The sequence below is a fragment of the Sorex araneus genome, chromosome X (genome assembly GCF_027595985.1).
Source record: "Sorex araneus isolate mSorAra2 chromosome X, mSorAra2.pri, whole genome shotgun sequence".
Classification (NCBI taxonomy): Eukaryota; Metazoa; Chordata; class Mammalia; order Eulipotyphla; family Soricidae; genus Sorex; species Sorex araneus.
The window spans coordinates 235,117,654-235,178,601 of NC_073313.1; the positions used below are offsets into that span (position 1 = coordinate 235,117,654).

Genomic DNA, 60,948 nt, shown 5'->3' on the forward strand with positions numbered 1-60,948 from the left:
TCCCCTGAGTACTGTCAGGGGAAATTCCTGAGTGCAGAGCCAGGAGTAACCCCTGTGCATCGCAGGTGTGACCCAAAAAGCAAAAAATAAATAAAATAAAATATATCAATCATCTAATTATTAAATAAACTTAAAGGGAAGACCTGAAGTTCACTGCTGCTTTTCATGATACTAGATAGAAATATATACACATGAATTTAAATAAAGGGAAGGAGGAAGGTAAAACACCTCTACAAATTACCCATACCATTTGATTTTGAACTACTGGTTCTGTAGAAGAACTTGGTTTTGCTGAATGTTAGAATGGACTAAAGAAGAACATCCATCATATGTGTTACTGGTAAGAAGATAGCCTTGTTTTGGTTTCTGTGCCACACACAGTGCTCAGGCCATTCCTGGCTTGGTGCTAGCTGAGAGCCATTGTGGTGCCGGGTATTGAATCAGGCTTCTTACATGCAACTTCTCTCACAAAGCATGCACTTAATCCCTTCAAGTCATCTCCCTGGTCCCAAAAGGATAGTTCTTAGTCTATTTGAGGAACCATGTACACCTGATGAAATTTAAAAGCCACTATAAAAGATACGCATGTACAAAAAACACTCCACATCATTTCATGCAGTCCTCAGGATTCAAGGACCTAGGATTTAGTATCTGCTTCTCAGGATTATAATCCACATATACATGAAGTAACACTGGAATTGTTAAATTATTAGAAAATGCTTCACTTAAATTTTTTTTAAATGACGATTAAAATAACCATTTTTTATTCATCAATGAAGAACCCAACATTTTTGTGATGCTTGAACCTAATACGTCGACTTTTACCCTGAATTTACCACGCTATTTCAGCACTAGACAATTACCTTCTAAGAGGGCCCAAGAAAAACACATCTTTGTAAAAGAATTCCGTTTAAGTTAAAATTGTCTTTTGAGGACGGTCGTTTGGTCCATCTTCTGGTTTTGAAGTTCAGAAGAACTTCAAAATTCTTCTGCAGAACCAGTAGTTCAAAATCAAATGGTATGGGTAATTTGTAGAGGTGTTTTACCTTCCTCCTTCCCTTTATTTAAATTCATGTGTATATATTTCTATCCATGCTGCAGGTATTATTTGTAGAAACTTGGGATTCTTCTCACCCCTAAAAATCTTATGGGTGAGAAGAACTGAGTTTTAAATACATAGTAACTACACAACCATGCTGAGCAACCAGTTCAGAGTAAAAGTTCACAAACTTTATGGTCTCAAAACTTACACTCTTAAAAATTACTTAAAACTAAAAAGGTTATATCTGTTGAGGCTTTCTGTATTAGTGAAACTAAAAAAACAGGTTTCAAGTATTTATTAATTCACTTAAAATAAGCCCATTATGTATTGATAACTTGTTTTATTAAAATATATCTTGAAAACAATAGTACAATAGCACAGAAGACAATCTGCCTTGCATGTAGCCAACCCCCATTTGATGCCCGGCATTGTTTATGGTTCCCTCAAGTACCACAAGGAGTGGCCCCTAAGTATCACTGCGTGTGTGAGAGAGAAAGAGAGAGAAAGAGAGAGAGAGAGAGAGAGAGAGAGAGAGAGAGAGAGAGAGAGAGAGAGAGAAGTGCATGCACGCGCGCGCAAACTCCTCTACACACAGGTCACGTATGTCTTGAAAAATGACACAGAACACTCATGACATAAAAAAGTGAAAAACACCAATAATGTCTCAGTACTACCCTGAAAATAGACTTCAGTCTCCAGAATCTGCAGAAAAGAATCTTCAGAAGCTGTAGCCTAGAGTCACCCAGGTAGGCTAACATCTTTTGTTTCCAGTATCTTTTATTTCTTCCTTCACTACTTCCTTAAATTACCTGACTCAAACTTGAGCAATAAATTACAGTACATTTCAGTATGCTTTGTGGCCATTTCTAAGCATCAAGGGGTCAGACAGTACAGAGATAGGGCAGTTGCCCTACATTAGGCCTACCCAGGTTCCACCCAGCGTCCTATATCATCCCCTGAACACATGCCCTGAATATCAATTCCTGAGTGCAGAGCCAGGAGTAAATGGGTGGTCTCCAAAAAAACAAAACCAAAAAATTTAAACCCAACAAACTTTTTTTTTTTTTTTTTTTTTTGCTTTTTGGGTCACACCCAGCGATGCTCAGGGGTTACTCCTGGCTTTGCACTCAGGAATTACTCCTGGCGGTGCTTGGGGGACCATATGGGATGCCGGGGATCGAACCCGGGTCGGCCGCGTGCAAGGCAAACGCCCTACCCGCTGTGCTATCGCTCCGGCCCCAAAACCCAACAAACTTTTAAGCATCAAAATAAAAGGCTGAGGAAATGAAGATTTATACCTGGTCTTTCCTTGAGTGTAACTAAGTAAACAACTATCCAGGGAGATACTTATTATACCCTTTCGAAACCAATTTGGGAATTAATCCAGACAGTAAGAAAATCCAACCGAAAATAATCTAAATTTTAGCTAAGCTTTAAAAATGCACGTTTTACATAATATTTGAAGTATTCAAAAGTCTGTCTTGCTCTCACCAAGTGACATAAACTGGGTTAAATGCCAAGGGAATATGTGTGTTAAATTTAAAAGTTTGAGTACATTATGGAATTTGGGGAGAAAAGTTTCCTAGGGACTAGGGATATATTCAGAGGTAGATTTCATACCACACTTGAGATCCTGGGGTCTATGCCTGACACCCCGCCCCCTCCCAAAAAAAGTTACCTAAAACCCACCAATGAACAAAAAGAAAACAAATACACTTTTAAAAGGCAAAATCATCTAAACAAAGTGAAGACCTGAACCCCCCCCAAAAAAAACGAAGTTCATCTATTGAAAAAAATTTTTCCAAGTATCAAAACCGAATATTCCTAATTGAGAACCCTCAATAAATTCCCGCCGTTTTAACATTGAAATGCAGCACTCTGCCCAAACAGGCTATTTCTGCACAGATTCTGCCCCTGCGCCATGCTCACAAAGTTTTCCTCTCCTTATCCTCAAAAGGATCATGCATCTTTAGAAAAATACGCATAAAATGCTTTTTATTGCTCTAGCAGTTTTGTCCTACTTTTGTTCCCGGGTTATTCTGGGCGCTCTTCTTGCAACTGGCGAGCTGCTGAACCAATCCCGAGTAAGGAATGGGAAAGTACAAGAAAAGAGACAGCGACGCACCCCACCCCATCCTACCCCACCCCCGGCCCCCACCCCCCAAACACACCAGACTCGGCAGAGCCACGGCAGCCGGGCCCTCCTCGGCAGCCGAACGCCAAGCGGAGCTCTCCAGGTTCCCAGCAACGCGAGCCGCCTCCCTCCCTCCCTCCCTCCCTCCCCGCCCCCACGGCCCCACTCCGGGACTATGCAAAGCCCGAGAAGCAAAGAAAGTGGGAGTCCCCCCGGCTCCCGGCTTTGCAGGTCCACGGAGCCTCCCGGGCAGGGATTTTTTTTTTCCGCCGTTACATAACTGGGGCCTAGGGCCCGGCTTCTGCAATCCGTCCTCGGGAGACGCAGGCCGACGGGGTCCCCCGGGGACCCTTTCCCGGAGGTGGAAGCTGGGCGCTGCACCTGGTCGACCCCGGAGAACTGGGGACGGCTTCGGAGAGGCCGCGAGCACAAGTGCCGGGACGCCGGGGATGATGAGTGAGCCGCGGGGAGCTGGAGGGGCGGCTCCCGGGGCCGGCGGCAGGCCCCCGCGGCTCCGGCCCGCGTCCACTCCCCTCCTTCGCCCGCCGAGTCCCCACCGGCCGCCCCCTCCCCCCAGGCCGCGCTCCCCTCCCCCGCGCTTTCTCCATCCCCGGCCCCGGCCAAGCGTCAGGACGAGCGGCCGGAGCTGGCCAGCACAGCGGGCGGCTCCCCGGCGGCTACCTGATCCGACATGGTGACGGTGGCTTGCCCCGGGGTCTCCGCACAGCAGCGGCCTCGGAAGGCAGGACCTCGCTCCGGGGTTTACAAACCCGTCTCCCTTCCCCACACAGCACAACACCGCGGCTGGAGGGACTTCCGCTCCGTCTCACGTCACTTCCTCTCGGCGCGGGGAGGGGGCCGCGGACGGAGGACGGAGAGCGGCGGGAAAAGCGGGCGGGGGGGCTGCAGCGGCAGGAGGACGCGACCGCGGCCGCCAGGCACCGGGGATGGCCCGCGGCGACCCCGCCGCTACCAGGACCTCACCTCGCCGTTCTCCCTCGAACCACCCCCCCCACCCCTACCCACGGGGGAAAGTTCTTGAGCCCCAAGCTCAGTGTTCGGAACCCGCGAACAGCCCGGATTCTTCGCTCTGCGGCACCTTGCGGGTTCCGAGCGCCGTGCCCAGGCTCCTATTGTCTCCTGCTTTTGCCGGCCAAACTCCCTAAGTAAGTTGGAATGGATGCCAGTGCTCCTTAACTCGAGAGCTAACATTTATTTTTCTTTTTGGTTTAACCAGTCCCCCTTCACCGCCCAACACGTCACCTTGATTGGAAGACGAAAAAAAACCAACAAAGATCCCATTGGAGACAATTTGGGTGGGTACTGTTGCTACCCAAAGTTCTAAACTGGGTAGAGGGGGAGAAGCACTTTCCGGTTCTTGAGTTGCTTGATTTGAGTTAAAGACCGATCCTATTTATTATTTCTTTGCGGTACAATGTCCCTACTGGCATAAGTATAGAAGATGATAGAAACAGAACAATTGAGATTAAGGAAATACATCGATGAACCGTCACTTTTACATCAATACATCAATTAATTTCGTTCTATTTAGTTCTTTCTATATTATGATTAGATCCTCATTAGATAAAATGGTAATAAAATTTTATAATGAACAAAAGAGTTGAGTCAACACTTCTCCAAAGACAAACCCATGGGCAAATAAACATTAATAGATGTTTAAAAAAAAAATAGATGTTCAAAAACATTAGCCAAAAAATGTTTGGTTTGGGTGCCATACAGGCACTCGTTTTTGCACACAGCCAACCTTGGTTGGATCCTGGCAACCCCATTGTGGTCCCTTCCCTGCGCTCCATATAGTCTAATAAGCACCTCCACGAGTACAGAGGCTGGAATAAGCCCTGAACAGAGAGACATGTGGTTAAAAAAAAAAAAATTCCATTTACATGACATGTATACAGTATAGGCAACTCTATGAACAGGAAATACTGTGCTTCTACTTCAGCCCACTACGAGGCTGGCAGCAAGAGAGAAAATAGGCGGAGACTTGTAAGGGACACAGATTTTTTTTTTTTTTTTTGCTTTTTGGGTCACACCCAGCGATGCTCAGGGGTTACTTCTGGCTTTGCACTCAGGAATTACTCCTGGCGGTGCTTGGGGGACCATATGGAATGCCGGGGATGGAGCCCAGGTTAGCCGCGTCAAGGCAAACACCTTCCTTACCCGCTGTGCTGTCGCTCTGGTCCCTAGATTTTTTTTTTTTTTTTGCGGATGGGGGAGATATGAATGGTGATGAAAATGCTCTAAAACTATCACGATAGTTACACATTACTGTGACTATACTAGAAAACTAAAAATTGTAAACTTGAGGGGGCCATAGAGATAAGGCACTTGCTCTTGCTCTGCACGCCTCTCACCCGGGTTCTTTCCATGGCACCCCATATGGTCCCCAAGCCCATCAGGAGTGATTTCTGAATCCAGAACCAGGAGTAAGCCCTGAGCCTGCCAGCAGTGGCCCCAAAACAAAACAAGAAATGATTAAAAATTGTAAACTTTAGGGGCTGGAGCCATAATGCAGCAAATAAGGCGTTTGCCTTGCGTGCGTCCCCTGAGCATGGCCAGGAGCAATTCCTGATGCGGTGGGGGAGGTTGGGAGGGATATTGGGATCATCGGTGTTGGAGAATGGGCACTAGTGGAGGGATGGGTACTCAAGCATTGTATGACTGAAACACAAGCATGAAAATATGTAAATCTGTAACTGTACCTCATGGTGATTCACTAATAAAAAAAAAAAATTTTTTTTTAAGAGCCAGGAGTAATCCCTGAGTATCGCTGAGGGATTACCCCCAGCAAAAAAAAAAAAAAAAGCGCAATTAAATAAATAAATTGTAAACTTTAGGAGCCAGAGTGTTAGTACAGCAGTTAGGGTACTTATTCACACGCCGCTAACCCAGGTTCAATCAAAACACCACATAAACCCCCCCACCAAGATCCCTACAGGAGTAAGCCCTGAGCACTTTTGGGTGTGGGCCCTAAACCAATAATAAATAAATATATAAATTAAATAAATTAATAAAATATCTATTTGAAAACATTTAACAAATGATAAATGAAATAAGTTAAAAATAAATAAATGAAAATGAACCATAGGACTGGAAATCATAAATGAACCTTTTGCACTTATTTTTAAAATGTTTGTGTTGCACTTTAAAGAGATGCTTTATCTATGAATTGCTCATTTAAAAACATTGATGCACTGAGATAAATATTCTAAATGTTAATACATTTCATTATACAACACCTAAATGTCATTCTCATTATTTACAAACTCATTAGAAAAGGTCTAAGTATTAGAAAAGAGTCAAGCTCAAAGTGAGAATATAAATTCTCCAAAATGCTAATTTGTGTATGAATCCTTCATTTTTTCAGTGACATCATTGCCAATTGTTTTCTTTGTATTCTTTTCATTTGTTTAGACATATTTGTTTATTTCCCCCCTCCCTCCCCTTTTCAATGCAGAGGGTCTCCTACACACCTAGCTATTGTTTTCCCATGTTTAGTTGTGCTTCTCACTGGGGATCTCATACCCGGTTGCACTGCTTGCATGCTTTGCCATGGTGCACACTTAGAACTATGCTTCTTTAGCTGTGTGCATTGCACACATTTTCAACAGTCTTACTCTTTAGTTATGGTGCTCACACAAATCCTGGTTAAAGTGTTCACCAGTGGTCATCACTGCAGTGCTCATACAAGTGCTTACCAGGGGTTATACTTTCTAGCCATGGTATTTATACATCTTTTAGTAGTACCTACTGGGGGTTGTGGGGCTACATACCTAACTGTGCTGTGGCCAGAAATTGCTTGTGGTTCTAGGGGTCACAGATAGTACAGCTTAGGCTCAAACAACAGAGCTGCCATGTACATGTGGTGGCACCCACGATTGAACTCACAACTACATTATTGCAAAATCTGCATTCAAAATGACTGTTTTTTTTTAAAGCAGTTTCCACATTTCTTCTATATTCGATGTGCCAAAAACAGTAACAATAAGTCTCACAATGAGAGACATTACTGGTGCCCGCTCGAACAAATAGATGAGCAACGGGATGACAGTGACAGTGACAGATATATACATATACGTATAATGTTGTATTTATAAATCTGAGTAATCATTATTGACTTTATTTATATTTTATTGTTTCTTCATATAAAAATGGTGTTCCATTTTTTTAAGTGGTTAAATTAACTTATAACTCAAATCTCATGCTTTTTCTGGAAACAGACATACTATTGAACAAAAATATTCAATGTTGGGGCTGGAGCGATAGCACAGCAGGTAGGGCATTTGCCTTGCACCCGGCCGACCCGGGTTCAAATCCCAGCATCCCATATGGTCCCCTGAAGTAATTACCGCCAGGAGTAATTCCTGAGTGCAGAGCCAGAGCCAGGAGTAACCTGTGCATCACTGGGTGTGACTCAAAAACCAAAAAAAAAAAAAGTATTGTGCCTTTTGGGGGCTGGAGAGATAGCACAGCGAGTAGGGTATTTGCCTTGCATGCAGACGACCCAGGTTCGATTCCCAGCATCCCATATGGTCCCCTGAGCACCACCAGGAGTAACTCCTGAGTGCAAAGCCAGGAGTAACCCCTGTGCATCGCCAGGTGAGACCCAAAAAGAAAAAAAAAAATTCAATGTTACCCAAGTAAATGTTACCTAATATTTTATTTTACATTTAATAAAATAAATGTTTTCACTTTCTACTGCTGCAATGACAAATTTCACAGCTTATAATTTTATCTTACATTTCTGGAAGTCAGAAGCCCTAAAATTGAGGTATTCCAGGGCTAGCATGCCTTCTGGATAAACTTGAATTTGGGATTTTTGCATTTTTAATTTTTGCTTTTCCAGCTTCTAGAAACAACCTTCATTCTTTCAGCCATGGCCCCTTCCTTCCTTCATCTTCAAGGTCTATAAGGTCTTTGGTATTCTTTCCCTCTTTCTCGATTTCCTTCTCAGCTTCTGTGGCCACATTTCCTCTGACACTCTTCCCTCTCTCTCCCTCTTAGAGACACTGTGAGATTACATAGAACTGCCAAATAATGCAGGATAACTCCGCCATCTCAATGTGGACTAATTACATCTGCATAATTTGTTTTGCTATATAAGGAAACATGCTCATGCTCACAAATTTCAGGTATAAGAAAGCAGACATCTTTGGGAGGTCATTAATCAGGCCACCATTATGTTTTATTATTTTTAGCATGCATATTCTTAAACGAAACTGGTTGGTTATTGGTTTTTTTCCCCCCATCAACTGCATCACCGTAAGGAACACAATAAATACTAATAAAGTAGATGTCACTGGATTTTTGTTTGTTTTTGGAGTTTTTAGGCCACACTCAGCAGTGTTTAAGGCTTACTCCTGGCTCTGTGCTCAGGAATCACTCCTGGCAAAGCTCAGGGTACTATATATGGTACCATTCTAGGGGCTGAACCTGAAGTGAGTTGATGTGTGTAAGACAAGTGCCTAAATCCCTGGATTATTTCTCCAGCTCAAACGTATCACTGTTTTGATTCATACTAACACGCCCATAGTTTTACAAACCGGAGCCTTTACACTACCCATGCCAAGATCTGCAAGGTAAAAAATATAGTCATGTCTTACATTATTATAGCTTTGACCTTGCAGACCCTCTGAAAAGTTCTCAGATTCTCCACTTACCTACAGCCTCAATTTTGAGAACCACTGAGATAGAGGAAGGGAGATCAGAGCTTTTCCTGGTTAGAGGCACAGCAAGTGGTGAAGAGGCCAGCATGAGAGGTGCTGTGTAGTAGCAGTATGGTTTTATGGGGTAGAAGCTTCAAAGAAACCACCTGAAAGGAAAGGTCTGGTCACAGAAACTCTAGTCAGTCTATTAAGAAATGTGAACTTACTCCTGAAAGGCATTGACTGAAAGTGCAGGGATGTGGGGAAACATTAGAGTGTTTTTAAGCAGGAAGTGATAATGCCACTTGCAGTGTGGAGAAGCAAGACAAAAAGAGGAAAGTTAGGAAGCTGCAGTGGTCATCAGGAGGAAAAGAAAATGAGTGGAAATTCTAGTAGTTATAGAAATGAAAATAGAGATGATCCTGTAGATTTTAGTGAATGATTAGCTTCTGATCTGGAGAACTTTGTTTTTTGTTTTGTTTTGTTTTGTTGCTTTTTGGGTCACACCCAGCAGTGCTCGGGGTTACTCCTGGCTTGTACTCAGGAATTACTCCTGGCGGTGCTCAGGGGACCATATGGGATGCTGGGAATCAAACCTGGGTCGGCCGCGTGCAAGGCAAATGCCCTACCCACTGTGCTATTATTCAAGCCCCAGACCTGGAGAGCTTTGGGTGATGATAACATTTTAAGATTTGATAGAAAACTGTGGAGAAGAGGAAAAGATTTTTAAATAATAATAATACTGTTTTAGATGTAAGTATGCAATGTTCAGAATCATTCAGGAATAGAAGTCCAGGAAGCAGCTTATGTTATTTGATGCATTGAGAAAAATCTCAGGGGCTGGAGTGATAGCACAGCGGGTAGGGCGTTTGCCTTGCAGGCGGCCGACCTGGATTAGATTCCCAGCATCCCATATGGTCCCCTGAGCACTGCCAGGAGTAATTCCTGAGTGCAGAGCCAGGAGTAACCCCTGTGCATTGCCAGGTGTGACCCAAAAAGAAAAAAAAAAATCTCAGATGAAAAGACTTGGAAGTAATTAGAATACAAATACTGTTGATAATAATTACTACCATTTACTGAGGGGCACATCTTCTCCCAAGTACTACAGACTTATGATTTCACTTAATTTTATTAAGGGTAATAATATTATTATTATTTTATAAATAAATGAGATCTTGGACTCAGCTAAGTGAGTGACTAACTCAAAATTTGAGCCTAGAACTTGACTCTAGTTCCACCAGTGCATTGCGTGAGGTCATGAAGGCAGGAGAAATGTTATCGATCACAGAAGAGCCACCAGACATCATAGCAGGTACTGTGGATGTGGTCAGTGACAAAGCACATGACTTACATGTGTGAGACCTGAATTTGATCCCCTGCACTACCAAAATCCCTTACAGTACTAACTTAAGCCTTAGCCAAGTGGAGTTTATGGATATAACCTGGCATGTGTGATGCCAGGGATAAAACCCAGGTGAGCCACATGCAAGGCAAGTGCCCTACTTGCTGTACTATAACTGTAACCTTTTGAAACAATCTCAATACTTCTCAACCAAGAGACCTGAAGAGACCAAAGACCCTTTGCAAGAGTACCGTTGCTCTGGGCCACTATTTAATATCCCCTGTTCTTTCTCCTCTCTCTTTCCCTCACAAAGAATCATAACAGGTTTTTCCTGTATTAGCATGACTCCAAGGTGAAGAATCCCGCAGTTGGATTAATTGATGGATAAATCTGCCAAAAGTAAATTCCTTAGTTAAGTCATAAACTTCTTTACCATCTGAGAGTTAGGACTCCACACAGCCTGTGTGTAGAGTCATAGACAAAGCAGAGCATTTACCTATGGGGGAGAAGATGCTAAACCACACCTGGCTGTTCTCAGGGCTTACTGCTAGCTCTGCGCTCAGGGATCACTTCCTGGCCACCTCGAGGAACCATATGGGTTGTCAGGGATTGAACTGGGGTCAGCCATGTGCAAGGCTGTATCATCTCTCCAGTCCCAAATAGTCAAAATATTTTGAAGGGGTCAGTGAGATAACACAGAGGATTGAACACATGCTTTGATTGTAGAGACCTGACTTTGATTCCCAACATTGCATGGTTCCTCAAGTTAACCTGGAGTTAACCCTGAGCACCTGCAGGTGTGACTCAAAAACAAACACAAACACACAAATAACAAAGCTGGATGTACAGAAAAGTAAAATTAAGAGAACACAGAAAAAGTTAAGAGAATTGCATTTGTTAGGAAGGGGAACTGTATTCAAAAGCAGAGCAATGAAAAGTGGAACCATTGGGATGGTGGATATAACTCAGCGAAAGAGTACTGGCTTTGCATGTGTCAGGCCACTGTTATGCTCTCTAAAACCAAATAGAAAAAAAAAGTGAAAGCAAGGCTTAAAGAGATAATCCAGCAAGTAGGGTACTTGCCAAGCTTCATTCATATGGGCAAGGTACATGCTGAGGCACATCTCCCAATGTAATAAAAATAAAAATAAAAAATAAACCTGATTGTTAAGCAATTATAAGCACATTTATTTAGAAGTCCAGTGTGCTATCCATTGCACCACATAAAGCTTGCTTATTCAAAAGAGTATTTGGGGAACTAGAGAGATAATATAGAGGGTAGGGTGCTTACCTTGCAAGCTGCTGACCGAGGTTCAATCTCCAGCACTTCATATAATTAGTTCTGGGCACCACCAGGAGTGATCCCTGAGGGCAGAGCCACGAGTGAGCCCTGATCACTGTGTGGCATGGCCCAAAATTAAAAAAAAAAAATTGAAAGTGTATCCCATCCCTTGCCACTTTAGGCTTAGAACCTCAGCTTTCTATATTTTTCTAAATTCATTTATAGTAACAGAACTTTTTTTTTCTTTTTTCTTTTTGGGTCACACCTGGCGAAGGGGTTACTCCTGGCTCTGCACTCAGGAATTACCCCTGGCCATGCTCAGGGGACCATATGGGATGCTGGGATTTGAACCCGGGTCGGCCGCGTGCAAGGCAAACGCCCTACCCGCTGTGCTATCTCTCCAGCCCCAGTAACAGAACTTTTAAAAAGAGAACCTTCTTTAAAAAAATTTGTTTGTTTTTGGGTCATACCTGGTGAGGCTCAGGAGATACTCCTGACTCTGCACTTATGAATTACTCTTGGCGGTGCATGGGGGACCATATGGAATTCTTGGGGACCAAACCAGGTTTGGCCATGTGTGAGTCAAGCCCTCCAAAAGAGGCCTTTTTAGTAAAACTAAAAATGCAGATCAGAGCTATAGTACAGCAGGTAGGGCACTTGCCTTGCACATGGTCAACCCCAGGTTTTATCCCCTGCACCTTATATGTATCCCAAGCACTGCCAGAAGTGATCTCTAAGAGCAGAACCAAGAGTAAGCCCTCTACATAGTTGGGTATGACACAAAGACAAAACAAAAGGAAAACTTGAAAATTCTTTGCTGGTTTCAAAGAGTAGAACTATACATAAACTTAGAAAATAGTGCAGCCTATAAATGCCATATTCGTATTTTCTTGCTGGGGAGAAGAAAATAAGTCAAAAGATAGAGAAACAAAAAGAAATGGAGGAAGAAAGGAAGGGAGGGAGGGAGGGCAGAGAAAATCTGAATCTAAAAAGAAAAAAGATAGGGGCTGGAGCAATAGCACAGCGGGTAGGGCGTTTGCCTTGCACAGGCCGACCAAGGTTCCCAACATCCCATATGGTTCCCTGAGCACTGCCAGGGGTAATTCCTGAGTGCAGAGGTAGGAGTAACCCCTGTGCAACGCCGGGTGTGACCCAAAAAGAAAAAGAAAAGAAAAAAGGTAGCATTTCAATTTGATTATTTGGACAGGGATAGCTCAAGTAACTGAACACACGCTTTACATGCAGCAGGCCCTGGTTTGATGCCCCCGCACTGCCAGGAGCTTTTCCCCTGTAGGCATTAGCACTGTTGGGTGGAGCCCCAAAACAAAACAAAAGTTAACTTTCTATTTTGATATTTGTCCACATGATTTTCTTTTTTTTATTATTTTTTTTTATTTTTGCTTTTTGGGTCACACCTGGCGATGCACAGGGTTTACTCCTGGCTTTGCACTCAGGAATTACCCCTGGCGGTGCTCAGGGGACCATATGGGATGCTGGGATTCGAACCCAGGTCAGCCGCGTGCAAGGCAAACGCCCTACCCGCTGTGCTATTGCTCCAGCCCCTTGTCCACATGATTTTTAGAGTCAAAATATGTGTGTTCTTTGACACTTTTGAACCTGACCAACTATCGGCTTCTGATTTCAAGACTATAACTATAATATATTTATTTCAGCAAATCCATAATCCATAATTTGGGACTCTGGGGGTTACTTCAGGTGATAGCTGGCCAGTGGTGTGAGCCTGGTGGTTCTGGAAAGATGAGAAGGCAGGTGCTCTGCCAACTGAGCGCTCCCTGGGCCCCATCTGCCTGTAATTCTTTTCCTATCCATGAGTCTAGCTGGTCTCTACGGGAGTGTTAGTTCAAAACAAACATCTCTCACTGCCAGAAGTACAACTTGCCAAAAGACCTGGGTTCTTTATTATGTCAGAGAAATGAAAACAGACACAGAGTGGGTCCGGGAATGGCTCAAAGGCAAAACCTGACTGCCTTGCAAGAATGAGACTGTGAGTTCAAACCTGAGTGGTGCCCACACATGCTAAGTGGGACCCCCTAACCCTCAATGCCACAAACAGAGTATGTGATCTACAATTGAACACAGCCAGCTATGTGTGAGCACCACTACTGGGCTGTGCAAACCCAACAAGCACTGTAACTAAAGATGTGTGAGCACAGCAGCCAGGAGAATGAGCACCACAGAGACCCCTGCAAGCACTAGCAGCAGAATGTGCACAAACACCGACAAGGAAAGTTGCACCCCCAGCAAGCATTATGACTGAGGACACAACTTGATGTGCAACCAAGTATATGTGTTTGACCTCTGGTCATGATAATAACAACAACAAAGGAAAGAAAAGGGGATCAAACTAAAACAAACAAAAGTAAAAAGTAACAGAAAAGGAGAGAATAAATCCAGCGATATAGTTCAATGGTCTAGCACTTGCTCTGCATGTGTGATGCTCTGGCTTGATCCTTGGAGAGAGAGAGAGAGAGAGAGACAGAGACAGAGTTAGAGAGAAGGAGGAATGAAAGAAGGAAGGAAGCAGGCCTGTAACTGTAACTACTGAGCTATAAAACTGACCTTTGGGAACCAGACTATAGTTCAGTGGAAGAGCACTTGCCTTGCAAATGTGAAGCCCTGGGTTTGATTCCCCAACACTGGAAAGATAAATCAGAACTTGGAGGGCCTCACATTTTATGAGCAGGGAGTAAGCTGACATAGCTGAGAAAACTACACAGAAATTATTATATTCTGCATTATCCACTTCATGTTAGATCTAGGAGACTCACAGAAAGGAGAACCTCCCAGAGGGCAGCAGCCAAAGGCAAGGAGATCAAAGGGTGAAGGAGTCCTTCCCGAAGATAGAAATTAAGTCTCAACAGGACCACAATCTCTTCTAGGATAAGTGACTGCTTTGTGCCTCCCATTCCTTCCCTTTCTGAATAGGAACTTTATTACTGATGCTCTGTCCCACATCACCTTAACATAGTGAATATGTAGGTACAGATCTCTTTCAATTCATAGACCTCCAGATCAAAAGAAACCCACATCTGGGTCAGAGAGATAGTACAGAGGTAAAATGCTTGCCTTACTCATGTCTGACTCTTGTTCAAATCCTAGCACCGTGAATGGTTCCCTGAACACCACCAGGAGTGATGAGTAGTTTCTTAACACAAAGTTATGAGTAAGCCCTGACCACCTGGATATGGTACCCCCCTTGCAAAAAAAAAAGGAAGAAGAAGAAGAAGGAAAAGGAGGACGAGGAGGAGGAGAAGGAGGAGGAGTAGGAGGTTTCTCTATCTTGGTAGAGTGTGTGTGTGTGTGTGTGTGTGCGTGTGTGTGTGTGTGTGTGTGTGTTTTACCTGCAAGAAACAAAGCGACCCAAGCATTTTACGACCAAAAGGGTCACAAGCTATTTAAGTATTATTCACTATTTTGAACTGTCAAGCCTGCAAGTGCATAATAAGATTACTGGCCCCTGTGTTTGGGTGAGGTTATGTGATATATTGGCCATGGGTGGTAGTTACAAATTCCATTTATAGGAGAACATGTAACAAAACATGGGTTGGTAGTTTTGAAACTTTTCAAAGCCCTGTTTTCCTCTGGTACAGACTCAGCATCTTTGGAGATGTGGCCTGATCATGTTAAAAGTCTGAGTGACTTTGATGAGTAGAATTCCCTTTCCTTGCCAACACACAATAGACACCCAGTGTGGAAATAAACCACATGTTGGGAGTGCTCGGAATAAAACTGAGGACTTTGTACATGCAAGGCATGCACTTTACTGCTACACTGCGCTCCTGAAACTAAACAATTTCACCCCCTCCCTGTCCCTATGTTGCTACTGTTGCTTTGATTGTTGCTTTTGTGTTGTAGTAGAGGATGGTTGGGCCATGCCTAGCCGTGTTGGGGGGGCCACTCTCGGCAATGTTCAGAGGACTAACTATAGATATGATGTAAGGGATTGAACACAGGCCTGCCATACACAAGGCAAGTGCTTTAACTATCACTCCCTGCCTCTCCATTGTTATGATGACGGGGGGGGGGGGGGGGACGTCACAGGATCATTTGTACTGCTTGCATATTTCAGTTGCAGTGTTTTTCAAGGGGTCACCCTCTTTACAGTGCTTGCACACATCTGGCTGTGGAGAAATTGGAAATTGCTACAGTGCTGGGTACCAGGCACAAACAGAAAGGCTTCCAGGATTGTGCCTGAGATAGCACTGAGGATCAAACTCATGGTCTGACACTTATAAGGCAGGTGCTTTAGCCACTGAGTTATCCCCTCTCTTCTACCCCACTAAATTTTAAAGTTCTTTACTTACCACAGCATAATCTGACCTAACCTGATAGTCTTGCTTTGTTTTGACTACACAGTCTTGTTTTTTTTTTCAGGACACATTCATCAGTGCTCAGGGTTTATTCCTAACTCTGTGCTCAGGGATCACTCTTGGTGGGCTCAAGGGCCATATGGGGTGCCAGGGATCTAATCTGGGCCAGCTCATAAAAGGCAAATGCCTTACACGGTGTACTATCTCTCCAGCCCCTACTACACAGTCTTAATGAAATTACAAGTGTTACTACTACATCCTAAATATAAACAATGATGGCCCCCATGCCCTATTTTTACAAAGAACTGTATAAAAGGGGGAAAAAACAAGGAAAACAAGAAAAGAAAGAGAGAGAGAGAGAGAGAGAGAGAGAGAGAGAAAAGAACTGTCACATATGGAATTCTTTGCTGGAGAAAATTTTATCTTAGTCAAATTAAATAAGCAAATCAAAACCACAATGAAATGCAGCACTTTATATCAAAATTACTATAACAAAAAACTAGAAAATAAACATTTTCAAGGATGTGGAGAAATTGGAACAATAAATAGTCAAGTCAGTTTCAAAATCCTCAAAAAATGAAACAAAATTAACATTGACCTAGCAATTCCATTCCTGTGTATATACCTAAAAGAAAAAAAGGTTTACACCTAAGATTGTATACTGCTTATAGCAACATTATTAATATTAGTCAGAAAGTAGGAATAATTTAAAATCCCATCCATAAATTAATAGATAAAGAAATAGTAATATTGCAAATAGAAAGATAGTACAGTGGGTAGTGCTCTTACCTTGCATGTGGCTGACCCATGTTCAATCCCCAGCACCCTACATGATCCCCTGAGCACCAAGAATGACCCCTGAGTACAGAGCCAGGTATAATCCCTGAGCACACCCAGGTGTGGTCTCAAAATAAATGACTAGAATATCTCATACTATATCCATACAATAAAATATTATTTATGTTAAAAGAATTAAAGGGCCTGGTGTCAGAGATAGTACAGCTGGAAGGGCTCTTGCCTTGCACACAGTCCATTTGGGTTCAAGCTCCAGAATCTCATATGGTCTCCTGAACCCACCAGGAGTGAGCCCTGAGTGCAGGAATGTAGAGCCAGGAGTAAGCCTTGAGCATCACCAGGTGTGGCGCCAAAACAAAATAAAACAACAACAACATCAACAACAACAAAATAATGAAAGGGTCATACAGTACCTGAGTTAACACATTGTCTTATATGTGGCTGAACCCAGTTCAATTCTTTGAGCACTATGTGGAGTGACTATTAAACACAAAGCTGGTTTAGAGCAACAATAGCAGGTGTAGCCCAAAACACACGCACTGTCACACACACACACACACACACACACACACACACCATAAAAAGATCTGGGTCTAGTGTTAGAGATGTGACTCAGTGGTACGGTGCATGCTTCAGATGTGTGAGGCCCCTGGTTCAATCCTTGGTATTTAGTCTACCTGCCTCCTCCCACCAACAAAATCACTACAACCGAGGTCATCAGGAGAGGAAATGGTGGAAAATGCTTCCAGACTGGAATATGGACTAAGGAGATGGTCAAAGAGCTGTTGTGCAGCTTCCAGGCAGGAGCACTGGGTTCAGTCCATAGTAACATATGATTCTCCAAGCAACTGGGGCCCTCAAACACTACTAGTCCTTCAAATTAAGATCTGAAATGGGACAGTAAAGGTAGTCCCACTAAGACTGGTGTACTGAAGTAAACCAGTAAAATACTTGCAAGAATTAGAGCTCAACCTTCTTATATCTGTGAAATATGTTCCCGAGGTTGGGTAAAAGGGACTTGATGTGGAGTGGTGGGGAGGAAAAGGAGAGAAATAATACAGTAGGTATGGCACTTGCCTTATATATGATTAATCCAAATTTGATCCCCAGCAGTACATGGGGTCCCCTAAGCATTTCCAGGTATAACTACTGAGAACAGATGCAGGAGTAAAGGCAAGCCCTGAGCACCACCAGGTAGGACACCAAAACCAAATTTAAAAAATAAAATAGATATTTTGGGGCTCAGAGAGATAGTACAGGAGAGAGTCACTTGCCTTATATACATTTCCATTCATCAGCCATGACCCCAATTTGAATTTCTAGTACTACATATGGTTCCCAGAGCACATCCAGGAGTCACTCCAGAGTACAGCGCCAGTATCTAGCCCCTGAGCACTACTCAGTGTGACCCCAAAACAAATACATAAATAAATGGTATGTTAAAATGAGATATATTTTATCTACTTGCCTTGCTAGGTCTTATGATAAAGAATTATGATAAAGCCTAGTTTTATTAAGGGTTGGAAGATGAATATTCTTAAACACAGCTGTCAGGAATATAAATAGTAATTATAGGAGGACAATTAATTTGGGGCAAGGGAGAAATCTCAAAGGACTAGAATGCATGATTTCCTTGAGGAAGTTTCAGATTCAATCCTCGGGACCTCAGTTTTTAGTGACCCCTGAACATTCAAGGAGTAGCCCCTGACACTACCAGGTGTGGCCCATAAATAAACAAATGATATATGTATAGGTATATGTAAAGTATGTAATATATGACTTTGACATTTTAAGATTTTATGCTTTTCTCATACTGACACAAGTATTTTGTGTCTTTTTGGTTTGGGAGCCACAACCAGTGATGCTCAGGTCTTACTTAAAAATACTGTATTTGAGAAACCAGGAATGTAGCTCAGGTTTTAACTCATTTGCTTTGTATGAGGCTATGGGTTTAATTCTGGACATAGCAGAAACCAAAAACAACAATATATTTTTATATTTGTTTTTGTTTTATGGAGAGGCACTCCTGGCTGTACTCAAGGACCTTGAGTACTCAAAAAATTTCTGGCAATTTGTTATCTGACAGTGATTACTCAAATATGTGTTGGTTACATGAAAGAGATTCACTACCCAAACTAAATGAAGATCTATATCATCCCTTGCCTGTTAATAAGGCACATGGGTATCGTTTGCTAATAGCAGTGGGTCTCACAAAGTACCTGGTTCCTCTCCTTTGCTTGTTCATAATCATATTTCTATAGCCACTACTATTTATTCTATTTATTTAGCCAGACACTGACTTAGTACTGGAGATCCAATAATATACTTTTCTTTTTGCAGGACTAAAGAATTGGGTTTGGGATGCCATGTCCAATGCCAAGGGGCTACTGCTGACTGTGTGTTCAGGAGTCATCACTCCTGGCAGTATTTGGGGAACTATATGCCTCACTGGTGATCAAACCCTTGTTGCATGAAAGGCTGCAGGATAGTGCATTACCCCCTACACTAGCCCTCCAGTTGTTTCCCCTCTCCACTGCCAGCAATGTACTTTTAAAGAACTTGAATGGGATATTGAAGGATAGAAAGAACAGAAGAACCATGTTTCCTTTGCTACCAATTGTTGTCATTGTTGTGGAAATCATACCCAGCAGTACTTCCAGGGGCCACACAGGGCTGGCATCAACATCCAGGGTCCCAAACATGATGTACACATGGATCTATCACTTAAGCCACATCTCTAGCACAGGAACGTGTTTCTTTTCTTTTCTTTTTTTTTTGGGTCACACCCAGTGATGCTCAGGGGTTACTCCTGGCTTTGCACTCAGGAATTACTCCTGGCGGTGCTTGGGGGACCATATGGGATGCCGAGGATCGAACTCGGGTTGGTCAGGGGCTAGGCAAATGCCCTACCTGCTGTGCTATCGCTCCGGCCCCAGGAACATGTTTCTTGTCCTTGTCATTTCACCATGTTAAGTCCCTACTTAAAGCTATATGCCCTTCTAGATTATCTATATCCTCCCCCATATTCACCTATACTACCTTTTATTTCGGTTGTTTTTTGGGCAAACCCATTGGTTCTCAGGGCTTACTCCTGTTTCTGCACCCAGGATCGCTCCTGGAGGGCCCGGGAGATCATATGGAGTGCCAGGTCAGCTGGGGCAGCTGCATGCAAGGCAAGTGTCCTACCCACTGTACTATCACTCCGGCCTCTCTCCTTATACTACTTTGCATTAGGTCCCCTTGACCTTGTACTAGTTTAATGAAGAATTAAATCTCCTACTTTTCTCTTACAACAGGGAATTTATGACAATTACTGTGTTTGGCCGAGATCCAAATATAAAATTAGCATTGAGCTGAACCCCTGATTCATCACTGAGCTGATTATAGAAATGGTAATGTATAATGACAACTTCTAGGAGATGCCAACCATGAAGAAATTGTTTTCTGAATAAGTTATTTAGTTTCTTTTTGGGTAAAGGATGAAAGATTTATCACTTTTTTTTTGGGGGGGGTGTCATGTTGCTTAGAGCTTACTGATGGCTCTGTACACAGGGCTCATGGCAGTGCTGGAAAACCATATGCAGTTTAGGGAGTGAACCCATTCAGCCCTGTGTATGGCAAGTGCCTTACTTGCAGTATGAGCTCTTCAGTCCCACAATGCAAGTTTTAAATGTAAGAAAACAAACTGCTTCCTGCAGACATTAATTCATTAAATGTTTAAAAATTAGTTAATGAGTGGTTGTTGGATGGATTAGAGTTGACATAACCTTAGGTATTTGGTTGTGGTGGTGTGCAGTAATTTTGTACATCAATATTATGTTAACACTATTGTAACTATGTTACCTAAACAATTTTTTAAAAGACAGAATAATTGATATCTCACTTCATACCTAGAATACTGCACTTCAGCTAATGAAAGGGCCAGAGAAAATGTAAAGGTGCACGCATTGCTCAGTTGATCTTCCAGCATGTCCCCTTCCCCCCCAGCCCCTGCATATGGTCCCCCAAGCACACTCCAGGAATGACCCTGAGCACCATTGGGTATATTCTCCCCCAAATAAGAGGACCAAAAAATACTGTGAAGCTCTGTAACACTATTAACAGTTTCTCAACTTCATCTCTTCATCACTCATTCACCCCCATCTTTCATAACGAAGCCATTTTCTTGCCTCCCTGAACACACGGATCTAATCAGTATAATCAGCCATCAGTCACTAAATTTTCTTATCTCTGAACTTTCCCCCACTTCCATCTTTTCTGTTCTTCAGTCCAGGATTTTGGTGCCGCTGGATTGCGGGTTGCAGAGCTGCTGGAGGAAATTGTTACTTATTGTTCATAAACTCCAGCAGGCTGCAACTTCAGATACAGATAATCGGTAGATAGAGCCCTGGACCAGAGGGAGAAAGGTTTCATCCCCATTCAGAAGCCAGATTTGTGAAAGAACTGAAGCATCACAGTGACCAAGACAAAGAACATAAAATCTAAGTGCATACTCTCTAACTGCAGCACATATAGACATTTGAAGGACATCTTTTTAAGCCAATCCGTTTGGCCAGGAGCAGAGCTGCCAGGAACGGTCACCTGCACGGCCACTGGCCTACTGTCCTTAGGAAAACATCTCAACAAGGTGAAGCATGGCTGCCCAGGGAGGTGTCTAGCCCAAGGTTAGCAGCTTCCAAAGACCTGAGGGAGAGGCAGACAACGAGACAGCGACACTCTTCTAGCATGTTAAATATATGATAAACGGGAGGGTTTTTGGTAGTTTATTTATTCATTTATTTGTTTGTAAATGGCAGTCCGTGATGGAAAGCCACGCCCACTCGACTTTCTCGGCACAGCCTCATCGCATAAAGGCTTGCCTCTGCTCTCGCGAGAGCCTAGGTGCTCCCCCTACTCGCCCCGCCTCCCCCTGTGGCGGGAACATCTCGGAAGTGACGCCCAACTCTGAGGCGCCGTAGCTGTCGGAAGTGACGTCATGTCCCAGAATCCTTGGAGAAGAAGCCCGTTCACGCGTTCTGCATAGTCTAGCGTGGAACGCTTAGCAACGTGGTTCGGTTCTTTGCGGGAGGCGCGCGCCGTGTTCTTGGCCCGCCCGGGTCGTGCGGGCCTCTGGGGGCCGCAGCCTTGTTTTCCCCCCACCGGTCTAAGTTCGTGCCGGGCGGCGCAGCGCCCTGACCCAGCCTGACCATGCTGGTGCTGTTTGAAACGTCCGTCGGCTACGCCATCTTTAAGGTAGTGGGGGCGATGGAGCCCGCGGAGGGGGAGGTGGGGAGGGCGGGTTGTAGGGCAGGCGAGAAGAGGGAGAGGACCCACCACCCGGAGGAGCGTTGGGGGTCCTCCCCGCGGTGCCCTGAAGGCGTGGGGGGGGTGGCCTGGAACCTGAGAGAGGCATTTTTCCGGAGAGCACGTGGCCCTGCCGAATGGGGCGTGGGTTTGAGTTAAGAGCGTTTGCTGCGTTCGAAAGCTCAGAGGGACTGTTCGATTGTTACAGGTCGTGTAGAGGACTTGGGGCTCTATTGTGAGGGCTTTAAGGAATTACCGGAAGTTTTTTTAATAGAATGGATAGATAATGCGTTCTTCAGTGAAGTTACTTTGCTTCCGGGGCGCGGGTAGGAAGCAGAACCCCCCCCCGCATTCATTGTTTTATTTGGGGGCCCCAACATGACGTTGATGTAGAGAGAAAGATCCAGAGGATTTTTTTTTGGGGGGGGGTGCAACACTGGGCAGTGCGCAGGGCTTGCCCCCGACTACTGCTCAGGGATCGCGCGTTGTGGGAGTCGGGGGACCACGTGGGGTGTCGGGGATCGAACGCGATTCAGCTACACATAAGGTAAACACCTTTCCCGCTGTTAATAGCTCTCCACCGCCCCCCCCCGAATATTTAGATATGTTTTAAAGGTAGAACTGACAGGATTGGCTAATGGGTTGAAAGTGGATTTTGGCTTTTAAGAAATTAGTGCGATGATCATAGTGAAGAGAAGAGAAACGGGATGTGGAATGTTTGCAGGGAGACGAAAGAGTTGGTCCGGTGTGATGCGTTCCGTGTTGCTTACCTGTGGGCCGGACCGTTACTGATTGCCTTTTTGACTTTGAAGCCCTGGGGAAAGTTGCTGGCTGGTGGTGATTCACTTAAGAATTAACTGTCTTGTCTGTGCAGGGAAAGTTGGCGATGAAAAAGTTAAAGAGCAGGGAACCGCTTGATAGCGGGACTTCAGTGATGGGGGTGAAAGGAGAAGTGCTAGAAAAAACGTGTAGTATTCTAGTTGTGAACCCAGAAATCTGGCACAGAAAATCCGGATCAATACTTGATGTATCGAATTTAGTGAAATGTTGATTTGAGGACCTTCCTCCCTCCCTCCCTCCCTCACTCCCTCCCATATGGCGATGCACAGGGGTTACTGCTGGCTTTGCATTCAGGAATTACCCCTGGCGGTGCTCAGGGAACCATATGACATGCTGGGAATCGAACCTGGGTCTCCTGCATGCAGGGCAAACGCCCTACCTGCTGTGCTATCGCTCCAGTCCCCTGGGAGCTTTTCTTTTTTTTTCTCCCAATTTTCTCTGACATTTGGAAATAAGAGTGTTTTCACTTGTTGCATTCAATATTTGGGCCTTAAGAAAAAAAAACTGTTGCAACAGTTATTTGGAAACAACCTGGTGACTTTATTTTTTCTCTCATGGGAATTGTCTGAATGGCAATGTTAGTAATTTTTTTTTTTTTTAATTTTATTGAATCACCATGTGGAGGGTTACATAGTTCTCAGGATTATGTCGGTTATACAGTTCTCAAACACCCCCTTCACTTCACCAGTGCCCATCTTCCATCACCAACCCCCCCAGTATACCTGCCGCCCCCTCCCACCTCCCCAGTCCCAACCCTTGCACATGATATGTTTCACTTCGTTTACGCCTTATTTCGATTACATTCCATGTTTCAACACACAACTCACTACCGTTGTTGGGGTTTCCCCCAAAAAAGAAAAGCAGTCCTATTGCCAAGGAGGCATTTGATAGTTCTCCATTGCTAAGAATATAGAGATATTAAGTCCCGCTGTTTGTTACATAGTTTTTCTAATGTTAGTAATTTTAAGAGACTTTTTTTTTCTTTCCTTCTTTATTGGTCACACCTGGCGATGCACAGGGGTCACTCCTGGCTCTGCACTCAGAAATTACTCCTGGGGGTGCTCAGGGGACCATATGGGATGCTGGGAATCGAAACCGGGTCTGCCGAGTGCAAGGCAAACGCCCTACCCGCTGTGCTATAGCTCCAGCCCCGAGACTTTTTTTTCATTGTGTAATTATTTTGGAATAAAATAAATATTCTGAAGTTAAGGGCAGTTGCACACAATTTTTTTTTCTTTTTGGGTCACACCTGGCAATGCACAGGGGTTACTCCTGGCTCTGCACTCAGGAATTATCCCTGGCGGTGCTCAGGGGACCATATGGGATGCTGGGAATCGAACCCGGGTCGGTCGAGTGCAAGGCAAATGCCTTACCCGCTGTGCTATCGCTCCAGCCCCTAAGTTGCACACAATTTTGTGAATAAATATCACAAGATAATGTAACCTTATAGATACCCAAGTACAAATATTTTGAATTACTAACTCGAATAGAAATGTTAATCTGTCAGTTAATTGATTATTTTAGAATAAAAATATTCTGGAGCTAATAGTAGTTGCTCACTTTTTGTAAATATATGTTGCACATTAGTGTGTTTTAAATCTAATAAAGATAAAAATTCTGCCATTTGCGTGTGGTTCCCTGAGCACCACCAGGAAGTGATTCCTGAGTGTAGAGTCTAGAGTAAGCTCCAAGTGCTAGGCTTGGCCCCCAAAAGCAAAAAGAAAGGGGAAAAATATAAAAATGAATAATGGTCATGGAGAGATAGCGTTTGCCTTTCATATGGTAGACTGGGTTCAACCTTTGGCACTCCTTCATCCCGCCAAGGAATTAGCCTGAGAGCAGAGCCAGGAATAAGTATTGAGCACAGCTGGGTTTGAGGTTCCATCCCTGCAGTGTATAAAGATGTAGATTTATATAGCTATACCACTGAAGCTTATATAATGTTACAAACCAGTTTTGTATAAGTTAAAAATACATCACTGTCATCCCGTTGCTCATCGATTTGCTCGAGCAGGCACCAGTAATGTCTCCATTGTGAGACTTGTTACTGTTTTTGGCATATCGAACAAGCCACGGGTAGCTTGCCGGGCTCTCTGAGAGGGGCAGAGGAAAAAATACATACACAACTTCTTATTTATTTATTTTGGTGTTCTGGGTCACATCCGGCGATGTTCAGGGGTTACATCTGGCTCTGAATTCAGGAATTACTCCTGGCTCTGCACAGAGGGACCATATTCCCATATGCCGAGGATCGAACCATGGTCGACCGCAGGCAAGACAAATACCCAACCACTGTACTATCACTCTGGCCCCCGCCTCGTACACAACTTACTAATCTTTTCCCATAGTCTTTCCAGTGTTGGAATTCGGACTTATGAGCAATTTTATGTTGTACAAAATTTGTGCGTGTTTTTTTCATTTTTTTCTCCCTCCTTCCCTCCCTCCCTCCATCCCTCATTCTCTCCCTCCCTTCCATGATTTTGCAGGGGAAAGGGGATTGTTGCAGTTTCTGGAGTGGCTCTTAGTAAACCCTGTCTGTGACTGTTAATGTGAAGTGATGTGGATGCTGCGCCAACCTAGCAGTGCTTGCAGCCCATCAGTGTTGGGATTGAATTTGGGGCCTAGCACTGCCTTGTATGCACTCTGATTTTCCAGCCTTGTTTTTTATGTTTAACTTTTTCCACATAGGCTCCTAGTAGCCAGGCCAGAGGTTCAGGGACTATGTGCTTGGAGATAGAATAGGGTCAGCTACTTTGTCCTAATCCCTATACTATCTCTCTAGCCCCTTAGGCAACAAAGCCCTAAATAACCAATGCAAAGTGAGATAGGAAGATAAATGGAGTGATGTAGTATGCCCTTGTTCAAAAATTCATTCCTTTCTGGTATAGAGGTGGGTGATCTAGGTATACCTGTTATACTGTTAAATGTGCTTGGGTTTTTCACAGTGGAAAAATTTCAAAGACAAATAGATTTTAATGAGTCGTCATTTTTGTACAGCATTTACAAAGGTCCGTTTTGTGTCTAGTCTCCCATTTCCCCACACCCACTATAATATAACTTCAATGTTTTTTTGGGGGGGTTGGGGGCAAATCTGGTTTTACTCCTTGCTCTGCACCCAGGGATTGAACCACAATGCAAGGCAAGCCTTATTGTACTATTATGTACCATCTCCAACCCCCTGGTACTTTAAATTTTAAATTTAATCGACATGACTAAAATATAATTAAAATTACAAAGGTTATTAAGACTGAAGCATTATAACATCAGGAAAGGTTAATGATATTGTTAGCTATGTGCTGTACTTGGTTGTGGACTCAATTAAAAATATTCATCAAAGATCTCAAGTAGATCTGAGTTTCACATTCAGTTACTAAATGGGCTGTAAAACAACCACAGATGGATGCAGGATAAGAAAACTGATATGTTAAGGATTGGGGGGGCTGTATACTAGTGGTAGAGTACATATCTTAAGTATATGAGTCCCCAGGTTTGATTCCAAGTGCCTAAAGAAGGAAAAGAATGCTAGTTTAGGGGCCGGAGCAAGTACAGCAAGTAGGATGCTTGCTGAACCCTGCCAGGAGTGGCCTTTGAAGAGCCAGGAGTAAGTTCTCAGCACTGCTGGATGTAACCCCCCCTCATGATGGTTTATGATTTTAGAGAGAAAAATAGCTTCCGTTGTTTTACATGTATGGTTTTTTTGTTTTGTTTTTTTGGGGGGCCGCACCCAGCAATAAGTTATGGTTACTCCTGGCTCTGCACTGAGGAATCACTCCTGGCAGTGCTCGGGACACCCGGGATTGAACCTGCGTCAGCTGCATGCAGGGCAAGCACCCTACCTGCTGTACTATCACTCCAGCCTCAATTTTACGTGGATAGTTGTGTCGGAAATACATAGTCATTTTAAATATTTATTACAGGTTCTCAATGAAAAGAAACTTCAAGAGGTTGATAGTTTATGGAAAGAATTTGAAACTCCGGAGAAAGCAAATAAAATGTAAGTAATTTTGAAACTAATTTAGCAGTTAACATTTAAGATTTTTTGACCATTGTTAGTTTTGTTTTTAATATGCCCCCCCTTCCCTAGGTGGGTCATTTTAAGTTTTTAATCTACTTCAGAAATAATAAATGTGTGAGCCTAATTATTAGATGATGTATTTGAAGCATAGTTCATCTCAGCTAATTTATCAGCTGAAGACTAGGTTGGACAGCACCCTAAAACAACTATTTTATAAAGTAATTGGAGATACATAGTGGTTGTGAATTAAGTATAATTTTATTAAAAGTAGTAAATGTCAGGGCTGGCCAGATAGCTGCATGGGCTAGTTTACATGCTGTGTGTGCATCAAGGATTCCTGGGTTTGAGCCCTAGCACTGCATCATTCCCAGAACACCACCAGGAGGAATCCTTATGTGGTGTTGGAGTAGCCACTGAGCACTATCAGCAGTGGCCCCAAAACATGGACTGCAGTCTCTTTGTTTTCATTTTTTACTATTCTTGACTGTGTTCAGGGTTTACTCCAGGTTTTGTGCTCAAGGATCACTTCTGGCAGTGTTTGTGGGGCCTTACATGCATCAAACCAGGGTCAATTGAGGGTCAGAAAAGTCTCTTACTCCAATTGCTTTGAGGGGGGGAGTGCACACCTGGCTCTGCTCAGGGATTACTGCTGGCAGAACTTTGGAAAACATTGGTGATGGCTGTCGGGGATTGAGCCATGTGCACTTGCCCTACCCATTAAACTCTCTGGTCTTACTGATTTATTTTTAACTTTATTTCTTTAAGTGATGGTCAAATGTTTATAGATTCTTTGTGACATCTACTTATGAGCTCCTTAGTGATTGAAGCTATTAGCTAATAAATTCTCAAAAGTGTGCTTGCATTCTCCAAGTTCTCTTGCCCAGAAAGAGTAACTTTGATTGCCAAATTAAGAATAATGAATTAATAGTCAGAGATGTTGACTGTTTCTCAACTACCTGGTTATTTCACCACCTGTGAATTCCTTGGTGAAACCGATTGCATTTGGTGAGTGGGATCCAGAAAGGAGCTAAAGATTTGTTGATATATTTGAATTACATCTATAGATGCCAAGAAGCCCTTTAAAATTTGTTAGAGCTAAAAGCAGAACACAGATAGATACAAGGAAACTACTTATGTTGGCCCTGGGAAACTTACCATTTCCAAATGATTTTCTCTTTAAATAATTAGAGAAACAGTATCATTGCTGGAGCCAGGAAGATAGCTCAAGTATTAGTTGTTTGAGTTCTTGTGTTCAATTCCTATTGCCTCCTTCCCTTTCTCTCCTCATCATTATCAAATGTCTCTATAAGAAATAAGGTGTTGGGGCTGGAGTGATAGCACAGCGGATGGGGCGTTTGCCTTGCATGCGGCCGATCCAGGTTAGATTCCCAGCATCCCATATGGTTCTCCTGGAGGAATTATACCTCCAGGAGTAATTCCTGAGTGCATGAGCCAGGAGTAACCTCTGTGCATCACTGGGTATGACCCAAAAATGAAAAAAATAGGAAGGAAGGAAGGAAGGAAGGAAGGAAGGAAGGAAGGAAGGAAGGAAGGAAGGAAGTGTTGCAGCATTTGCGGTTGCAAAAATCCAAATTTTGAGGCAAATGTTCATCAATGGTAAAATTGTTGAATAAACTGTAATACGTCTATAAATCTCTTGGAGAAGAGTTGGTACAAAACTGCTTCAGAGTAATTTATATGATGCAATCCTGTTTTTGCGTTGTCCTTGATGCATATAATTGTGGGGTTTTTGTTTTGTTTTGTTTTGTTTTCTTTTTGGGTCACACCTGGGCTATACACAGGGGTTACTCCTGGCTCTGCACTCAGGAATTACCCCTGGCAGTGCTCAAGGAACCATATGGGGTGGTGGGATCGAACCCACGTTGGCCGCGTGCAAGGCAAATGCCCTACACGCTGTGCTGTCGCTCCAGCCTCGATGCATGTAGTTTTATGCAAAGTGTAGAAAGAGAGAAACAGATGCCACTTTAGAAGGTTGGAAAAGAGGTTGAAGTAAAGTGGAATAAATAGAAATTATTCTTAAATCATTGCATTTTGTGTTTGTGGGAATGGACAGGTTGTGCTCTGGTGAGTTGAGAAAATCTTGATTACGGTAACACTTAGAATACCACGGAAAAGTAGTTTGACTCAGTTTGCTGAGCAAATGTGATCCATTGTTGTCAATGATGTATTGTTGGAACTGAATTAAAGTGATCGACTGCATAATTCGTCACTACCACTGAGACAACAATGAATTGAGCATTTGTTTTAATGCAGAACTGGAACTGGGTAGTAGTACAGGGGTTACCATGCTTTGTGTATAATCAACCCTGATTTGATCTCTGGCACCATTATGGAACCTTGAACACCACTGGGTGAGGCCTGAAAACTTAAATTATTATGTTGTCCTGCATTATCTTGCACATAAGTATATGCAGAGGAAGGGATAAATAAGTATAACAGGAATAAGAACTGAGAACAAGTTTTTTTGTTAATTTTGGCCATCCCTGGCTCAGTACCTGAATTGAACCCAGGTCTTCTGCATGCAAAGCATACCCTTAACCCATTGAGCTATTTTTCTGATCCTAGCAAGCTATTTTTAAACAGCATTTGTGCTGGATATACAAGTGAATGTGTGAGATTCCTGACCTAAGAGGAACTCTTAAGTCTTTTTTCAGGTCACTTCTTATGCCATATAGTAAAAGTCATCTGTGTCCTGCTTTAAACAGAATTTATGTGTTCTAAAGTTTCTTTTGGTCTGCAACTTTCTGTTAGTAATCCAACATTGTTAGCTTAACATTTAGAGAAACACATAAAGAATACCTAACTTTGTACCCTGAAACAAAAATTAAAGCAAAATTTTTGGTGTGTGCTTTGGAAACAAATTCAGTCTCTTTACTCATTATAAGATACTTGCTAACTTTTTTCCCCCGTTTTTTCAATTGTAGAGTAAAGCTGAAACATTTTGAAAAATTTCAGGATACAGCAGAAGCACTAGCAGGTAAAGTCAAGGATTTAATTTTTTAATCTGTTTTTAGTCTTGGTTATTTATTTTCTTTATTGAAAATTGTTTCCTTCAGTTGCCTGAGTTAACCTTACTCAATGTTGTCAATGATGTATTCTTTTTGGAACTGAATTTAAGTGATCTAACTCAAATTCGTCACTACCACTGAGACAGCATTGAGTTAGCTTTTTTCACCGTAGGCCTGTTTTTTTTCCCCTGAGAGGTGAGAAGTGTTTAAATTGATCTGTGGAAGCCAACAGCACAATGCTGAAGCACAATTCAGTAAAAGCTATTCTACAAGGGCCTAAGGTAATGCAGTCTAGAACAGTGTTTCTCAGCCTTTTTCCCACTATGGCCCCCTTCTGACCTTATTTCCGTTCTTTGATGCAACTGTACTTCCTAATCTACTGATTGACCCTAGTCCTGTATTACTACGACCTTCCCTTCCCCCATTAAAGCAGTTTTTACTTGTGACCCTCTTGGAGTAGTCTGGTTCCCATCAAGAGCAATGTGTCCTTGGGCTGAGAAATGCTGGGTTAGTACACAGCTTTTTTAGCATTTTGATAAAAGTAGCGGTAAGACTAGCCAGGATTCACAGTTGAAGTTATAATAAAATTAAGCTATTCAACAGTTTTGTTTTATTTTGAAAAGGCACCATGTTATTAAAGATATTGGGGGGGGGGAAGTTTCTATTTGTGTGACAGGATTTTTTCTTTATTCTTAAAACTGTAGTTTATCAAAATGGGCCTGGTTTGTAATGATTTCATATGGATGGTTTATGTTCTTTGACTACTCAGTTAACTGATATAGTTTATTAACTTGTTTCAGTAGGCACTTCACTTAGTTATAATGATTTTTTTAATGTTAAAATAAGATTCAATATAAAATTCTATCATAGATTTTTCAGTTGTTTAGATTTTGTGTCACAAAGCTGCCAGCTACTTTGTGATATGATTTCAAAGTGAAGATCTGTAGGGTGTCACTGAAATTGGCTAGGACTTGATAGACCCAAATAATGTTGGTTATCAGCCACAGATGAAAGGTGCAATTTCTCTTGTGGAAATTGAAGGACAAGCTAAGTAATGGCGGGTTGATACTGGATGCTCTCTCACTGTTGCTAGAGAGATGAGCTGAAGGAAGATCCAAAAATGACCTGGATTACTAGTGTTCAAAAATAGTCTAGGGTTGTTTTTATCAACACAATAGTAATTAAAGACTTTTAGAGTCATAAAGAAAAACTAGTAATGTTTTGGTGGCAGAGGGGTGGTTGATGGAGCCACACCCAGTGATGCTCAGGGCTTCCTCTTGGCTCTATGCTTAGCCAATCATATGTAGTGATCAGACACATGCAATAAGTACCTATGTTCAATATTTAGCTTTTCTAGTAATGTTTGCCTGGGTAGTTTTTCACAGTTTTAAAATTAAAATCAGGTGGGCAGAGAGATGACTCAAAGGGCTGGAGCTTGGAGCTTTGCTTGCAAGTGTTCCAGTTTTAATTCCTGGTGCTTTCACATCCCCTTGACCATTGACAGGAAGTGACCCTCAAGTACAGTGGGCTGTGAGAACCCCCTTGAAAAAATAAAAAGAAAAATATTTTAATATAGGTAGGATTTTATTTTGGCAAGCATTGTTGTTTTAACTTTACTTCCCACTCTGAGGGGTATTTTTCACATAGATTGTGATTTGAACAATTTCTCCTGGAATTATATGTGAAAAGATGCAACCCTGATTCTAGGGGTCTTTTTAGAAATTCCTTTTGTGGATCTGGAATGGTAGTACAGCAAGTTGGGCCATTGCCTTTCACACTACCAGCCTCAGTTCAATCCCGGGCATCATCTGTGGTTTTCTGAGCCCTGCCAGGAGTAAGTCCTGAGCACAACTGAGTGTTGCCTCCCAAACCAAAGAAAAGTAAAGAGAACTTAGATGCGTTAGAAGTAGGTCCAAAAGAGTAGGTCTAAGCAAGGTTAGGAGTTACTGAGCAGACTTAGAGCTTGCCAGAAGTGAAAGCAATCCCAAAATTTTGTAGGCTGAACTTTAAATACAAACTTTATGATCTAGATCTGAATCAAATGAAGGTTCGTGTGACATAGGGAAAGGACAGCTGCATTTGGCTTAACATCTGGTTCTGTAGCAGAAGTAAGGTGGAAGGGTCAAATGAGATTATAAAATACGTAATTTGTAAAACATTTTTGTCATTTGACAAGCAAGTAATATTTAGTTCTCTTTGGAGGAAGTACTTATTTCGCAAATTTTTGAAGCTGAAGAGTTTACTGTTTGAGTTAAATTTTTTAGAGTTGACCCTTGTTTTTGTTTTTCCTGAAAAGCATTCACAGCTCTGATGGAGGGCAAAATCAATAAGCAGCTGAAGAAAGTTCTGAAGAAAATAGTAAAAGAAGCCCAGGAACCCTTGGCGGTCGCTGATGCTAAACTAGGAGGGGTTATAAAGGTAAAGTTAGGGTTTTCTTTATTGCCTCCTATAGGAGTTCGCCAGAAGGCATAGTGACTACAAAGTCATGCCACAAATTGTTTGTCACAAGTTCTCATACTTGGTCTATTCTTGGCTATATAATTGGCTTCCCAAACTAAGCATATATTAAGATAACGACAGATACACCACCAAATTATTATTATTATTATTATTGTTATTATTATTTTTGGGTCACACCTGGCGATGCACAGGGGTTACTCCTGGCTCTGTACTCAGGAATTACCCCTGGTGGTGCTCAGGGGACCATACGGGATGCTGGGAATAGAACCCAGGTCGTCTGCATGCAAGGCAAATGCCCTCCCCGCTGTGCTATTGCTCCAGTCCACACACCACCAAATTATTTTAAGTACCATTTTAACTCTGACCCACACCGCCCAGGATTAGGGCATTTATATATATTTTTGTATATGAAGGGTATATAATAGCTCGATATTAAAATTTAAAGTGAATGTGCAGGGTCAGACTGGAAGAGTAAGCTCCCCAACATGAGAAAAAGAATAATTTGACAGTTCTGGAAGTTCAGTCTTTTTTTTTTTTTTTCCTTTTTGTGAGCCTGGCTCTGCACTCAGGAATCACCCCTGGCAGTGCTCAGAGCTCAGAGGACCTTATGGGATGCTGGGAATCGAACCTGGGTCGGCTGTGTGCCAAGCAAACGCCCTACCCACTGTGCTATTGCTCCAGCCCCTGGGAGTTTAATCTTTAGTTATAATAGATACTACATGTAATCACTGTATTCATGAACATTCTCCTAAAACTTGAAATTATAGTATTGTATTATAGGCCTTCCTTTGTGCTCTGCACTTAGGAATCCATCCTGGCACAGGGCTCAGGGGACTGTATGTGGTGCCAGGGATTGAACCCAGGTTTGCTGCATGCAAGGCAAAGCCCCTGAATGCTGTAATATTGCTTCAGCTTACCATTTATGGTGTTTTTTTTTTAAAAAAAAATAAGTTTTGGGTCACAACTGGCTGCGCAGGGGTTATTTCTACCTTCACACTCAGGGATTCCTCCTGGCTGTATTCGGCCGGGAGGGGGGGGCGGCGGAAATAAGGGATGTTTTAAGGCTTTTGAGTCAGATTGAAACTGTAGAGTACTTAGATCAATTATACTATTATTTTCAACAAACACTGAAAATTGCTTTTTATGAAACTATGTGTTTAAATCAGTCATTGTAATATTTTAGTTCAAGGCAGTTTGTATTTCTAATCCACTTGTATGTGTTATAGGAAAAGCTGAATCTCAGTTGTATCCACAGTCCTGTTGTTAATGAGCTTATGAGAGGAATTCGTTCTCAGATGGATGGTTTAATTCCTGGGGTAGAGCCACGAGAAATGGCAGCTATGTGTCTTGGATTGGCACACAGGTAAATATACTGAAAGATGCATCACCTTATATGTTTAATAAGCAACTGTATAGCATTATTTTAAGCATACTATAATATGTCAAAGTCCTCATTTAATCCTCAGACAGGTATTAGGAAGCGAATTGTATACTAACTTTACAGATGAGGAATCTGGTGTCCAAAGTTAATATAGCTAGTAAATGAACAAGCTGGGATTTGAGGACCCAGGCAGTTTTGACTTCATTACCCAGACTCTAAACTTCATATCATCGTAGGTGTTCTCTTTTTGTTGAGGCAAAGGGGATATTTGTGGCAGTGCTCAGGGGACATGTGCCAGCTATAGAGAACAGTGTTTGCTCATGTAGAGCATGCCCTCCAGCCTTGCAAGTATCTCCCAGTCACTCTTAATAGTCATTTTCTACTCTGTAGCGTTAGCTCCTACAATTCTTGAGGTCTTTGCTCTTTTCTTTGCTAAGTAAATCATTTGCTGCTCTACCATGCATGCCCTCAGGTTTTCTTCTGGCCATGCTGCGTGGTACTCAGGCTTACTTTTGGCTTTGTGTTTAGAGATAGCTCCATATGTTGTGCCAAGGATCAAATCCAAGTTGGCCGTGCAAGCACCTTACCTCGTATGCTATCACTTTTTTCCCCTCAGATTTTCTTACCTGCACTGGTTTCTTTGCTTTGTGTGGGTATGCCTTTGCTGCCTGCTTTATTCTAGTTATAATGCTAATATGCATTTTTAAAAAGAAAAACAATAGCTAATACTAAATTAAGACTTAAATGTCTGAATAGTGTGTATAGCACTGCTTTTTTCTTTTTGTTTGTTTGGGAGCCATACCTGGAGGTGATCGGGACTTACTTCTGGCTCTGTGCTCAGGGTTATTCTTGGCAGGCTCTGAGAACCATATAGGGTACCAGGGATCTAACCCAGGTCAGCTGTGTGCAAGGCAAGCACCTTACATGCTGTATTATAGTTACAGCCCTTAGCACTGTTTATTTTTTATTTTAAAATTTTTAAATTGTTATGTGTTTGTTAGGGGGCCATACTAGTCAGTGCTCTGGTGACCTTGCAGTGTTAGATTTCAGGATGCCAGTAGATTGTGCCAGCCCTAGGAGTGATTTTTTTTTTTCCTTTTGGTGTTTGGGCCACACATAGCAATGTTGCGTTACTCCTGGCTCTGTACTTATGAATCACTCCTGGTGATGCTCAGGGGACCAGGGATCAAACCCATGTGCAAGGCCCTATCTGCCGTACTCTGTCTGCCGCCTGGACAGTGATTCTTAATCTGAAATAGTCTGATATCACTTAGAATTTAGCTTATATGGATCGGGTTCTTATATGGGGCTATGTAACTTTTCAAAGGTTTTTTTTTTTTTTTTTTTTTCTTTTTCCCTTTTGGGTCGCACCTGGCTCTGCATTCAGGAATTACTCCTGGCGGTGCCCAGGCGACTATATGGGATGCTGGGAATCAACCCAGGATGGCTGCGTTGTGCTGTTGCCCAGCCCCTAAGGGTTTTTTTTTTTTTAAATTTTTAAATTTTACTTATTTTTTTTAACTTTTCAAAGTTTTAAAATAAATTTCTTCATGATTTTGTTGTTTTCTTTTGGGGCACACCTGTTGGTGTTCAGAGCTTACTCCTGGCTGCGCTCATTGATCTGGTGATGCTTAGGGGACCATATAGGTGCTGGGGTTTAAACCCGGGTCTGCCATGTGCAAGGCAAAAATGCCCTGCCTGCTTTACTGTCACTTCGACCCCCGATTTTTTCTTTATGACTTATAATCACTAAATTTGTGTACATGTTTTATATTGCTGTGTACTCAGGATCACATGAAAATTTCTTGAGTAAAAGAGGTCACATGGAAAGAACTCTGATTTGCACATTTGTCAACCTCTAGAGACACAAGTTAGTTACCAAAATAGAGTTGGATCAGCTACTAACTAGAATCAGTACAGGCCATGGATATTGCTATTTTACAGAGAGCCTTCCGTAACAATGACATAACAAGTCCATAGTATCAGTAATGACCAGTTTAAGAACCTTTTAGGTGGGCTTGAAGCTATAGTCTAGTGGATAGTGCATTTGCCTTGCATGTGACTGACCTGGGTTTGATCCTCTGCTTCCCATATGGACCTCCGCCTCCCCAAACGGAGTAATTCCCAAGTGCATAGTTAGGAATCGCTGGGCATGAGCCAAAAAAGCAAGAAACCTTGAGGAGTGTCAGGGACACACAGCTTCGGCTGGAGTGCATGCTGGAATCCCGGGTTTTATCCCCCAGCACCACATGGTCCTCAAAGCATCGCTTGTGACCCCACAAAAGGAAAGCTTATAATACAGAGCTTATGTATTCAAGGTAGATACCCCAAAAGGCTGGAGTACTTACTTGCCGTGTATTTGCTTATGTATACCAAAACTTCAGATTCATTCTCGTACATAACAAATACTGCTGAGAGTGTCCTGGGGCCTTTAAGTGCTCCTTATTTAGGAGTACAGCTTACACACACACAACAAAATATAACATTTTTCAGATATTGAGATGTTGCACTTTTGGGGCTAGATAGAACAGTGGGTAAGGCTCTTGCCTTCCTTGTGGCTGAATGAGGTTTCATCTCTGGCATCCCATATGGTTCCCCGAGCCACCACCAGGAGTGATTCCTGAGTGCAGAGCCTGGAGTAAGCCCCTGAGCATCATTGGGTGTGTAAAAAAATTTGTTTTTAAATAAAGTTTTGCACATTTTTTCCTCCAGCAGTGGGTATAAAAATACTAATACGGGGGCTGTAGCAATAGCACAGTGGGTAGGGTGTTTGCCTTGCATGCGGCTGACCCCGGGTTCGATTCCCAGCATCCCATATAGTCCCCTGAGCACCGCCAGGGGTGATTCCTGAGTACAGAGTCAGGAGTAACCCCTGTGCATCGCCAGGTGTGACCCAAAAAGCAAAAAAAAAAAAAAACAAAAAAACTAATATGTTGTAAAAGTCATATTGAGCCTTTTTAAATTTTATCACATGGTAGTTACTGTTTGTCATTCCTAATACAGGAGGATAGCAGGCGAAGAAGTATTTTCTTTTTTAATGTATGCTTTCTAGTTTGCATATTGTATTCCTTTTAAGTTTATTTCCCAGTGTAGAAAAGAGTATTATGGAAAGTGATTTAGGTAAAAGTAATTTTAAGATGCTAATAATATGCTTTTCCTGAATTTTATAGTGATTTATTTCCTCCTTTTACCCAGTTTGTCCCGATACCGATTGAAATTCAGTGCAGATAAAGTGGACACAATGATTGTTCAGGCAATTTGTAAGTATGGTTCATTCCAGACTTATCCTATTATATTCCTCTTCCTACTATTAAAACCTAAGTTAATAGGTCATTATCCCATGTCATCGAGTGGCTTTCTTAAAAACTTGACAGAAGCATAACAGTTTTACATTTTTAAATATTTAAGTAGCAGTTGTATTTCTAGAAGAACTGACAGCAGGTACTCAAATACTCAAGATTACTATCAGCCTTAGCTACAAAAATCACTACTAAATTAATACTCATTAGCAGATGAATAGATAAAATATGTCATGAGTAAATATATATGCATGAATATAATAGAATATTATGGAGTCCTGGGGCTGGAGCTATAGTACAGCGGGTAGGGCATTTCCCTTGCATGGGGCTCACCTGAGTTCTATCCCCAGCATCCCATATAGTACTCCGAGCACCGCCAGGAGTAATTCCTGAGTGCAGAGCCAAGAGTAACTCCTGTGCGTTGCCTTTAAAAGGAGTGAAATTCTTATAAAGGCTGGAAGCATGTTTGAAGTTTGAGATCATGTTCAGTCAATAGGTCAGATTTAGAAAGCCAATACGGAGGTATTGTGTGTTTCTACTTAAAAGTTACTAGAATAGACAGAATCACAGGAATATAAAACAGAGGAGGATCAGAGAGATAATACAGTGAGTAAGGCATGTGTTAACGACAGGACCCAGGTTTTTCTTGGTCTTTTATATATAGTCCCCTTAACTCTGTAGATATGGTCCCAACCCAACCATTTCCCCCCACCGCAACCCAAGAATACAAAACAGGTTACAAGAACTTTAGGTCAGATGTGAACGTATTGTTTAATGAAGACATGGTTTCAGTTTGTGGTGGTGAAAATTCTAAAATGGATAGTGTAATAGCTCTACAATACTGTGAAAGTGTTTGATGCCACTGAAACATACACTTGAACAATACTGTGTAAGTGTTTGATGCCACTGAAACATACACTTGAAAATGGCCAAAGTGGTAAATTTTATGTATACTTTACCATAATTTAAACTCCTTTTAAGATGCTTTTTTATTTGTTTGAAATCTGTTGCAGCCTTGTTGGATGATTTAGATAAAGAATTAAACAACTACATTATGCGGTGTAGAGAATGGTATGGCTGGCATTTTCCTGAATTAGGAAAGATTATTTCAGATAATTTGACATACTGCAAATGTCTACAGAAAGTTGGTAAGTTACTTTATAGATTATTTGTGCCTATGTATTGTAATGTAATGTATTTGTCTCTTTTGTTTACAGTAATTCTTTTCCTTAAATACTTCATGAAGATTTTTTATGACTTAGCTTTTTTTTAAATAACACTATCATTGTCATCATGCTGTGCATTGATTTACTCAAGCTGGTGCCAGTAAAGTCTTCATTCGTCCTAACCCTGAGATTTTAACAGCCCCTCTACTTGTCCTTCCCAATTGTGCCGCGTTGGAGGCTCTTTCAGGGGAATGACCCTCTTTCCCCTTTTTAAAATATAGGTATCCTAATGTCTCTTAGATTTTAGAAGCAATAATTACTTTAACTTGAATTTTTATAGACCAGAAAACATTTTTTGGGGGTGAGATCACACCTGACAGTGCTCAGGGGTTACTCCTGGCTCAGGAATTACTCTTAGTGGTGCTTATGGGAACATATGAGATGACAAGGATTGAATCCAGGTTGCTCGTGCTCAAAGCAGGTACTGTAACCACTGCACTATCTCTCCAGCTCCTAGAAAATCATTTAATTTGTTTTTTCTTAAAATGGTTTATTTAGAGGTTGGAGATATGATATGACAGTTAAGGCACTTGCTTTGCATGTGACTGACTCAATTTTGAGTCTTAGTACCATATAAAATTCTGAGCATCGAGCCAGGAGAAAGCCCTGAGGATAGTCAAGTATTGTCCCAAAACTTAAAAAAAAAAACAAAGATTTATTTATGGTAAATATATTTCATAGTGAAAATGTCATTAACAGGGCAACAGACTTGTGGGGGTTCCTAGAATATTGAAAGTAGTACTGTTTTCCATATTACTAGTCTTGTTAGTAGTAATAATAGAGAAATCTAGGATTGTTAATGATGTCCTTAACTTGTTACATTGCCCTTTTAAATTTCTCCCTAGCTTTAGTATAACTGTAATTATAGAATCTTAAACATGTTAAGATATCATGAATCCTATTTCATCACGTAACTTTTCTAAATGTAATTTGCTATTTGTAGGGAAATAGCACTGTTGTCCCATCGTTCACTGATTTGCTTGAGCGGGCACCTGTAACGTCTTCTTGATGAGACTTGTTGCTGTTTTTGGCATATTGAATATGCCACTGGTAGCTTGCCAGGCTCTGCCATGTAGGTGGGATGCTCTCAGTAGTTTGCCAGGCTCTCCGATAGGGACGGAGAAATCAAACCCGGGTTGTAGTGGGGAGATTATCATCAAAGATCAATTTTTTACATTAGGAAAATTACTAGGGGGCTGCAGCAATAGCATAGAGGGTAGGTCGTTTGCCTCGTATGTGACTGACCCAGGTTCGATTCTCAACATCCCATATGGTCCTCCAAGCACTTCCAGGAATAACCCCTGTGCATTGCCAGGTGTGATCCAAAAAAAACAAAAAGAAAAAATAAGAAAATTACTAGGTCTGACTTGTTCACTTTTTGTTTTGTTTGGGCACCCTTTTCTTGGTTTATTTGGCTTTTTCTTTTGATTGGTGGATTTTATATAATTTGTTGAAGAGTGATTCTCCTTCAATGCAAACATTCCATAGGCGATAGGAGGAATTATGCCTCGGCCACACTTTCTGAATTACTACCTGAGGAAGTTGAAGCAGAGGTGAAGGCGGCTGCAGAGATATCTATGGGAACAGAGGTTTCAGAAGAAGATATTTGTAACATTTTGCATCTGTGCACTCAGGTAAAATGTACACATTGAGTTGTAGTTGTGATGGTAGTGGTGCTATAATCTGATGGCTATGATGATTTTAAAATTTACACTTGCCTGATAAGTAAATATGAGGGTGTTCAGTCACTACCTCATCTGATGCCATCTTGATTTATATGCACAGGGAATATACACTAGTGTGTAATATTTTGTTAGCATTGTCGTAATAATAAGTTACACATTCAGTGAAAAGACAGATATATCTGTTTTTTAGATTTAATCCAGAGCCTCATAGATAATGAATCATGCTGTCCACCCCTAAGCAATATGTGCTACCCTGTAAAAAATATGCACGCGGTAGGGTGTTCGAAGGCTTTCTGGGTGGCTCTCCCTTGCTGCCCGCGTTCAGTGCTCTTGAGCCACTGTGTGTGGACTGGATCAGGACAGCTATTGGCGATGGCCAAGAGAAGGAAGAACAAGGGCCAAGCTGGTTGCTGATTAGTTGCCATTTATTCAATCTCTGTCTCTCCCATCTCACATACTCTTCATTCCTCCCCGTTTTCTTGCCCTTCATTCCTAGATCCCCCTTTCCCATCTTACACTCTTAGTTTATGTAGCAATCATGTAGGGTGGTGATACAAAGGTTGGGTTGAACATTAACAAATCAAAGAGGTAAAACCACTCCTCCAGGAGATTAACTCAAGGACAAAATCTCATTTAAGGAGATTACTCCAGATTACTAAGAGATCCTCTCAAGGGCAGGATTCCATCCAGGGTGTGTTGCTTTCTTCTTTGCCCAGCTAGTAATCCACTTAAATAGTTGTAGTAAATTCTAACATTTTTAGCAATGTCATTCTGTATGAGCATAGTAAGAGATATATCAAGCTTAAAATTTGGTTCTTCCTGAGGACATCTCACTATATATTCCAGACCACAGTCCTCAGGCAGGTTAGTCTTCCTAACCCCAGCAGGGTCCTTATCCAGTTACCTCTTTTGGGTTGTGACCAAGTTTGTCCATGAACGTGCTCTTAACTTACAGTTAAGTATTATGGCGCTTGGCCTGACCCATTTCGATGCCAGGGTACCTCATAGCTTGTCCTGGGTCCATTCAGTCCTTTGTCGGGACCCTGCTTTTTGGGGTGCTAGGAACTAAGGGCAACTGAGTCGAGAAAGCAGATGCCCAGGAATGAATATTATTTGGAGTCAATTAACTCCCAAGTTACAAAAGCATAATATTAACTGTCTTCCTGTGTCCATATAGAAAGGACATTACTTTGAGATAGACTATGCAAAAGACATACCGTACAGTGCAAGTTTAGTCTTCTTCGAAGGATCTGATCTTACAAGCTAACAGAATCTGAGTAGGGAAAAAGGTAATTAACTGGTTGGGAAGGAGAGCACAGAGAAGAGTTTACAGATACACAAAGGAATGGGAAAGACTCGAGAGCAGTGTGATGGGTGTAATCCAGTAAACCTAACTTCCCTGGGCACGGCTGAAAGGACAAACCAATGTTATCCTGCACTACCCCCTGGAGGTTTTTTGCTAGTTTGGTTTTGAGGTCATATTTAGTGCTATACAGGGGACCCTGAATTGCTAGGGATTGATCACGGGCTTTCCAAATGGAAGACAAGTGCTCCATTATACTGACCTACATTCCCAGTTTCCTTTAAGTATTTGGTTTTTGTTTGTTTGGTTTTGTTTCATTTGGAGACCATACTCAGTAGAGCTAGGGCTGCTCCTAGCTCTGTTTGGAGATCAATACCAGCAGTGTTTATGGGGTACCATGTGGTGCCAGGAATCAATATTTGAGCGTCCTGCAGCAAAGCATGCAGTATCTCTCCAGCCCCTCTTAGAATGATTTTGTTGTTTGATTGTATTTTTTAAAATTTTTATTGGGCAGGGCTTATTTGTGCCACACTCAGTGGTGCTCAGAGATTACTACCGGTGATAACTCCAGACCATATATGCAGTGCCACGGATCAAATCTCCTTTGGCTGCATGCAAAAACAAATAACTGCTTTACTATCTTTCTGGCTCTAAAGTGGATTTTTTTTTGGGGGGGGGGGTTTGTTTTTGTCTTTTGGGTCACATCCAGCAATGCACACTCAGCAATGCACAAAGAACCTGGATCTGCCATCAAGGAGTCATTCGTGGCAGGCTCAGGGGACCATTTGGGATACTAGGCTCAAACCTGGGTCAGTTGCATGCAGGACAAGCATCCTACCCGAAGTGTTATTGATCAGATACTTTGGAGTGTTTTAATATGATATAGGTAACATGTTAGGTAGTGTAATTATTTGTTTATATTGTCTGTTAAATCTTTATAACAGCTGATTTATAGGAAATAAAGTAAAGGGTGTTTTTTGAGTTGAACAGCTGCTCTGTAACAGTATAGGATTCTGGTGATGTGAGATATCTTAAGGCATTGGTGATTTGCTCAACTTTGTTCTTTATGCTAGGTGATTGAAATCTCAGAATATCGAACCCAGCTCTACGAATATCTACAAAATCGAATGATGGCCATTGCACCCAATGTCACAGTCATGGTTGGTGAATTAGTTGGAGCACGACTTATTGCCCATGCAGGTGATGGTTTCAATGTAATTTGTAAACATGAGTAGACTTAGTGTATCTTATTTAGGAAATAAGAGACACAAGTACTTACTAATCTTTAAACTATAGTTATTAAAGAAATTTTAGTTAGTAAGTAGAAATAGGTGGTTGATGGTAAGGACAAAGGACCAAGTGTTCAATGATGATTTTTGTTTGCATGCCTGATTCCTTTTGGTTAATGAAGGCATCTATAGTCACTACCTCTTCTGAGACACTGATGATGGTCCATTGTCAGGTTTTTGTGGTGGTGGGGGAGAAGCTTCCAAAGCCATGCTCAGGGTCATTTTTGGCAATTCTGGTTTAATGGGAGGCTCCCAGAATCATGGGCCATTCCCAGTGTGGTCAGGGCACCGTGTAATGGAAATCAGACGGGGGTCAGGAAGCCACACGTGTGCCCTAACTCCTCTGTTTCTCCATCTGGTTGAACTATATTTTAATGCTAGATTTGAGTAATGAGATGAAAACCAAAGTATTAAATCACTACTATAAATGATTTGTAATATAATTTAATACCTGTGTATAATAATAATGTTACTTTGCTGTGCTACTAAAAGTTATTTAATTGAATACTTCGAATGAAGTTTTACAGAAGATTTTCTTGTTTTTGAATCGCATCCAGTGGGTGCTTGGGAGACCTTGGGATCAAAACCAAGGCTCCTCCTACATTCATAATTTTTTATTTTATAAAGTAGTTCACAATATTTGATTTCATTTAATACTCAAACACCAATCCCACAACCATTACACCTTTCCACTACCATATTTTAAATATTTCCATCGCGAACCCCAAAACCCTGCCTCAAAGCAGAATGAAATAATATATTTTGTATTGATACGAAAAACGGCTGAGAATGCTACAAAAAAAGTATCATTAGAGCAAAGAGGGTGAGCATTGTTATATTCCACTGAGGGGCCATTAAGTCCCTCTATAAGAGATCACTAACGTTGTTAGAAGTGGAGCCTTGTGAGCTTTTATGTATATATCTAAAGAAAATATTTTTTCCCCTGAGATTTGTTGCCTCCTGCTTTGAACTCCATCAGATGTGTTGCGGTAGAGTGTGGGTAGTGTATGAAATGTTCAGGAATAGGTTCCCTCGTGGGTGAGGGTTAGCCTGAGTATGTGGAGAGTGGCCGTGAGCATGGCGGTGGTTGAGTTCTGGAGGTTTTCGGCTGTTGGGGCTGGATCCTTTGGGGGGAGGGAGGGCTCTCACCTGCCCCCTCTGGGGCACCCCGAATGAAACAGCCTGGCATGGGGTCTGGCAGCATGGTTATGGCGTAAGGCTCCTACATTTAAAGTATGTGCTCTAGCTCTATTTTGAGCCATCTCCTCTATTCCCTATCACATTGACTACTCCAAAGTGTTCAGAAGAGCTCCTTTAGTTGGATCACTAATCAGACATATATTCCCTTCAGATACCCTCAGTTGCAAGATTCAGATCACTGGGACTAGTTTGTCTGCATCCAAAACCTCAGAGTTTAGGTAGATTTATAGCTCTAAGAGATAAAGGGTTTCTAGGGCACATACTTGGCAGAATTTAGGCTATCCCTGACCGCCCCTCTCCCCATTTAGCGATCACTAGTCCCTAGAGTTGAACTTTTCACATCTGGTGAGCACTTTTTTTATAAATTTATTTATTTTATAATTAGTGAATCACTGAGGATACAGTTACAGAGTTACACATTTTTGTGCTTGTGTTTCCCTCATACAATGTTTGAGAACCCATCCCTCCATCAGTGTCCATTCTCCACTACCAGTGAACTCAGTATCCATCCCCCCCCCCCCCCCCCGCCGTGGCAGGGCATTCCCTTTTGTTCTCTCTTTCCTTTTGGGTGTTGTGGTTCACAATAGGGATATTTAGTGGCCATCGTGTTCAGTCTCTAGTCTACTTTCAGCACGCATCTCTGTTCCTGAGCAGGATCTCCATCCACATTTTACTTGGTGTTCCCTTCTCTATCTGAGCTGCCTTTCCCCCAGCATGTGAGGCCAGCTTCTAAGCCATGGTGGTGAGCACTTTTAGCAGATCTCCTGAGCATGTCTTCCTTAGGACAAACAAAATGCGAGAATTTTTTCACATGGTTGGTTCTTTTTTTTTTTTTTCATAAGGTTGTTCCTATTAATTGACTACATTCAGCATTTCAACACCAATTCCACCACCATTTTGAATTTTTCCACCACCATTCAAGCCTGCCTGCCAGGGGCATATATTAGATAATGTATTTTCTATTGCTTGTGAATATCATGAGAAGTCGTGCGGCCACAAAAGTCGCCATGCGTTTCTGGAATTCTAAAGTTGTAAATGGTAAATGGTTGGGGTCCAAAAACATCTCTGTAAGGAACTAATCATTCTCAACCATTTTGAGATTCATTTGGGAGTCTCTGGATCAAGGCTGCTGATGTGCTGAGATGGTGCCCAGAGGTAGATTGTGGGTGTGACAGCCAGGACCCCAAGCTGGTGGGGAGACGGGAAGGGATGGCCTCCGCTGCTACCAGGTGGCCTGGAGCTGTAGTCCTTGAACCCGTGTACCTGAATTTTGCTTCTGGAAGTTTGTGGTCACTGTGGTTTTGTCTGGAATAGGTGGAGAGGGCACACCCGCTCCATCTGAGGTGCCCCGGTAGAATTGGCTCAGTATGAGGTCCAGAGAGATCTCCAGCGAGCTGCTGTCTTTCAACGTGTTTGGTTCTACAAAGATGTCCTGATTGTTTGGTTCTTTTGTTTTCTGTATCTAAAGTAGAATATTTGGTATCAAAAATAAATGTCAACAAATGGTGGCTTTATGGGGCTCTTGCCCTGCATGTGGCCAACTTGAGTTCCATCCCTGACATCCTGTATGGTGTGTCCCATCTCACCCCCAAACACACTAGAAGTGATTCCTGAGTGTGGGCCCAGAAGTAACTCCTGAGCAACGCCAGGTGTGGCCTCATCCCCCAAAAATGGAGACATGCGAAATATATATAGGGACTAGGCTGTCTGAGTGATAGTACAGGCGATATAGATAGGTGCTTGCCTTGTGTATATGTATGACCAAGGTTCAAATCCTCAGGGGAAAGAATATTATTGCCCACACATTGAGCCATTAGTAGCCTCTGAGGACCATTGTGTGTGGCTATCCAAAAACTGCAGGGCTAGTGATTGAGTGGTGTTTCTCAGCATAGCCATGGGATCTTGCTGTGACATGTTGCTAACAAGCTTAACCTTTGATTTGTTATAGATGCTCATCTGAAATCTCTGCCTGGGTTGCTAAGGGAAAGCCCAGTGTTTTAAATATATGCATTCCCTTCTAATTACGTCTTTTCTTTTAAGGTTCTCTCTTGAATTTGGCCAAACATGCCGCTTCTACCGTACAGATTCTTGGAGCAGAAAAGGCACTCTTCAGAGCCCTCAAGTCTAGACGAGATACTCCTAAATACGGGCTCATTTATCATGCTTCACTTGTAGGCCAGTCAAGTCCCAAACACAAAGGAAAGGTGAGTTAGTTATTTATAGTAGGCCAATTTTTTTTTCTCTTCCAAACAGCTTATTTTTTCTCCTTTGTTTTATGTAATAAGTAGTTTTAATAATTGGTAAGTCCTTTAAATAAAAAGCACTTTGTACACTGAGATTGTTATTGCAAAGCTAGAGAGATGAAGCAGAGGGTAAGGCACTTGTCTTTGACCCTGGTTCAGATCTTTGCCCCATGAAAGGTCTTCTGAGCACTGCTGGGTGTGACCCAGAAAAAAACTAGGGCGGGGGGATAGTACCATGAGTAGGGTACTTAGCCTTGCATGCTGCTGACCCAGGTTCAATCCTCAGCCCCTTTTTAATAGCCCTATGAAACAATAGGTTCCTCTCTACAAATGAGGAAATTGTGAATTAGATAAAATAGTAAATTTTAAAGTGACGTGAGAAAGAACAGGTTCTTTTAGTTAGCTAAAATTAAATCAGCTTGAAAAATAAACTTCAAATACTTGAAAGAAGTTTTTTCCCCCCTCACATCCCGCAGTGCTCAGGGCTTACTCTTGTCAGGCTCAGGGGCTCAAATGGGATACTAGGGATAAAACCCAGGTCTGATTGTTGCAAGACAAACACCCTAGTCACTGCACTATTTCTCTGGCCCAGTATTTGAAAGTATGTTATAAGAGAAAGGGATGGCTACACTTTTTTGCAGGAGTGACCTCATGAGTCTAGAAATAATGTCAGTCTACCAGAAACTTAAGAAAAGTGTTGGGATAGTCGTGTGGACCAACTTTAGATGAGCTACTTAAGATCTTTTTGTCCACCAAAATTATGTTATGGTAAGGCACTATACCGTGATTTAAATATAAAATAGGTGACTTGAATTGTTCAATTCATAATACTTTGTAATTCTTCAGTTTGAAAACACTAGAATGAATAGCAGAGTGATTTTCTGATAAAATCATGAGATTTTTATATCCCAATTTGGAATGTAATTTGAGTACCTTTGTGCTTTTATGTTCTATTAGATTTCTCGAATGTTGGCAGCCAAGACTGTTCTGGCTATTCGGTATGATGCTTTCGGTGAAGATTCCAGTTCTGCCATGGGAGTTGAGAACAGAGCCAAATTAGAGGCCAGGTTAAGGAGCTTGGAAGATAGAGGGGTAAGAAACATTCTGCCTATTGCAGAATTGCTCTGTATTAAAAGCTCAGCAGTTTATATGTGCAGAGGGATTTTATTTCGTAAAAACTTTTGTGAAACATTTATATACTTGTATATTATATATTGTATTGTTTTTGTGCTTGCTCTTTGGTTTTCCTTATCATCACCAAAACTTGATGTGAGATAGAGTATTTGCAATTAAGCTGCTTTCTGGATCAGTTGATAAACTACTATAAGGAGATTTAGAAAATCATTTATAGCTTGCTCTTTAATCCTCTCTTGAACACATCACACTTGCTATCTCGATGTTTCTTTGCCTGCCTATTTCTAGAGAAGCCTGTATTCCCTCAAATATGTATTTCTCTCTCACCTTACATCTTTCTAAATAAGTTTCAATAAAATCTTGCTTCACTTAAAAAGAAAATATTGATAATTTTTCTTTTTTTAGATACGGAAAATTAGTGGAACAGGAAAAGCTTTAGCAAAAGCAGAAAAATATGAACATAAAAGGTGAGTATATTGGGGCTGGAGCAATAGCACAGCGGGTAGGGCGTTTGCCTTGCACGCGGCCGACCCGGGTTCGATTCCCAGCATCCCATATGGTCCCCTGAGCACCGCCAGGAGTCATTCCTGAGTGCAGAGCCAGGAGTAACCCCTGTGCATCGCCAGGTGTGACCCAAAAGGCAAAAAAAAAAAAAAAAAATGTGAGTATATTTGTGGTAGATGGATGAATGGTTTTTCTAATTAAAACATTAATTATTGACTTTCTGGGGATGTCCACCAGTGAATTGAGGCCCTTGAAGTGGTTCAGGTTCATGAAGAGAGGGAGGGCCTGAGTATGTTTTATTGCTCCTTGGAGACCATGTCACACCCTAATCACTGTCATATCTCCCAACCCTAATTATTGGACAAATTTTACTTTTTTTTTTCTTTTTCTTTTTGGGTCACATCTGGTGATGCTTACGGGTTACTCCTGGCTCTGCACTCAAATTACTCCTGGCAGTGCTCAGGAGACCATGTAGGATGCCAGGGATTAAACCCAGGTTGGCTCAGTGCATGGCAAATATACTGTCACTCCGATTCCTGCTGACAGTTTTAAACCTCACAATTGTGAGGTTTTGAGTTGGATTTTAGCAGTACCTGGGCCCCTGAGCACTGCCAGGTATAATTCCTATATAAATGAAAGGGAGTTTAACAAGAGATCAGTACTAGACTGTAGAGAAAGCTGTAGCCCCAATGTTTTTTCTCATTTTATAAATTTTCCATTGTAAATATGTAGTGACCACGTATTATGTGATTAGAAGGGCTACTCCTGGCACAGTGGTCGGCACATTTATGACAGTGATCAGGAGACCATGTGGTGCTGGGTGCTGAACTGGGGGTCCCACCATATGTAAAGCAGCACTCCAGCTCTTTGATCCATTTCCCCTAACCTGTAGTTGTGTTTTTATTTTTATTTACATTTTTAACTTCTAAACTAAAGATCCGTGAGTCTAATAGTCAGCTTAGAAGGTAGAATATTCCTTTGTATAGAATAATTGTTTCAGATAATTCTGTGATGTCATACTTCAAACTTTTTTAACACATTCAGTTAAAGCTAGTTAAAAAATTAAATTCACATTTACATACTTGTTATCTTGATTTTTTATTTTTTGCCTTGTTAACAATTAAGCAGCCTGGTTTTTCACTGAATCCAGTACAGTCAAGAGGAATAACCAGTATGCATCTGTTGTTTAACTGCCTCTTCAGAAGGTTATTTTATTTGATTTTTTTAAGTTAAATTTTACAATGTTCTAACATTAGGATATGAGATTTTCTCTTCTTCCCATTAAAAATTTCTTTTACCATAATCACCATTTTGATTAATCAATTTACCTAGCTTATCTCTTTAAGTTTCAAACATGAAACTCGAAACATGAAACATTAATCCTCTTTGCCTTGGAAACTGTTAGTATTCATAAAGTAGTATTCATAAGTTGTCATTAAGGATAGCAATTTAGAAAAGCTGAGGGAGAATACGAGGTAGAGGTTTTGGACTTGCTTGCCACGTACATGGGTTTGATCCTCAATATCATGTATGGCTGGTCCCCTGAGCACTGTGGATGTGACCTAATAAAATCCAAAACAACATTGTATATTAATGAGATATCGAATGCTGTTTGCCTTAGATTTTAGTGGTAGATGTTAAGATCTTTTTAAACTTTTGGCTCTTTCAGTGAAGTGAAGACTTATGATCCATCTGGTGACTCTACACTGCCAACCTGTTCTAAAAAACGCAAGATAGAACAAGTAGATACAGAAGAAGTTACTGAAAAGAAAGCTAAAAAACCCAAGATTAAAATTAAAGGTTAGTTTTTAATTTTAAAGTGTTGCTTTACATTCCCTAATTTAATAAATGTGTGTTATTTATGTAGAAGTCTTTTTTTTTTTCCATTTTGGGTCACACCTGGTGATGCACAGGGGTTTACTCCTGGCTCTGCACTCAGGAATTACTCCTGGCGGTACTCAGGGGACCATATGGGATGCTGGGAATCAAACCCGGGTCAACGCCCTACCCGCTGTAGTATCGCTCCAGCCCCTTACGTAGAAGTCTTTAGCCTTTCCCCTCCCCACTTGTTTGGGGGCCTTACCCAGTGGTACCCAGGGGGATCATGTAGTACAATTTTTCTTACCCTTCTTTTAATTGTTTCTTCATGTTATGTTGGTAAGTATGACTGGAGGTCACATGCCAGGTTGTAATGCTTTTTGAGCGTAGCATTCCACATTGGATGCTTAATCAGAATGAAAGGATTTTTACATCTAGTTTTTCTTTGTGAGCAACACCCAGTGGTGCTTAAGGATCAGTCCTGATGGGCTCAAGAGACCGGATGGGGTATTGGAGAGCAAACCTGGATCATCCACATACAAGGCAAGAGAGCCTTAACTTGCTGTACTCACATTGGTCCCAGGAAATTTTTTTTTTAATTGAACAGATTTTATAGTTTGCTGCAGGTTGACTTTAGGTTGACCTTGTGGCTACTCACTATAGCATAGCGGGTAGGGCGTTTGCCTTGTACACAGCTGACCTGGTTTCAATTCCTCCACCCCTCTCAGAGAGCCCAGCAAGATACCAAGAGTATCTTGCTTGCATGGCAGAGCCTGGCAAGCTACCCATGGTGTATTAAACAGTAACAAGTCTCACAATGGAGACGTTACTGGTGCCCGCTCAAGCAAATCGATGAGCCACGGGATGACAGTGACAGTGAACAGATTTTGGCAATTAAAGTGATAACATTGTTAATTGTGTCTTTTACGTTTATCCTATTCAGTTGAAGTGGAGGAGGAGGAAGAGGAGGAAGCAGCAATGGTAGTGGAAGAAGAACAGGAAACATCTGTGAAAAAGAAGAAGAAAAAAGACAAAAAGAAACACATAAAAGAAGAACCAGTTTCTGATGAGGAGCCATGCACCAGCACAACTGTTATTGTATGTTTGCTTTTAATGCTAATACATTTGCTCAGACTGGAATTTTGTCTTTTATGTAGATGAAACTGACCAGGTGGATTATTTTTTCTTATTGTGAGCCCATGTTAATGTCTGTTAGCTTTTCTTGTTTTTTAATTTTTATTGAATCACCATGTGGAAAGTTACAAAGTTCTCAGGTTTATGTCTCAGTTATACAATATTCAAACACCCATCCATTCACCAGTGCCCATATTCCACCACCAAAAACCCCAGTATACCCCCCGCCTCCCCCACCCCCAACTGTAAAACTGATGAATTTCACTTCATTTTCTCTTTACCTTGATTACGCTCCATATTTCAACACAAAACTCACTATTATTGTTGGAGATTCCCCTCAAGAAAGACAGCCCTACTACCAAGGTAGCATTTGATAGTTTTCCATTAAAAGATTGTATGTTTTCAGTTTTTAGAAAAGGTCGCGCGCGGTTCGGAGTTGTCCCAGTCTGGCATCCCATAGCCATGTTAGTTGCTGCTCAGTGTCGCCGGGGCTCCATCTGGAGAGGTTGTGGTGGCTGCACCTCATCCGTCTGGATCCCCGGTGTTGCTGGCCCGGTTTCGGGTCCGGAGCATTCTCCGGCCGCGTTGCTCGCCAGAACGCCCTGACCAGGTGGATTTTATTAAAACAATTTTTATTGAGGGACTGGACCCAGGGCCACCTGTGCTCTTATACGGTTATATCTCAGACCCCTTATATTTCTAAATTTTAGTTTTATTTCCAGAGTTTGTCTCAAGAGAACAGATACCATTTACTTTTTCATAAGGAAAAGTTACTTTTCACAGTTCTTTAAAAAGCATTCTTGTGATTCTTTTCAGAGTTCAGAGAAAAAGAAGAAAAAGAAAAAAAAGAGAGATGATGAGGACTAACGGAAGGGAACCATAATTGAATTCACCTGGATACATCATGCTTAGGATTATCAGGAATGCACCAGAGATACTCTGCAGTAATCTAAGGGAGACTGGAGAAAACAAAATGATTGTGTATATTTGTCACATGGCATAAACTGCTAACTTTAATATATCATTTCTTAGAGTCTTTGTTATACAAATAAAAATATTTTCTTTGTATTTTAAGGCAGTTCTGTGATCTCTTTATATTAGGTAGAAAATCCTCGGTCCTTTTTTTATATTTTATCTAGCTTTGAAGATCATTGTTTTGCTAGTTGTGAATGGTTGACTTGAAATGGCTGTTTTGTAGGCAGTGACTCCATGAACCATTTTAAGAACCTCACTGTTTCTCTTGCCTTTTTGGACTGCCTTTCATTTCCTCCTTAATATTTTGTGTTTACTAAATAAAACTGTTTTGTGTTTAAGATTTAAAAGTAAGTGAGCAAAACGTATTAGTGTATCTTCAAAAAGAAAAAACATTTGTGGATAAAGTTACTCTTTTTCATAGTTTTAAAACGTATCAAAATTACTATACTCTAAGCCCTGATTTGCTTCTAAAGAAATCCAAACTGACTTTTTAAAAGGTAATGCTTGGCTGAAGAGAGATAGTACAGCTGGTAGGGTGCTTGCCTTGCACACAGCTGACATGGGTTCGATCCCCAGCATCCCTTTATGGCCCCTAAGCATAGGAGTTATTTCTGAGCGCAGAGCCAGGAGTTAGCTGTGAACACCACAGTGTGTGGCCCAAAAACAAACAAAAAGGCAATACAAATGATTTTTACAGTGTAAAGATCAAGGGGGAAAAGGGAAAAGATAAGCTAGAAAAATATAGGAGTGAGGTTATAAACCAGTGCAGAATATAAAAGCTTTGTTACTAAAAGAAAGCTTTTATTGTGTGAACAGTTAATGTGATTGATCTGGTTGATAGACATCATAACATTCACAGGACTTAAATGTGGTTTTTAAATCATATCTGTGTATGCTACAGGCATACACATACTGAGTTTTAGTTCTAGGCATACTAAAGTATCAATTTAGCGGACTGAAGAGGTAGCATGGCAGATAGGGTGTTTGCATTACATGCAGCTGACCTGGGTTTTATCTCTGGCATCCTATATATTCCATTAAACCCCACCAGGAGTAATCCCTGAGCACTGCCAGGTGAGGCCCAACAGACAGTTTAAGCATTGTCTTCCTCTCCAGTGGATGGGGTGGGGCAACAATAATATCCTTGGGCGTAATTGGAGGGTTCTTTGTTCACTTAATTTTTCTGAATAAAGAGGTTAGTAGGGCAAATTAGTTGGGAAAGCTTTCAGTGGTAAAAGTATCAACTGAAACGTCAAATCACAGAGCTCTCCTTTCGACTCCCCCACCCTATAACCCGCACACCTGATTTTTAAGTAATGCTGGGAATCAAAGCCAGGGCCTCACATGCAAGGCAGGCATTCTGTCACTAACCCTACAGTCCCCAGTCCCTCAGTGCTTCAGTTTACTAAATTTGAAATGTCAATTTTCCCTTTTTATAGACTGGTTGGTTTATAGAAAAATTAGTAAATTTACATAGATGTAAATTCACTTCAAGTTTAGATATTTTGAGGTAACTGCATGAAGTTACATGTACACCATAAGCATAATTCTGTAATGAAATTGATTATTTTTGCTCCCTAGGAGGATGTTGTCATTTGTATCTCTTCACAGTATCCAGGCACATTCTTGATTTGTGACAGAAACAGATTTTTTTACCCTGAAAGCGTTGTATGAAAGTGGCCCTTGCTGTTAATAAAGTACCCCTGGTTGATTTCAATAGTCTACAGGTCTGGGAAAAACCTTGAATCTGGGTTACCGGCTGCCCTAAGTACTGAAGTCCTAGCTATTTAAAACTCTACCCAAGGGCCAGAGAGATAGTACAGTGGTTAAGGCACTTAGCTAGCAGACAATTTTCTATTTTTAATTTTGGTTTTGGGGGCCGTTCTCGGTGGTGATCAAGACATCTAGGAACCGAAAGGCATGCATGTAAGGCATATGCTAACCCACTGAAATGTCTCTCTGGCCTCTATTGTCTATGTGAGAAACACCAAACTTGAAGCAGGTTAAAAAAGCAAGTAAACTAGTAATAAAACATCTTAGGAAAACAAAGAAAACCCCAAACTTGCAAATGACAACATTTCCTTCTTCAGTTAACTAAAAACTTGACAGAATGTGCTGAATCAGTGTCTAAACCAGGCTCACCATTTCTTTTCTTTGGAGTACTTCTAGTTTTGATGGTCTTTATGTTGCTGTTTCATTATAAACAAAACTACTGAATACCTTTGTTTATATTCATGTACTTGTGTTCATATAGGATAAATTTCTGTGTCAGGGATTAAGTGTAAAATAGTGCCAGTTTGCCTTCAAAATATTCTAATTTGCATATTAAATTCAGTATTGCTAAGAGAAATCTGCTATCAGGAGTTTTTTTCTGGGGGGGCTACACCTAGCAGTGTTCAGGGCTTACTCCTGGCACTGTGTTCAGGGATCGTTCTTGGCTGGGTTGGGGGACCATATGGGTACCAGGGATTGAACCTGGGTCAGCTGTGTGCAAGGCAAGTGTTTTAACTGCTTTCTATCTATCTGCTTTCTATACTATCAGGCCCCAGGATAATCATCATTTTCTCCTCACCAACTCCTTAGAACACTATGTGGTAAAATTAAAGAATACATATATTAATTTGGGACATAGATGTGGCTCCATGGTTGTTTACTTCACTTATATATGTGTGAGGCCCTAGGTTTGATACCCAGCACTGAATTTCTTGAATTTAAGTGTCTTCCCTCCTGTGTCACTCACTCCTCAGCCGCTCCCAGCTTTGAGCTACTTCAGTGATGCTCAGGGCTTCCACCTGACTGCTTTGGGACTATTCAAGGCTCTCAGGACCATTTGGGGTGCTGGGAATCAAACCCTAGTCAGGCATGTGCAAGCCAGACACTCTGCCTCTACTTTCTTTGGTCCCTGAACTAAGTATCTCTTTTGGTTTTTGTTTGGGGGCTACATCTGCCAATGCTTAGGGGTTATTCCTGGCTCTGGGCTCAGGGATCACTCCTGTCAGTGCAAGGCAAACACGCAACCTGCTTTGCTCTTTCTCTAGCCCTTGCCATTTATTTTATTTTGATTTTGGGGCTACACCCGGCGATGCTCGGGTTACTCATGGCAGTCCTCTGGGAACTATATAGGACAAACCCAGGTCAGCCATGTGCAAATTATGTGCCTTATTTGTAATACTCTACAGTTCCTTAAGTATCTTTTAACTGGATGATTTTCTCATTCTACTTCTTAAAATTTTGTAGTCATAAACTGTATAAAACTATTCAAGGTTATAGCGTCTTCTGCTACTAATCCAAATAGGAAAATTGAGAAAAACTATCCCTTCAATGTACTACCCCTGTGCCTTGGAGGACTGTCAACTAAATAATGACTAGTAAGTTAGTGTCCCCACCCAAGTTCATGTAACATTGACAACACTTTTCTGTTCGGTTAATTAAGGAAAATGTATGGATGTCATTAATTAAGCACTTTAATGTCAGGCATTATATGTGATGAGTATACAGATGTTAATCAATTTGTGTTTTTCCTTTATGCTTGAAAATTAAGGGTTTTGGGTTTTTTTTTTTTAGGGCTATAGAGATATTCTGTGGGTAAGGTGCTTGCCATGCATGTGGCCAACTCAGGTTCACATTATCCCTTGAGCTTCTCTGCGTGTGACCCAAAAGCCAAAAAATAAATCTTAATTTTGATGATAATTCCCTCTCTTCTACCACTGGACCTCATCCTTAGGCTCTAACATTTAACCACCAGCCTGGTTTGCCACATATCACCAGACTTGAAAGGGTTAAGCCACACCTCCTTAAAGGCTATTCCTGGCTCTGTTCAGGAGTGACCCCTGATGGTGCTTGGGAGACCATAGGTGGTGCTAGGGTTGTCTGTGATGTTTACCTCCTGTACTATTTTTCTGGCTTCAAAAGTCTTTTTTAAAAAGCAAACAAAACACTATTTCAGTTTTCAATTCTGAACTTTTTACCTCTGAAATTTTTTCAGTAAGATTTTGACATTCTTAGCATTTGGAAACGTCCACTCCAGACCAGGAACTTGTTAACTAGCTGGGAGATCTCAAGGAAGCAGAAAATTTCTGTAGCTGTTGCTTTTTGTATTCACAGAGAAGCTCAAATCTCAGATCCTGCTGATGAAGATTATATTTTTCTCATCCCATTTTAATTCCTTTATTGCTTGAAGAGGAAAGCAACATGTAGAGATCTCAATAGGTGAGAAATGGAAATCATAAAGCAAGCCATAAAGTGGGATTTGAGTTTATAGTGTATCTCATTGTCCTTATCTCTCTCTTAAACTGCTTTTGGATGCCCTTTGTGTTTGGGCAACCTGGTGCACTTATCTGCGCTACTGTGCTGTACCACAGAAATGGAAGGAGGCCATCGTGTGTGTTCTTGGACCTCAGAATTTCTGCCTTCCTGCCCTGAGCCAAGACTCAGAGAAGGCCTTGATTTTCAGCAGTGGCAAATGTGCCTGACTCCAGGAAAAGAGTTGGTCAGACAACAAATACATCTATTTATATCTTGTAATCTGCTGGGCCAGCAGCATACTAATAACCAGCTGAGCATGATGCAGTGGCCACAAGCAGACTGACAGGATGGGAATACTTGTGCTAGTGGTCAGAAAATAATTTACATGAAATTGCTGCATGAACCAAAATGTTACATAAAGTATTGTTGCTGTCAGGAGCTGGCTTCACCACTTATTAGCTCAGGTCTTTGGACAAGTCAATGTATGCTTTCTTTGAGCCTGCTTCTTCATTTGTAAAATGGAAATAATTCTGTTACAGGTGCCTAGAAAACTTAGATGAGGTATATTTATGCAAAGTTTTCTTTATAAATTGAACCACAATTACTACTCAAAATCAATTCCACTTAACATTTGTTTCTGGAAGTATATAAGTAGGGGGAACTAGGGAATCTCTGGCAGCCATCACTCAACCATTTGCCAGCCCCGTTTTCTTATTTTTGACACACAGACTGTATTTCTCAACCTTCCTTGGCAATCTGACAGCTCTCATCAATGGAATGAAAGGTAGAGTAGTACTTCACATTACTTGGAGGTCTCATAAAAATTCCCCCACTGTTGTGCTCTTCTACATTCCTCTCTGACTCTGTCTCCGTCTCCTTCTCTCTCTCTCTCTCAAACACACAGACACACACACACACACACACACACACACACACACGAAGAGGACTCAAATGTTAGGTAATGCACATGGTTTACTTTGTGGAGCCCAAAGACTGAGCACCAGATGGTCCCCTATAGTATCTAGCCAGGAGTAATCCTTGAGGACTGATAAATGTGGTCCCCCACAACGCCAAAATCCCCATATACTACATGTCCCTCAGCTTTGCACTGGATATATTCCCTGAGTATCATCTGGTATAGTCCCCAAACAAAGACCTTTTTTAAGCCAAATATATTTGGTTTGAGCACCTAATGTAAACACATCTAAGAGGAAGTCTTGAACAGATTTCTTTTAAAAGGGCCACTCATGGTACTCCTTGGTGCATGACCTGGTGGTGGTCAAGGACCTCCAAGAACACACCCAGAAATGCCGTGCAGTTCCAGGAATCAACTCAGGGCCTCACACATGGTAGGAATATGCTCAAGCACAGCCATATCCCCTGCCATGCCCCCCACCCTCACCCTGTATTTTGTTTTTACTTTTAGCTCACACCCGGTGGTGCTCAGGGCTTCTGTCTGGTTCTGCATCACGGATCATTCCTCAGGGGACCATATGGAATGCTGGGCATCAAACCCAGGTTGGCTGTGTGCAAGGCAAGCACCCTACCTGCTGTATTCTCTCTCCAGTCCTTCACTCCCCTTTCTTAAGCCACAATTTACATTTTCCCCTCTTCCCTTCCCCTGTTGGCTGTTGTTGCAATTATCAGGGGTCACAAACACAAAGTCGTGGTCCTCACACAGTTTAGTTGCTTTCCTCACACACTTTACTTGCTTGTGAAGCACCTGCAATACCCTTAATAGCAGTGCCTTCAGGATTACACCCAGTGTATGTGGTCATGCCAACGATCAAATTTGTGGTTCCACGTTCTCAAGGCAGGTGCCCTACCAACTTCTTGCCCCAATAGCCGTAGTCTCAAAGGTTGGAAAGGAAATCTGGATTGCTGCCCTGGTGAGTCAGAAATTATAGGCTGGGGTCAGAGCAACAATACAGCAGGTAGGGTATTTGTCTTGAACCACTTGACAGACCTGGGTTCAATCCCTGGCACCACATATGGTCACCTGAGCACCACCAAGAGTGATCCCCGAGCCTGAGATCTGAGGACCAATCCCTGATCACAACCAGGTGTGGTTCAGAAACCACAGGGGAAAAAAAAAGGAAGAAAAAAATTTTAGTCTATTTGCCTACCTTTGTTTCTGAAGTGAGTGAATAAGTAATTGATTAGCTTTACAAAATGTTGGCCTACTCTTATTTTTAACCTTTTTAGTATGTAGTACACTGTTGAATAGAGTAACTGTCACTGTCACTGTCATCCCGTTGCTCATCGATTTGCTCGAGCGGGCACCAGTAACATCTTCATTGTGAGACTTGTTACTGTTTTTGGCATATCGAATATGCCATGGGTAGCTTGCCAGGCTCTGCCATGTGGGTGAGATACTCTCGGTAGCTTGCCAGGCTCTCTGAGAGGGGCGGAGGAATCGAACCTGGGTCGGCCACATGCAAGGCAAATGCCCTATTGCTGTGCTGTCACTCCAGCCCTTAATAGAGTAAACTTGTCTTTAATAGAGTAGACAAGTTTAGTAGAGTAAACTTGTTTTTAATGGTTTTGAGAAAATCTTATTTTCTTCTCCTATTTTTTTTTTTTTTTTTTTTTGCTTTTTGGGTCACACCTGGCAATGCACAGGGGTTACTCCTGGCTCTGCACTCAGGAATTACCCCTGGCCATGCTCAGGGGACCATATGGGATGCTGGGATTTGAACCCGGGTCAGCCGCGTGCAAGGCAAACGCCCTACCCACTGTGCTATCTCTCCAGCCCCTCTTCTCCTATTTTTATTGAGGTACTGTGATTTACAATTTTGTTAATGACAGTTTCATGCATACATTATTCAAATACCACATCCACCAACCAGAGTGCCCATTTCCCTGCACCAGTGTTCCAAATACCTATCCCATCTGCTTCAATCAAGGTAAGCTCAGTTCTCTAGACGAATCTCTAATTCTGTTGTCTTTGGTTATTTGTTGTTCCCTCAACTGTATCTTTATTTTAATTTTTTTCCTCAGAGATTCTAGATTTTCTATCGCATTTTTTAAAAATTCAGAAAATATTTGCTTATTACCAAGTGTTTGAGTGTTTTCCCTATCTCAATTTTCGATTTATTTTCTTTTTGGGTTTTGGGCCACACTAAGTGGTGTTCAGGGCTTACTCCTGGCTGTGCATTCAGGGATCACTCCTGGCAGCAGGCTTGGAGGATCATATGGAGTATACCAGGGATTAAATTTGGATAAGCTTAGGAGCAAGCAAGCGCTCTACCTGCTCTGCTATCTCTCTGGTCCCTAATTTTTGCTTTCAGAGCAAAAATTCTCACTGTGGTTTGAGAAGATAGTTGATACATTGCCTGTCTTGATTTTATGGAAATTGTTTTGTGACCCAGCATGTGATTTATCCTGAAGAAAGTACTCTGTGCACGGGAGAAGAATGAGTACCTAACTTTGGGGGTAATAAAGGGCCCAAGACCGATATCTCTGCTACATCTGTCTCTTCCATTTCTTCCTTTAAGAATAGTGTTTCCGGGGCTGGAGCGATAGCACCGCGGGTAGGGCATTTGCCTTGCACGCGGCCGACCCGGGTTCGAATCCCAGCATCCCATATGGTCCCCTGAGCACGGCCAGGGGTGATTACTGAGTGCAGAGCCAGGAGTAACCCCTGTGCATCGCCAGGTGTGACCCAAAAAGAAAAAAAAAAAAAAGAATAGTGTTTCCTGGTTTAGGGTTTAGCTTAGTTGATCTATCCAGCAATAATAGAAAAATGTTAAATTCTTCTACTAATATTGTGTTGCTGTCAATATCTTCTACTAGTATCGTGTTGCTGTCACTATCTTTCTTTGTGTCAGCATTTTTAAGTATTTTGATGGTCCACTATTAGTTGCCTATATGTTGCATATATATTTAGGAGTGTGAGTTCTTGGTCTACTGATCCCTTAATTATTAAGAAATGGCCTTCCCGGGGCTGGAGCCATAGCACAGCGGGTAGGGCATTTTCCTTGCACGTGGCCGACCTGGGTTCAATTCCCAGCATCCCATATGGTCCCCTGAGCACCACCAGGAGTGATTCCTGAGTGCAGAACCAGGAGTAATCCCTGTGCAGTGCTGGGTATGACCCAAAAAGAAAAAAAAAAAAAAACCACACACACAAAAAAAGAAATGGCCTTCCCTGTTCCTTATGGCCTTTTAAATTTTCAAGTCCATATTGTCTGATAGAAACTATGGTTCCCAGCTTTCCATTTTTTTCTGGGGGTGCGGTGGGAGTTTGTCGTCATGCCCAACAGTGCTTAGGACTTAGTCCTTGCCCTAAGCTCAGGGATCATTCCTGGGAATGGGGGAGTGGGGTTCAGAGAACCGTATATGGTGCCAGGGATTGAACCCAGGTCGGCTGTGTACAAGGCAAATACTGTACTCACTGTACTATCACCCTGGCCTCACATACATAGTTTTTAAATGTTGAATTCATTTGCTGAATAAAAACTATTTTCTCAGATTATAAAATATATTTCTGTTGGGCTGGAAAGATAGCTTAACAAGCTGAGCACATGGTTTCCATGTTGGAGGTCTAAATTCAGTTCCTGACACTGAGGAATTGAAGCATTCCTTGAAACTGAGCTGGGAGAAACTGAGCTGGGAGTAGCCCCTGAGCACCACTGGCTGTAGCCAAAAACAAAAAACAAAAGTAAAATTTTTGTTTGTAATTTGATTTTTGATTTTAAGAATCAATCTAGTAAACAAAAGCCTAAAACCAACTAAACAAGGTCAAAAGAACAAAACTGGACCAGTGAAAAAGATAACCCAAATGGCTAGTGCATGGGTTTTGCATGTGGTAGGTTCAGGTTCAATCCCTGATAACACATGGTTCCTGGAATACTGCTGAATGTGCACCCCACAGAAAAGCTCCCTCTTTAATAAGCAAAGGATTACATGTTTGGTCTTTTTTGGAGGGGCCACACTCAGCAGTGCTTAGGGCTTACTCTTGGCTCTGCTTAGAGATCACTCCTGGCAGACTTGAGTACTATATAGGATGCCAGGGATCGAACCCAGGTCAGCCTCATGCAAGAAAAGTGCTTTGCTCTATGCACTATCTCCCTTGCTCCTACACTCAATCTTAAAAGACAAAGAATTTTCTAAAATATAAAATGAAATCCAGAAAACCAAAGTAAAAGATTAATAAAATTGGTCACATAAAAATTGTGTGGCAGGGGTCAGGGATGTGACTCAATGGTAGAGTGCCTGCCTTGAGTCCAATTCTGTAATATTTTTCACCCTGCAGCTATTATGTAGATACATATATATACATATATATGGA

At 41.8% G+C, this 60,948-nt stretch overlaps 2 protein-coding genes and 4 non-coding genes across 6 annotated transcripts in view; 5 read left to right on the forward strand and 1 right to left on the reverse strand.

The window, feature by feature from the left end:
• The window catches only part of SUMO1 (small ubiquitin like modifier 1), a 34,824-nt gene extending 30,810 nt beyond the window's left edge, over positions 1 to 4,014 (reverse strand). Inside the window, exon 1 of the mRNA XM_004601278.2 lies at positions 3,858 to 4,014. Coding sequence (XP_004601335.1) covers positions 3,858 to 3,869 — 12 coding nt within the window. The 5' untranslated portion in view covers positions 3,870 to 4,014. The remainder of the gene's footprint in view (positions 1 to 3,857) is intronic.
• A 17,559-nt stretch (positions 4,015 to 21,573) lies between these two features.
• NOP58 (NOP58 ribonucleoprotein) lies at positions 21,574 to 53,760 on the forward strand. Its single transcript, XM_004601280.2, has 15 exons — positions 21,574 to 21,824; positions 26,633 to 26,709; positions 29,676 to 29,728; positions 32,056 to 32,177; positions 33,446 to 33,582; positions 36,796 to 36,860; positions 37,913 to 38,047; positions 39,614 to 39,759; positions 42,187 to 42,313; positions 45,643 to 45,806; positions 46,803 to 46,937; positions 47,385 to 47,446; positions 49,153 to 49,283; positions 50,245 to 50,399; positions 51,252 to 53,760. The coding sequence occupies exons 1-15, from the start codon at positions 21,780 to 21,782 to the stop codon at positions 51,300 to 51,302; spliced, it is 1,605 nt and encodes a 534-aa protein (XP_004601337.1). The 5' UTR covers positions 21,574 to 21,779; the 3' UTR covers positions 51,303 to 53,760.
• On the forward strand, positions 28,898 to 28,982 carry LOC129400191 (small nucleolar RNA SNORD70). Its single transcript, XR_008627511.1, has one exon. It is a non-coding gene; the product is annotated as a small nucleolar RNA SNORD70 (small nucleolar RNA).
• On the forward strand, positions 29,826 to 29,912 carry LOC129400190 (small nucleolar RNA SNORD70). The gene has a single exon (XR_008627510.1). It is a non-coding gene; the product is annotated as a small nucleolar RNA SNORD70 (small nucleolar RNA).
• LOC129400213 (small nucleolar RNA SNORD11B) lies at positions 39,810 to 39,894 on the forward strand. Its single transcript, XR_008627529.1, has one exon. It is a non-coding gene; the product is annotated as a small nucleolar RNA SNORD11B (small nucleolar RNA).
• On the forward strand, positions 42,473 to 42,555 carry LOC129400212 (small nucleolar RNA SNORD11). The gene has a single exon (XR_008627528.1). It is a non-coding gene; the product is annotated as a small nucleolar RNA SNORD11 (small nucleolar RNA).
• Positions 53,761 to 60,948: the final 7,188 nt, after the last annotated feature.

Excerpts from the sequence above, each read along its gene's own strand:
- NOP58 (XM_004601280.2), top strand. The coding sequence starts at position 21,780 with ATGCTGGTGCTGTTTGAAACGTCCGTCGGCTACGCCATCTTTAAG. Across the intron at positions 32,178-33,445 it reads AACTAGGAGGGGTTATAAAG|GAAAAGCTGAATCTCAGTTG; the intron begins GTAAAGTTAGGG and ends TATGTGTTATAG. Across the intron at positions 49,284-50,244 it reads ACCCAAGATTAAAATTAAAG|TTGAAGTGGAGGAGGAGGAA; the intron begins GTTAGTTTTTAA and ends TATCCTATTCAG.